Source organism: Artibeus jamaicensis, unplaced genomic scaffold (assembly GCF_021234435.1).
Source record: "Artibeus jamaicensis isolate MK-2021 breed Jamaican fruit bat unplaced genomic scaffold, CSHL_Jam_final contig_233, whole genome shotgun sequence".
Lineage (NCBI taxonomy): Eukaryota > Metazoa > Chordata > Mammalia > Chiroptera > Phyllostomidae > Artibeus > Artibeus jamaicensis.
In genome coordinates, this window is record NW_026521486.1 from 6,409,206 (window position 1) to 6,464,809 (window position 55,604).

General features: G+C 57.9%; 2 protein-coding genes and 4 non-coding genes across 7 annotated transcripts; 5 read left to right on the forward strand and 1 right to left on the reverse strand.

Moving 5' to 3' along the window:
* Window positions 1-2,129: 2,129 nt before the first annotated feature.
* Window positions 2,130-26,392, reverse strand: SYNGR1 (synaptogyrin 1). 2 transcript variants are annotated; one of them, XM_037160226.2, is made up of 4 exons: window positions 26,226-26,392; window positions 11,689-11,926; window positions 10,375-10,520; window positions 2,130-5,852 (listed from the first exon to the last, which is right to left on the reverse strand). In XM_037160226.2, the coding sequence occupies exons 1-4, from the start codon at window positions 26,322-26,324 to the stop codon at window positions 5,631-5,633; spliced, it is 705 nt and encodes a 234-aa protein (XP_037016121.1). In that variant the 5' UTR covers window positions 26,325-26,392; the 3' UTR covers window positions 2,130-5,630. The 2 variants fall into 2 exon arrangements, with proteins under 2 accessions (XP_037016121.1, XP_037016122.1); XM_037160227.2 differs by lacking the exon at window positions 2,130-5,852 and adding an exon at window positions 8,271-9,020 and having other exon boundaries at window positions 26,226-26,389.
* Window positions 26,393-34,693: 8,301 nt separating this feature from the next.
* RPL3 (ribosomal protein L3) lies at window positions 34,694-41,239 on the forward strand. The gene is made up of 10 exons (XM_037160564.2): window positions 34,694-34,870; window positions 35,805-35,997; window positions 36,718-36,886; window positions 37,450-37,585; window positions 38,683-38,869; window positions 39,295-39,455; window positions 39,956-40,057; window positions 40,426-40,521; window positions 40,850-40,969; window positions 41,139-41,239. Exons 1-10 carry the CDS (start codon window positions 34,709-34,711, stop codon window positions 41,181-41,183), a joined length of 1,371 nt encoding a protein of 456 aa, XP_037016459.2. The 5' UTR covers window positions 34,694-34,708; the 3' UTR covers window positions 41,184-41,239.
* LOC119060629 (small nucleolar RNA SNORD43) lies at window positions 35,355-35,418 on the forward strand. The gene has a single exon (XR_005084626.1). It is a non-coding gene; the product is annotated as a small nucleolar RNA SNORD43 (small nucleolar RNA).
* LOC119060637 (small nucleolar RNA U82P) lies at window positions 37,394-37,449 on the forward strand. Its single transcript, XR_005084633.1, has one exon. It is a non-coding gene; the product is annotated as a small nucleolar RNA U82P (small nucleolar RNA).
* On the forward strand, window positions 38,932-39,025 carry LOC119060635 (small nucleolar RNA U83B). The gene has a single exon (XR_005084631.1). It is a non-coding gene; the product is annotated as a small nucleolar RNA U83B (small nucleolar RNA).
* LOC119060636 (small nucleolar RNA U83B) lies at window positions 40,225-40,307 on the forward strand. Its single transcript, XR_005084632.2, has one exon. It is a non-coding gene; the product is annotated as a small nucleolar RNA U83B (small nucleolar RNA).
* Window positions 41,240-55,604: the final 14,365 nt, after the last annotated feature.

A 55,604-nucleotide genomic window follows, 5' to 3' on the forward strand; every position in this document is an offset into this window, starting at 1 on the left:
CTCCCTCTAAAAATGGATCAATAAAATCTTTAAAATAAGGTAGTATATTAATTAATTATATTATACAAAATTATGACAAAATATATTGTTGCCATTTTAGATTTATATATTACTCATGTGCCACTATTAACCTCATCACATTTTATAATAAAATATTTTGAAGGAAAACCTTTACGTTTTAGCGCCTGTAACTGCGCTATTTGTCGCCACTTTCTGAACGAAAGGCCACGCCTTTCCCTTCCGAGCCAGGCCTGCAAATTATGTAGGGTCTCCGATTCTGAGAACCAGTACTTCTTTGAAAGGATTTTTGTATTTTCCCCAATTTTCCTGATTCTGTTAAAGGCCTTTCCAGTTTTCACTGACTTCCCTCCGGCCCAGTGAATGATAGATAACTTTTTAAAACCCGCATCCGTGTGCGGGTGGCTGATCTGCCCAGAAGGCCGCCACTCTCTGCTGGGATGCCCTCGTCCTTTTCGGAGACTCTGGCCTGTTGCCCCACCCATCCCACTCCCACTGGTGGCGCATCCCAGTCCTTCAGATGTTGACGTCCAGTTGTGAAGTCCTTTTGGAGGTAAAGAGTGGAGGAAATAAATGATGAGGAAGACAGAAAGTGCAAATGGAGAACCGGTGTGCTAGTGGTCACTGGTGAGTGTTACGATGAACTCCATTAATCTTGAAGACTGGGGGGAAGGGCTGTTACAGGTGAGGCCGAGGCCCAGCAGGGTGGGAGGCCTGACCGGGTGTTGGATCCCAGCCCTGCTGTGTCCCAGGGGTCTACATCCTCAGGTGGGCAGCAGACTGGGGTCGGGCCTTCCAAGGGTAGCAGGACTCCTGATCATCAGCAGTGAGGCTGGAACCTGCCACTCACCCCTTTCCCTCCGAACCCTCGCCTCTTCTGGAATCTCTTCCCAGCTCCCCAATTGACCAATCCTTGCGCCCCATTGTGGAGGAGCGCAATCTGACTGGCTTAATTACCAAGACATTAAGATCTATCGGCCTATGAAGAGGCGGCCTGTGGCTCTGGTGTTCACCTCTGTCCAATCAGAGGCCTGGGGGCCCTTCCCTTACAGGGTTGAAGGTGGGACTTGACAGATGAACTGGCACATGGACACGCCCAGGACCATGACTGACAGGCCCGCAGAGAGGCCAGAGCTCACTTGCTTCCCCCACACCTGCCAACCTGCCACGTGGGAGTTCTCACATTTACCTCACCCCCCTTTACTCAGCCCATCACTTACTGAAGGGCATTTCAACTGTATCTTGGCTTCCACTCTTCCCATCTCCATGGTGAGCTTTGTAACCATCTTGAACGCCATCTGACCACTGGTGTGGTCTTTCAAAAGCTCATGCCCAGATGGTCGTTCACCCTTCTGTGGGTGCCACATCACCGAGTATGCCCAAACCTCCTTCGGAGGCCTCAAGGCCCTGGCGGTGGGACCTGAATGCCCTCTGGCCTATCCCTCATCTCCTTCCACCGAGCCTTCCCTGAGCCAGGGACGTCGTGTTTGCATCTGTCTCTGGTACTCTCACCTGCTTGCCAGTGAAGCTCTGCTCGTCCTGGAGAGCTCAGGTGCCGGGCCACCTGCCCAGAGGGGCTGCATCCATGCCCAGGTATGCTCCGCATCTACTGGCACTCTCTCCGCACTTAGCACGATTTACGTTTCGGCTTGCACGTGGGCTCGCCTCCATCTTCCCTGCTAGAAATGTCCCTGCAAGGGCAGGGCTGTCTGCCTTGCTCAGTGTTGAACTCCTGGGGCCCAGCACAGTGACTGGCACTTTTTAGGGTCTGGATAAATATCGTGCCCACTGGGGACCACTAACTTTAAAAAGTGCCCTGCAAACATGCACACGCAGAAGCACAGGAATGGTCTGGAAGGAATGAGGTGAGGCTCCTAATCTCGGTGGCTCCAGAGGTTGGGGAAGGGACCAGAATAGGGAATGGTGATGTGTGTGTATGCATGGTGTATGCCTGTCTGTGCACACACGTACAGTTGGGGTCGTGGCCACTGGCTTTAATGGAAACGATTTTACATTTTACTAAACAAAGCACCTCCCAGGTCGGTGGAGATGGGGGATCAGTGATCCCAAGCCACACTCTCAAAGAACAAAAACACCATCACGCGCTGCAATCTGCTGGTGGGTTTGGAGTCTTCACTTTATTACTGTCACCAGAAGTCACCACCTTCACTTGGTTTACCACAAAAGGACGATGTCATAAAGGGGGTTGCCACAGGCAATTGGATTCACTCTTGAGATACTTAACCAGGTGGTGGGGGGAGTCCAGAGTAGGGGCCCAGGATGGGGACCACCATTCACCACACACACGCACACAGAGATATATTTGAGGAGCCTTATATTATACATCTTATATATAGAAAATATATATATTTATACTATACACAGGCAGTAACGCTGCGGGAGGGGCCGGGGCACCCAGACGAGGGCTGTGGGCACCCGAGGACGGGGAGTGTCACATCAAGGGCAGCACTGGGAGGCAGCTGGACCAGCCCATCCTCCCACAAACTCTTGGGAGGGATGCTCCCCCTTCGTGCTCCTTAGAGAATCAGAAGGGATCTTGGGCCAAGGTTGGGGGGCCCCATGGGTAACAACTGGGGGCTCTTGGTTACATGGGGGAAGCCTGGGACCCCAAAAGAGTCTTTGAAGATCAAGAATGACCAGGGAAGATTGGAGGGGGAGCAAATGCCAATTTCTCAGGAATTAGTCCCTCAACTGCTACACCCAGGGCAGACCTAGTGCCACCCCCAGGCAGGAGGCCTGTGACTACGGAGGATGATTCAACTCAGGGACAGGAGACCTGGATCCTGAACCTCTGTCTGCTTGACTTTGGACGAGTCACTGTCTCCCTGGCCCAGACTCTTCCGTCTCTAAGGGTTCCTGCAGCTCAAAACTTACGTGAAACTCAGTTTTCCTGAGTTGTCTCTTGTGCTTGATGGGAGAAGACCCAGACTCTGACAAGGTCAGGATGCTGGGGGGCCCTTCTCCAAGGAAAGGCTCACAAGCAAGAGAGAGGCGGCAGGGTGGACAGCAGGGAGGGACAAGGGGATTCCGTTGGCCCAAGAGCACAGGTTTTCAGCTTGGGCCCTCTAGGGTGACCTCAGCCGACAGACACAGCAGGGCTTCCCACCAATTTCCCAGGAGGGCGTCAGGGGCCTTGGGTCTCGTCCCTGCCCTCCGACCTCACTTGCCCTGCTTCTCAGTCCCACCACGGGCCGGCCTCTGCCTGACAGTGAGATGTCTGGGTGGTCCCCCAGGATGAGTGAGGAATGCGGAGTGAGCTGGTTCAGCAACTCCGACTATTGGCCCGGAGCGAGTAAACTTCCCAGTCTGGGGTGGCAGGGAGAGTCTGCAGTAAACACCCAGGGACTGGGTGCAGCTTAACTGTGCCCCGTCCTCCAGCCCAGCACCATCAGAACTGGCTGGTGCTGGAGCAGAGCAGCCGGCGTCCCCCCAGGGTCTCCTAGTGTCTGTCAGCAGGGGAGGTTTTAGGTGAGGAGTGAGGGAGGGGAAGCGCTTCTCACAGCCTCCTGCGCAGACACTGAACTTCTGCCAGGAACACACCCACACCCACCCACCCCTCACCTGCTCTGCCAACCTCTGGTCTGGTACAGCCCAGTGGAAACCACCACTTGGACCGCCCTGGGGCTGGGGAGAACCCGCCCCGAGATGTGCAAAATGGCAGCCAGCAACACCCAGCTGTTGCTTGGCACTTGGGGGTCCACTCCCCTCCCTGGGGCCCCTCCCCGGAGCACTTGAACAGACCTGAGTTTGGTTCCATGCCCTACTGCTAATGCAGACTCTCTGAGCCTGTGTCCCTTTCTGTTAAGTGGGGACAGTGATGCTCCTCTGCCTACGAAGCTCCTCCTCCTCCCCTCACTGCTGTGCGGACTGCTACCATCCTCGGCCCCCTCCTGGGGAGCCTCAGTCCGCCGTGCACCCCTGGTCCAGCTGTGCACTGAGCACTCATCTCTGACAGACTGCCAGCTCCTGGGCCCTGCACAGCGCCCCATCCCTGCTGCATATCACCTGCCTCTCAGGGGTTTTGTGGGGGCATGGGGTGCTCGGGAGGGAATACCCAGCACCCTGCCACCCCGCAGTCCCCTTGCCCTGGGCCCTGAGCCCCAGGTCTTCCTACACCTCTTCCCACTGTTTAAGGCCTCTTTGTCCCTTAAGGCTCAATGAAGAGCCCACCATGTGCAATAGCCCAACCTCCCCTGCACCTTGAGGACCCCTGCTACCCTCTCCTCCATAGCCTGTGGCCTCTCCGAGCCTACCATACACCAGGGGCTCTCGCTGCTTGCCTTGGGGTGGTCTGTACCACGGCAACAGCCCTCCGGCTGGCCCTGCAGAGTCCGAGTCCTTGTCCTCTCCACCCAGCCTCCCACAGGGAGACCAGCCCCTCGGTCGGTGGGCCTTGGGGAAGGGCTTTCCATTCCCTTGGCTTCTAAAGCCCCTAGGCCGCTGGCTGACCCCAGAGGAGGGGAAGATGAGACAGTGTCCCAGAGCAGCTGCTTCCTGGTAGGTCACACGAGCAGGGAATCAGGACACCTGCTGGGTGGTTGGGGCCAAGAAACACAGGCAGCCAGCCCAGCCCTGCCACTCATCCACTGGGACGTAGGGCCAGCTGCTCCCCCTATGGGCTACCTTATCACCTAGCCCTGGGCAGGGTCTTAGTGAGCCTCTCCTAGGGGCAGGGACAGCGGCCAGTCCTTTGGGAGGCCACAAATTGGGTGCCGAGCTCCCAGAGGGACACATACAGCACAGTGTGGCATGCAGGGGAACTCCCACCCTGGGAGGGGCTGGGGGGATGTGGGCAGAGGGCCTGCAGGCAGGACTGACCCGATGGGCCGAATGGGCCCCTAGCTTGCAGCAGAATCAGGGTGTCTCACAGGCTGAGGTCCCCAAGGCCTCCCAGAGTCCTGGGAGCACTGAGCAGTGGAGGCCCTGGCTGGAGGAGACAGGGGACAGCAGGAGCTCTGCAGGCAGCCTGGGCTTGGCCCCACCTCCACTGCTGGCTGCCTGAGTGACCCTGGACAAGTGACCGTGACTTGTCCAGGCCTCAGTTTCCATAGCCATAGAATGGAAACAGCTCCAACACAGCTAGCAGGGCTGTTGTGTCACTCCCAGCAGGTAACAGCGCCCAGGGTGGCAGATGTTCACACTTATCCTGAGGCCACACCTTCCCAGCATCACCTCGGTCTGTCCTTCCCTCTGTTCCTACCTCTGGCACCAACAGGGCCTCCTCCACGTCTCGTCTCCGTCTTCCCAGAAACCATTTCTCTTCCACACCCATGCCAAGCACAGGCTGAACACACAGTAGGTGCTCAGTGAATGCTCGATGACAATGAATGAATGCAAACACCCCAGGCACCCACTGAACACACTTACACACAAATGTAGACACCCCCCCCCCAACACCTTGCTGCCCCCTCCAATCCCGAGCTGCCCTGGACTCAGTGGAACAATTGGGAGGCTGATGAGGTGCTGGGTAGGGCAGCCTGGGAGGGAGCAAGGGGCAGGGTGTGGAAGGAGGGTGGGGGCCAGATGGGGCAGGGGCAGGGGCAGGCAGGGGTGGGGGTGGGGAGGGGAGTGGAGGAGGCGGTCACTGTGGCTCAGTAGCCCTGCGACTGGTAGCCCTGGGGCTCGGTGTCAAAAGAGTTGGCTGGCTGCTGGTAGGTGCCACCCATGCCAGCGGGGTCTGGCCCGGCGCTGGGCTCCACGTAGGGGGCATAAGGCATGCTGGAGTCCTGGCTGGGGTCCATGTAGTCCTGGGAGAAGAGGGCCGAGTCGGCGCCAATCTGGTACCGCTGGAAGGCCAGCACGGCCTGGCCTGCCTGGGGACGAGGGCCGGAGGGGACGAGGACAGGAGGGAGGGGTGGTTAGAAGAGAGACAGACGAGAGCATTGGGTTAGTGGTGGTTAGTCCACTGGACACCGACAATAGAGAGTTAAATATCTTCAAAGCACCAAAGACAACCGAACCTGACTGATGGGAAGGGAGCTGGTCCTTGCGGCCAGCCCTTGAGAGGCCCAGAACGGCATCGTCCAGCCAGAATGGACTTCCCAAGTCGCCGGCCCCGTGCCCCCTCATCCCAGAGGTCACTCGGAGCCACCAGAAATTCTAGTCTGCACTGTGCAGTGTTAAAATGACTCAAAAGCCTACAACTCCCTTTTCAAACTGTTCTCAGAAGCATTGCAGAATGGAGAAAAAAGGTTTCTTGGTGGGACAGAACTGTCGCCATCTCCTAAAATTGCTCTGTCTCTCTTGCAGCTAGGTGCAGCCATATGACTGAGTTCTGGCCGACGGATCACCCCAAGTTCTTTGTTCGCCCTTTGACATGATGCCTGGAACACAGGTGTGATAGCTGGAGCTCTGGTTGCCACGATGGACCATGAGGTCCGGGAACCAAATCGTAGGGATGAAAGAGGCCTGGGTCACTGAAGACTTCTGGGCCCTATGCCAGCCTTGGACTGTCTTCTCAGCTGTTGACACTTTTTGCAATTTCTGTCATTTGCTACTGAATCTAATTCTAACTGAGACAAGTTGGTCTGACAAGTTTGGGAAACTGAGTTAAACGGAGTGAGACAAGTCTCAGGACCGCAGGACTTGTCAGAGCTTCGACCATTTAACACACACTGGGGTCCCCTGCAGGAGGCCACACGCCACATCCATCAACCTTAACTGACCTCTGAAGCCCTTTTTTTTCTGCTTGGAAAAGCTTGTCTACAGCATACATGCATAGGTGGGAAATTATTTTTCAGTAAAAGCAATAATACTGTTATTAAGGACAAGGACATTAACCACATCAAGCTAGAGAGTACGTTAAATCTGTCACTATGAAGGCAGTTCACAGGTTTACACTGAAAGCCCCTCCAGAGGATCTTTCCAGGCCAGGTAATGTGACAGAAACATGCTAATGCCCCCCACGCCCCTGTTTTTGGGCTGGGAGGATGGCGGCCTGGACAAGGGAGGCCTCCAGGCAGAACTGGCTCCAGAACACAGACCTAACCCCAGACCTTCCCGGGCCGGGGCCTTCCCCACCTCCTTCCCTCTGATCAGGCCCCTGACAGGGACCAAATCGACCAGGAACCCCAAAGGGTCATCAGGTCAGAGGCATGTGCTTGGTGTTTAAGTCCAGAAAGTTCTAGAAGCCCAGTGACTAGGCGTTCACTTTCGATTTGTGTCACTGGAGAAAGCTGGGAAGGGCAGCCCTTTCTGGGAAGGGGCTGTGTGAAGCCAAGTGTCAGGGCCCAGGGAAGGTGGGCCTAAGGGAGTGGGCTAAGGAGACCAGGCGGGGCCCTCTTGTGTTTTCTATGTTGCTGTGGGGTCCTGGCTGCCAGGGGCTGCTGCCCTGGCTGCCCTGGCTGCCTGGCTGCTTCGCCTGGAGAAGCAGGAGGGGAAAAGCCCCCTGGGGTAGCAGTCTTTGGAACCCGGAGCCATCAGCAAGCCCACAAGAGCACATGGGGAATGAATGAATGAATGAATGAATGAATGAATGAATGAATCTGAGAAAAACGTCTGCAGATGCGGCTCCCCGAGCTCCCTGGTGCCACTGCCCGGGCCGGTTCCCTGCACAGAGACCGAGGGCTATAGCAGGGGGCCTCCGTGGGTCCTTTCAGGGAGAGGCCTCTGACTCAGACGCCCAGAGCTACCTCTGTGGGCACTCCTCTGGCTGCACCGAGTCATGGCCTCCCTGGCCATTCAGTTCAAGGAGCCACAGACCGGAGCAAAGAAGGGATATGGGCCCTAGCTGGACTGGGGTACAGAGGGGAGGCTGCGAGTTCTGCTGAGAGTCCAGGAACCTGGTGGTCGACCTGGCCCTGCTCCATCAGATCAAGTACCCTCTCTTGAGCCTCTCCACCTTACCAGAAGCAGCCTGCACTTGTCCGCCTCCAGTGTCAGGAAGCTCACTCTGTGTGCCCTGCTCCGGAGCCTGCTTGTGCTTTATTACCTCCTCAACAGCTGCGGGTGGCGGGCGGGGAATGGGTGGGTTCCTGCCCAGGAGCTGAGGGCCCAAGGACTGGAGGCCAAAGCCCTTTGGAAGAACAAGGACTCGCCACATAAGAATCACCCTGAAGTCGAGACTGTGGAAGTGTCCCTGGCTCTTGGGGCAGATTGACTGAACAAATGAATGTGTGAATAAGTGAATGTGTGAATAAATGAATGAGTGAATAAGTGAAAGAGCGAATGAATGAGTGAGTGAATGAATAAATGAATGTATGAATGAAGGAGTGAATAAATGAGTGAACAAATGCAACAGAAGAGCCTACATTTATTGAGCATCTCCGTGCCAGCCTTTTTTTATCCACACAACAGCCCTGAGAGCTTGGTCTGTCATCACTCCTCAGCCCAGGGAATCGGACTGAGGCTCAGAGAGGTGCAGGGGTTTGCCCAGGGCTCCAGAGCACACGAGAGCAGAGTCAGGCCAGGAGTCCTCCGCTGTCCTCAGCCAGGCCCCCCTTGGCAGCCAGCAACCACTGGGGCTGTAAGATCAGCCTTCGTGCCACAGGCATGCGACAGGCTCTCACACTGCATCCACAGCTCAACACCCTGGCAGCCCACATAGGGAGCCACCTCTAACCTTCTAATGGCCCATGGTGGTCCCTTCAAGAAGATTTCGGTTTGTCTGTCTCCTCTCCCCAGCCTATGGGCTCCTGGGCCAGGGACCCCATCTGATTCATCATTAGGCACAAAACAGCTGCTCAATAAATGTTTACTCAATAAATGAACAATGGAGAATAAACAAAGGAGGCAATGAATAAGTGGCACGTTTTAACTGGCCTCTCAAGCCAGGCTTCCCTGCCCTGGGCACCCTGGCATCAGGGCCGGTGCAGGCAGTAGGCTGCGCCCCCGCCCTTGCCATGGGGCAGGACACAGGGTGAGCAGCCTCCATAAGCCGGGTGGGCCAACTACGGCTGTGCCGTGGTGGGAAACAGCGTGTTGTACTCCTCCTGGAAGGTAAGGTCCTTGAATCTCCGCACGGCCAGGGCTGCGGTCAGGCTCTGCCAGGAGAGAGCAGGGGTGAGGCCTGCTGGGAGGGCTGGGAAAGGAAGCGGGGCCAGCAGGGGGCAGGCTTCAGCGGACCGCGGGGATGCCATCACCTGGCCCTGAGAGCCCTGATGTGCAATGACCCGCTTGGCTCTGTGAGAGCCCCAGCCCCATCTCTGGGCTTGCTGCTCCCGGGAGGGCTGGACGGTCCCCACTTCCAGGGTGTCTTCTCCGGTCTGAGATACCCTGGGGCCACCCGGTTTTCCCTCCCAGCCTTGAGAACACAGAGATCTGCAGTGACTGAGGCTGGCCCACTGGGGCCTGAGCCACAGGTCTCCTCTTCCAACCCCAGCTCCCAATATTGTACTGGGGTGAGAGGCCTCACGAGCCATCCAGGGGCCCTCAGAGAGAGACAGCGGCTGCCCCAGGGCCTGCCTGCCCAGAGGGTGCGGGCACAGGGCGGCTCCTTGAAGAAGGCTAGGCCAAGGATGCAGGAGGGGGGCTGCGTGCGGAGGGGCTAGAGCCCTGGGGTGACAGCGGATGGGACCCCAGATATCTGCAGGAGGGAGATGGGGCAGAAGAAATAAATCGAGGTGGCCTGGACCCCAATTCCACGGGCAGCCTTGCTGTCACCCTGGCAGGTGCTCAGGACCTGGGTTCAGAGCCCACGGGAGCCGAACTCTGCCGCCCCGTTGCAGAGACAGGCTCTCCCTGCCCCACACGACAGATGTGTTCTAACTTCCATACCTTGCTAACACATCGAGATCGGGTTTCACACAGAAATTCAGCTTTCTGGCTTCTCTGGCAAACAGAAGCCCTGGCCTCTGTGGGTCCCCATTCCTGCTTCTGACCAGGGACCGAGGACAGGGTGCCCGTTTAGGACAGGATGGACATGCCACCTGGCCTGCCCACGCCTCCTCCCGTCTTGCCTGCCAGGTGGGCAGCTAGGTTTGTGACGCCTTCCCCAGATCCAGTCTCGGGCGTGACAGACAGGGAGACAGAGGCTCGGAGCCCCGCGGAATGTGGGCAGCCTCGAGGTGTGGCCCGGGGCCCCCGACTCCTGGGCCCGGGCTCCTTCCCAGCCTCAAACTCTCCAAGCCTCATCTTGCTGTGTAGCCCTCAGCTTCCTCACCAAGGATAAATCCCTGTCACAGGGGACAGTAAACACCCTGCCCAGCTACCATGGCAGGTGCTCTGCCTCAAAGCAAGAGTCCGTTGTCACCGCGTGACTGTCTTCTCTGGCAATGGCAACAGCCTTCCTCGGGCGGGGCCAGCCCTGCCGTGGGCATCCAGGACAGAAGCAGAGCGGAGGTTCCGGTGGCGCTGGGAGGCCCCACCCCGGGGCCCGCTGGCAGGTCGTGTACTCACCCACGTGAAGATGGAGAAGAAGGAGAAGGCGATGGCAGCCCGGGCCGCGTCTGTCCCTTCGTTCAGTGGGTTGTCCTTGGGCTTGGAGACCTGCCACTGGTTGGCCAGGTAGCAGAAGCCCACAAACCAGAGGAAGGCCCAGAAGGCTGGGGTGTCCGTCAGGGTCGGGCAGAATGGTCCATGCGCGGGGCAGGGGGCAAGTGGGAGGAAATGGGGGAACCGAGGACCGGCAGAGGTTCAAGAGCACGGGGAAGGTGAGCGAGGGCAGAGAGGCCAGTCCAACGCACAACCGGACAGCGACGAAGCACAGGAGCCGACCACGGTCCAGGAGGGCCCAGGGCAGGGAGGGCGGGTGGGAGAGACAGAGAGAGTCAGTCGGCCGAGGCCCGAGTTTCTCTCACCGCAGCCAAACACGGATTTCTCAGCCATCCCTGACTGTCCACCCGAGGCCTGCAGCTTTCTGGGAGGAGCGCCCCGATGCCCCCTCGCTCCCAGACTGTAGCCTCCCGGAGAACTGGGCCAGGGGAAGGTGAGGGGCTAGGACAACAGGTGTGTAGCTCAAAACCCGTGGGCCTAAGCCTTGACCTGTCAAGTGTTTGCAACCCCCCAAGTCCCCAAGGGCAGTGAGAGGCCCCGTGAGGGCCCAGGGTGGGGGAGAGCAGCAGTGAGAGCCCCAGGGCAGCGAGGCCTTCTGAGGCACCCAGGGTCTGCCCAGGAGGACCGAAGCTGCTCGGGAGGCGCACGCATGTGCCCAGAGGTGGGGTGTCTGGAGCTCGGCCCCTGCAGAGGCACTGCTGGCAAACCCTGGGACTCTGCGGGACACGGCGTGAGAACTACTGATTTTGTTCTAGTTCCTTCAAGTTTAAGGGACCCGAGACCTTGCTGCCGGGCCCATCCTGAGAGTCTCAGGCCTGGAAATGGGGGAGGTCCCTGCCACAGGCCGGACAGCACAGCCTTTGGCTAGTGAGGCTGAATCCCACTCCTAACCTCAGCCTCTGCCAATCAGATTCTCTGCACTCGTGGGACGGAGGTCGGGGTACCTGGCCCAAGGCCACTTCGGAAAGCAGCAACAGCAAGGTCCCCACTGCCAGGATTTGACTCCTGGGGGCCACCAGGGAGGTGGCCACTGAGAGTGGAGACGGCTCCCCAGGGCGCTGCGCTCCCCTCCCCGCTGTGCTGCTGAGGCTGCTCCGGGGGTGCAGGCCGGCATTGGTCCCACCCTTCCCTGCGGCCAGCCATGTGACCCCGAGCCTGCCCCTTCACCTGCCTCGTGGGCGTGCGTGAGGATTAACGGGACCGGGGCTGGGAACTCACCCGAGACCCCGATGTCTGACAGGACGGCTTTCTTGCGGTCCTTCACGCTGCTGATCTGCGGGAAGTACACGTCCAGGGCCAGGTAGAGCAGGCAGGTGAGGAAGGCCAGCACGCCCACGGCCACGCCGTAGCTGCAGGCGTTGGGGTTGCGGTTGTAGATGCAGAACTCCTCGCCCTCCGACGGGGTGTTGAGGTAGCCCTCGTTCACGATGGAGCCGAACACCACGATGGAGAACACCTGAGAGGGGTGAGGGTGGGGGAGGCCTGAGACCCAGGCCGGCCCCACCCAGTGTGAGCCCCACATTGGGGCGAGGGGGCATCCCAACACCTCTCCCCAACTAGCAGGTATTTCAGAGGGGAGGCCCAGAGAGGGAGGGCAACTTGCTTGGGGTCACACAGAGTAGGGCCAATCGCTTGCATCTGTAGCCCAGGCACCAAGGACTCACCCACTGTAGATGTGGCCTGCCCCCACCAGCCCCATCCTGAGAGGTCTCCCTGGGCCCCGACACCAAGGCTGCTCTCAGACTGCAGCTGCCTCCCAGAACCAGTGGTCTCGTGCCCTCTTGGGCCGTGGACCTGCTGAGCCCCACCCCCTTCTCATGTACCCCTTCCCTCCACAGAGCCGTGGGCTGTCATGGGGGCTCAGGCCCCACCCTTCCCTGTTGTTTAGGCCCTGAGTGATGCATGAAAAAATAACAGGCACCACCCTGCACCTCAGTGAGGCACATGTGGTGCCTCCGTTAACCCACGACCACATCGGTTCGGCAGGCAGCCGGCTATGACAGCCCCGCCCCTACCTCCTGCCATCCATGCACCAACTGCGGGCTGGACCTAGTGGTTTGCTGCAGAACATGGAAAAGTGACGGTGAGCCACTCCTGCGAGGGAGCTAGAGACTCTGGCTCGTGGCCCGTCTCGCCTGCTCACTGCGATGGAAGCGGCTGCCTTCCACAGCCCAGAGAAGCGAGTCCTGCCAGCACCAAGTAAGTGACCTTGAAAATGGGTCCACCCTCAGCTGTCAGATGAGCCCAGAGCCCTGGCTGCCACCACCACTGCAGCCTGTGATAGACCCTGAGGCAGTGGCACCCAGCTGTGCAGACTCTGACCACAGGAACTGTGGGACAACAAGTGTGTGTTGTTTGGAGCGGGTCCATTTGGGGGTGATTTGTTACGGGGCAATAGCTAACTAATACAAAACCAGCATCATTAGCATTTTGCAGGTGAGGTGGTTAAGGGGCAGGGATCAGTTGATGTCACACAACTGGTCGGTGGCAGAGCGGGCTTCACACCCAGGGGCCTGGGAATCTAAGGTCCCAGATTTTTCCTCCTGCCTCTTGCCTGCCCTGGAACTGCGTGAGGATGAGGAGGGCCCGCCCCACGGACACACGTGCACGAAGGCGGGTCCTCTGCGGGAGGGGACCTTCATCATCCATTTTCCTCTTCTCAATTGTTCTACAAAAGACTGTAATTTCAATATAAGCCAGACACATTTTCACAGTCGGCTGACACCTAGGATGGCTAGTGACTCGGGGCAGGCACGGGGGAAATACGAGAAGCAGTCTTATCTTCTTCATCCATCTTTTTAAGATCTCTCCATTTTACACGGGTTTTACAATGCATTAGATATATTAGTAATATATACAGCAAATAAATCTACATTTAATGGGAGAATCGACTCAAAAGTCTTTCCCACAGGAGTGCAAGGGACCCCTGGTCTGTCGCTCTGTGTTCGGAAGGATCCGACCCGAAGTCCGGGGGGTGGACGGAGAAGCAGGTGACAGCGCAGCCACATGGCAGAACCCTATTCAGCCACAAGGACCCCAGTTCCGATACGCGCCACACACAGGTGAACCCTAAAACTAGGGGAAACAGTGAAAGAAGCCAGACACAGCGAGTCCCCGTTAGGTGATGTCCTTCCCGCACTACATCTGTAATAGACACGGAGAGCAGACTCGGGGTTCCCAGGGGTGGGAGGGGAGGTGGGCGGGGTTACTCAGTGGGTCCAGGGTATTTTACGGGGTGACAAGTGGAGAGAGGTGGTGCATACACAACACTGTAAACACACTAAATGCCACTAACCGCACACTTTAAAGTGGTTTAGTGTACGTTACGTGAATTCTTCTGCAATTAAGAGAAAGGAAGAATTGTGGAGCTGCATCCGGCTTGGCCACACGTGGGCCAGTTCCGACTCGGGAGGCCCGAAAACCCCATCCTCCAGACCCGGCAGCTGCCTGGCTCACAGTGCCGCCCAGCCCAGGTTCTCTGTCCTTCTGCGCAGGCGCCCGAGAGGGTGGTTTATGCTGCCTCTCACTCACAGAGTGAAAACCGAGGTTCAGAAGGAGGTGACACTGTTCTTAGCAGTCCAGGTTGAACTTGAACCCAGGTCTCCTGACACTCGGCCCTGTCCCCTTCTTCCCCTGCCTGAGCTGACTCTGGGTCCTGGAGAAGGAGTGGCATTTCCTGAGACCTGCGGGGTCAGGCAGTGGGACACAGGTCTGGAGCTCAGGGGCACAGGAGGGGACAGACAGGGAGTCCTGACAGCACTTCCCGGCAGGCACTCCCTGAGGTTCGCTGCCAGAGGTGGGGACAAGGGTGGGCCCCTTTCAAAAGCAGGCAGAGGAGGTGGGAGGGGAAGCAAGCCCGAGGAAGTCCCTCTGGGGACAGCAGAGAAGGAACCGTTAAGACAGGGTCCCCTTGGGGGACCGGAGCAGGGAGTCCTTGGAGAGACCTGGAGGAAAGTGCTGGAGACCCTGTGTCCCCAAGAGGGTAGGGAGCACGCAGTGAGAAGTCACGGAGTGAGGGAGTGACAAGATCTGGCTCTGTGGATTGGGGACGCACTTCTCCTACAGCACCGAAGTCACTTCAGCAGCTCCCCACTGCCTTCTGGATACAATTCAAGCTTGGCGGGGGCGGTGGGGTGGGCAGGGGCGTCAAGGCCTCACCTCCCTACACTTCCCACCAACGACCTGCTCCCCCAGCTCCTCACGCCCCAGGCCCTTGTCACTAATGGTTTCCACGCAACAGGATCTGAGCTGTAAAAAACTTTCCTGTGTAAGTTCCATGGGGGTGCAGTGAGCTGCCGGGTGGCCCCGCTGCTGGGCACGCACTGTCCGCCCCGACTGCTCTGTGCCCACAGGACACCCTGAGTCCAGGGCCTGGGAGGTCTCATCTTGGGGGCCAGAGAATTAGGGCTTGTCCCAAGTCGTTCATTCACTCCCCAGTGTTTCCCGAGCACCTGGTGTGTGCCAGGCTCTGGGTGAGAGGTGAAGGAGGCAGCGAGGTCCCTGTCCTCACCAAGGGGGACAGAGAGTAGCTGACAAATATGAAGATAAGTCCTGACAAGTGCCCCGAGAAGGCACTAAGCAAGGCAAGAGGAGACAGGGAGGCAACTCGGGGGGAGGGGCTCCGATGACTTAACCTTTGAGCAGAAGACCAAGTAGCTTGAGAAGTAACCACAAGTGCAAAGGCCCTGGGGCACGAGCGGCTGGGGAGGCCAGTGCAGCAGGGGCACATCCAGCGAGGTGAACTAGCTGAGGTGGCCAGGGGCTGGCCCCTGCGCCTGGAGGACGAGGGTGAATTGAGGAGCCACTTCAGGCTGAGGTTTGGAAAGAATCACCCCGGCTGCTGCGATGGAGCCAACAGACTGCAGGGGCGAAGGTGGGAGCAGCGCCAGGGGAGCGGGAGGGGCCGGGCCGGAGTGGGCAGTGGTGAATGAAGGTGGGAAGCCATGGGGTGTGGGATGTATTTGAAGGTAGAGTCGCTGGCACCAGCTGACAGGTCTGCTGTGGGGAGTGAGGCGACAACGCCCAGCAGGTTGGGGAGGGGCTGACAATCAGGTGTGCATGTCAGCTCACCCGTGGGCTGCAGGGCTGGGCCAGCACAGGCAGCCTCACCCGCACCAGGTCCGATGGTCTGTGGACAGAGAAACCGAGGCTCGGAGAAGGGAGGAAATGTCGCCAAGGACACACCATCTGCCCCTGGCGGTCTCCCAAACTCCCCTCCCAGGGGCTTAGGCCCCAGTTTAATGTTGGCCTTCAGCAGCCACCCCCCCACCCTGTGTGGGAGGGGGCGCCCCAGGAGCTGGCATGGGCCTCAGTCTCTGTTCCTCAGCCACTTCCAGCCCAAGGCACAAGACAAAGGGGGATTCCCTCAGGACCCACTACGGGACCCTTAATTAACTCCACGCGGTCGGGTCCACGTCCTTATTCTCATTTTACAGCTCATTTTACAGCTGCATCTGGGAGCCTGCCCAGGGCACACGGCTGGTCAGGGTGAATCCAGTCTCAAACCGGCGTCTCTAAATCCAAGCCGGTGCTCTCGGGCCTCTGGGACGTCTTGCTAGGCCGGATTTCCAGACCTGCAGGGACAGCAAGGAGCCCGCACAGCAGCCAGCGGCGAACTGGAAATTCAGCTGGAATGAAATTCCATGCTGCGCAGGGGAGGCCTGGGGACCGCGCTCCACCCGGGTCTGTGCTGACCAAGACAGGTCTGCAGCGGCGGGAGAGGAGGGAGGGAGGGCGGCCTGGGGACACCCGGAGAGGCCACTGGTCCCTGCAAGCACAGGACGAAGAATCTCCTCCCTTCCTGCTACAGACAAATGCTAAAAAAAACCAAACAACCAAAAAAACCTACCAAGGCAAATGGGCCAAGGCACCTTTTTTTTGCCATCTTTATAAGCCACCAATCCTGGACCTTTTTAAAAATGGATTCCAGATGGCACTCGGAGCAGAGCTGTGCTAAACGCAGAAAAACAAACTGGAAGAAATTTCACGATCTTCAAATTTCAGGATCTGGCACTCCTGGATTCAGCTAGGAACAGAAGCAGAGAACTGCCAGGCCCAGCCCGGCCCCCCGGCCCCCAGCCACCCCAGGGGGTGGGGTGGGCACTGCTTGATGATTTTGCAGCCTCTGGTCCCACCTCCCCAAATGCCCTTCCCCAGGTTTCTCATCTTTCGAATAGGAGCGAACTCCTTCTCGCCCTTCAAAACCCTGTCGGTAGGTGGTGACTCCGACTCCCTGCCACCTTCTGGGATGCCCTCCTTTCCAGTCACGCTCCCCAACCCTGACCCGCACACATTCCTGCTTGAGACTCATTGACTGGCCTGTCACCTCCATGACACCCTGAGACAGCCCACAGCCTCCACAGGGGCCTTGCACCCATGGGTGCGCCTGACAAAAATCATCTCCTTTAATCCCCACCGAACCCTCTAAATATAAAATGAACCTAAAAACACCCCCACAAAGTGGGCTTAATTAGCCCATTTCACAGAAAGGGAGGCTGGGCTCAGGAAGCCGCAGCAAGTAAGCAGGGTGCCAGGCCCTCTGCCCAGGCCTGCCCCTCAGCCCCATCCCTGAGTGGGAGCCAAGCCTCCAAAGGAGCGGATTCCAGACCTCAAACCCTAGGATCAGCACGAGACCCAGGAGGGACGCCCGCTGTCCCCATGCAGTGTCACCACCCCACAGTGTGGGAGGGGCCAGGCCCACCTTACTCCACACCCCACAGAGCTGGCAGGCTGCACGGGGGGCCACTGACCTAACCCGGGCTCTGGGGCAAGCTGGGCCCTGCCAGTGTTGGGGGGTGGGGTGGGGCGGGGCCGGAGGCCCCCACTGTTCACCGGGCACTTCCCAGAAGCCTGGCTTTCAACGTCGGCACAGGCTGAGCTTGCCCAGATAAGCTGCAGAGGCCCATCCATCTCGCCTGTCCAAGCGGCCGGGAGGAAAACCCCCCAGGCACTCGGTGGGTCCGCACACTGGCTCTCCACCTCACAGTCCCAGCTGCGCCAGCTTCCAGGCGGCGTCATTGCCTCCCTGACCCAGGACAGCCGCTCCTCTGGCCCCCTGCCAGCCTGCTCCAGCTCACCAACCCCAGCTCTCACCAGTCCCGCGGGCAGGCTCTGCAATTCCCCCATTTGGGTTCCCGGCCACACCTCCAACCTCTCCCAGCCTCCCAGTGACCTGCTCAGACCCCAGGTGGGGCTCACCCTCAAACCCCACCCGATGTGGCAGTCAGGCCTACTGCTTCATCCACCCCCGGGGAACTCCTGGATCACTCCATGTCCCTACGCTGGTCCCTGCCAGCATCACCTCTTGCTAGGCAACAACAGAAGCTACCCAGTCTCTGTGTCGGCTCCTGCCCCTCTCACTGTCCCCTTTACGGCAGTTGGAAGACTCTCTTTAGGCCTACGTCAGACCAAGTCACCCACTCCCGCTCCATCCCACCTACCCGCCCCCGCCCCCAGGTGAAACTGCCCACCCCACTCGGGGCTCAGACTCCTCTCCTGCCATTCTCTTCTCGTCCGGCTCCCAGGCCGTTCCCTTGGCCTGGGACACCTGGAGTCCCCAGATCTTCCTGGCTGGCCCCCGCTGGTCCCTTCTCAACATCCTAATCCCAGGGCACAACCCCTCCTCAGAGAAGCCCTCCAGACCAGGCTCCCAGATCTATAATATTTGCCAATAACTCAATGTATTTTCTTGATAATATCAATATATATATATTTGCTACTTATTGGTTCACTTGTTGGGTATACATCCCCAGAGCCAGGAAAGGCCATGAGGCAGGCGAACGGTAAGCCTGGTGGGTGGAGCGAGGTCGGGCAGAAGGTACGTTCTCCCCGCAGCATCCCTGGCTGTGCCCCACTCGTACACCTGTGGCCACGGGGAGCCCACTCGGTCCGTAACCAGGGGGCTGCTGAGTCCAGCTGAACCTGCCTGCCTGCCAGGGCCCTGCTGGAGTCCTGCACCCTGCCTCCAGGGCTCCAGGGCAGCACGGACTGAAGAAGGGAGCCTCAGGCTTCTAAGGGATGAGTCAGGCTGCCGAGGGCCCCCCTCCATGGGAATGGGGCCCTGTCTCCCCCGAGGTCATGTGAGGAAAACGGCTGAAGCCACGGCAGAGGCGCGTGATGGGCACTGGGCAGCCACTTGCTTCCTGAAGGGCCCCGTGCAGAGCCACAGGGTGGGCGGGGCGCCCCAGGGTCCCTTCGCTCGCTCCTCCCCTGCCCGGGCACCACTTTCTGCAGCCTTGGGTGTGACCTACTGGGGATTAAGCCGTAATCTTCCCACAAGCTGTCCCCTCGGGTTCTCGGTGGTGGGGGTGGGGAATGGGCTCCGCTGGGCGGGGCCTGGCGAGCAGCCCCCTGTCCCCAAAGGGCTGAGACTCGGCTTGGGTGACCTGAAGGCTCCCCCTTCTCTTCACACTGTCCCCATCTCAGCCTCCTTGGCTGTGTAACAAGGGGGCCAGTAGCCTCATTAAAAAGAGGGAGACCTGAGACCCAGAGAGAGGCCAGGGTCACGCTGGGTGGCAGAATTATCTGGATGCCCACCTCATAATCTACATCCAGGTGGGGAGCAGGTGGGCTGTGGTTGACCCCTGGGAGAGGGTCAACCGAGCATGGCTGAGTCCTTCCCAGGAAGGACCTCAGGGTGCCCCCCTCTTACAGGTTAGGAAGCTGAGGCTCTCAGCCCCCTCAGCTGGTAAGGGGGGCAGAGTAAACCACCCAGTGCCGTCTGCCCCTCCGCACCCCAGTGCCTGCCTCAGCCCCGCCAGCTCCCGCATGGCTGCCACTGCTCCCTGCGTCTCTGCCTCTGTGAACATTCTAGAAGAGGAGACAGACACTGGGGAAAGGCCATCCACTGTGAGAGTTCTTACAGCCAGCAGCGCAGAGCAAAGCGGAAAGGGGAGGACAAAATGAGCGTGGAGGAGTCCTGGAAGGCTTCAAGGGGGAGGTGATATTTGAGTTGGGCCTGTAAGGCGGGTGGGAAGCTTGCATGGGATGGCAGGTTGGAGGAGGAGGGCGGAGCAGTGCACTTCACAGCGTGGTCCACCCACACGTAGAGATGCCAGGCTCGGCCCAACCCTGGGGACGCAACAGTGATATCACACACTCAGCCCAGGACAGCCTCTCCCTGCGCTCCCTCACCTCTCAGCCTTTCCATGGCCTGGAACTCCCTCGCCCTTCTTCCCCAGCTGGCCCCACCCCCTCAACTCCATGGTCACCCCCTCACCCCTGAAGGGAGGGCACGTTCCCTCACTCTGTCTTGGGTTCACCTCCACATTGTAACTGCATTCTCCACCACAGCCCCCTCGCTGGAGAGCAGGCGCCCAGCACGCGCTCACTGCGCATACGTGCGCACACACACAGAAGACCCCAGGGTGTCTGTCCTGCGGCCGCGGGGTCCGAGGGGAGCACACATACACCCCTCAGTGCCTGCCAGATGCGCTAAGGGATCCATGAACAACAATCAGCCATGGGATTTGGCAACATGAAGGTCACGGACCAGGGAGAGCTGGGGAGAAAGTCCAGGGAGGCGTATGTGAGAGAAAACTGAAGGGGAAGCCCTAGAGATGCGGACCGCAGACAGAGCTTCTGGTGGGGGGTGGAGGGGACAGGAAGGGGCAAGAGGATGGAAATAAGCCGTTGTAAGGTGATGGAAAGAGCCAGAGAGGGGAGGGCGAAACCGAGGTGGAGGAGAGAGAGGTGGAGGAGAGAGAGGTGGAGAGGGAGACGGCAGGCTGCTGGGTCTGAGTCCGTGAGCAGCTGGGAGGGCGGGGTCCAGTGACGGGGAGGACCACCTGCGCCTGAGGGTGCACAGCAGGAGGGCCGCTGGTCCCGAGGTCCCAGGCCCAAGGACCGCTGGAATCAGGAAAGGCAGAGGAGGGCAAGGACGTGGGAGGGGGCCGGCCGATCGCAGCGGGCTGGCGGACACTGCGATGACCGGGAAGGACGGTGAGGGCGGGTGGTGCTGGAGAGAGCAGGTACAAGTCTAAACGTCGAGGAGCGAGAGGGACAGTGACCTGGGGCTGGCCTGCCAGAGGGAGCGGCAGATCCTGGGCTGGCCTGAGATTCGACGCTGGCGGAGCGCCCTGTCCCCCTCCAGGCCCAGCAAAGGCAGGGCAAGGGGGAAAGGACACCCCACCCCCAAGAGAGAGCTGCCCAGAAGCAGGGTGGGGGGGGAGTGGAAGGCCAGGTTCCAGGGCAATCTACGATTAGGAACGCTCAGAGGGCGCTGAAGACCCGGGGGCACAGGCCACGCCCTCTTGCTCCCCCCGAGTTACCTGAGGAGCCCCGGGTTGTTGGGGCTCCCGGACAGTCCTAAACAGTCTGGGTCTCAGAGCCTGGAGCTGTCCCAGTGAGACAGCTGTCCCTTCCTGGAAGTCCTCCTTCCCCCACCTTCTCCTCCCCCGCAGAGGGGAGCTGAGCAGAAGCCACACCTGGAGGGAGGATACCTGGGAAACCCGGGCACGGCCACCCTGCTGGGCTCCACGGGCTCTGCTCATATACACAGGCCTGGGGCCCCACTGAGCACTAGGGGGTGGGGGACTGGGCTCCTGACACCACCTCTTTCAAGACCAGCCAGTCCAGTGTTTCCCAGCCCACAATCCTCCAGGGGCGAGAGTGGGTCTTTTGAGTGTGGAAAGGCTGGGAACCGCCAGCCCCGTCCGGACGTCCCCTTTCCAGTCTGACAGGTGGGCAAACAGGCCCCATCTGAGAGCAGGGCATCTTGCTCAAGTCAGCTGCCACTCAGGGTCCGAGTGGCGCAGACGGTGGCCCCACGCACTTCCCAGCGCCCTGCCTTGCCTCTTCTTCCCCGGGGCAGACAGCTGGCTCTCCCCTGGGTGCCGAGTGCAGCCCCCTCGCCAGCCCTGCCATCCGCCCTGCCTTCTCCCGTCCCTCCTCCCCCCGCCCCTCTCTCCGGACTCTGCCCAACAGCTTCGGCCCTGGACTCCCTGCAGCAGGAAGCGGGCTGCCCTCAAAGTCAGGGTGGGCTGTGGTCCCAGCAGCAACCCGTTAAGTTAACGTCTCTGGGCCTCAGCTTCTTGCCTCAAGGGGGGGCCACGGAGCCCACTCTGCCCAGGACGCCCCGTGCCCAGGAGGAGTGAGTGTGTGGCAGGCCTTTCAGAGGTTCTCTTCCACAAGTTTCACCCCTACCCCAGGTCCACACCTGTCCTCATGGACCTCGCTGTCAGAGTGAGGGTCGGGGGCGTGACTGGAGCTGGGAGAGGACAGGCTGGATAAGGACACGCATTTCCTGCCAGGACACCCGCCCCAGAGCCATCTCCAAGCCACGTTTCTGCACGGCAGCCACAGGGAGCTGTCGAAACACACCTCCTCTCAGCTGAAACCCCGCTGTGTGGCTCCCATGGGCCTCAGGTGAAGTCCGCCTTGTCTGTCTGTCACCTGAGGCCCTTCCTGTCCTGTCCACCCCTGCCTGCCCCTCTGGCCTTTTGACTTGTCACTTCCGCTTATATACCTGGGGCCCCTAAGAAATATCATTTCCAAAACCCACTCGGACCTCGTGTACATTCTGTTCCTTCCACCTAAAATGCCCCTCCCTAAGTCTTTATCAGAATCAGCTCAGGAGTCACCTCCCCCTGGAAGCCCTCCAGGCCTCCAGCCTGCAGAGGCAGCTACACCCCACTGGAGCTCCCTGTAGCGTCCCAAGCCTCCTGGCTGGTGCTTGTCAACTCTGTGCTGTTCTCATTGGACTGAGACGTCTCCGGTGGGACACACAGGCTGGCACTGACAGGGCCACGGCACTGGTGGAGTGAATGAACCAAGGCCAGAGGCCCTGCCTCCACCTGGACCCCTTCTGTCACCTTTTCAGGCAAGAGGACAAGGCATCTGGTTGGGAGCAGGAACAAGGGGTCTCATCGTGGAACTGCTGTTTGCAAAGTGAAGTCACCGTTTGTACTTCGAGCTCACTTGGGATGATTTAAGGGCTGATAAAAAAAGAAGGTGTAAAGACTCCCAGGACCCCAAGCCACCGCCCGGTGCCCCAGGGAGCACGCTGAGTGGGGACCCTGCAGGCCAGGTTCACACAGTGGCTCTGACCTCTGACAGCAGAGCCCTGGGCCAGGAGACGCGTCCCCTCCGCCCTGTGCCTGACCTGCCTTCTGAGGGTATGACACACCCCCCTTACAGAACCCTGGGTGTCACAGCCAGTGCCCTTTAAGAGACCAACCCTGAAAGTGGCAGTTTCAAACCTTTTATTTTTTATTTTGTCAAAACAGAGCATGAATTAGAAAAGCCCTCTCATCTGTCAGCACCAATGCTTTCTTACCCCCATAGGTCATTTCAACCCTCTAGAAGTTGAGACTATAAATTCTAAGTGTGAGGTGGTCCCTTATATGAAATCCGTGCTCTTTGGGACGCCCTTCCCCCCTCGGCCCTGGCATAAGAAAGGAGGCGGTACAGGCTGCGGCCCTGGAGCAGCGGCACCTCTGACCCAGTCTGGGCCTCCTCCTGCACAGCGGCACCTGGGGCGGTCTCCTGGCCCCCCGCCAGCACAGCCCCACCCCCCCTGGGTCAGAGGCAGCAGCTCTGGACACTGTCCCCACTCGGCCATCCCCTCCCTACCCAGAGCAGAATTTGCCAGAGCGTTCGCCACCTTTAACCAGCGTGGTCAATTCCTCAATTCTCGCTGTGAATAATTAATTACCCCGACAGGTGTAGGGGTGTGTGTATGTTGTGGGGGACACGCAGAGGCAGAGGGGAGCTGAGGAAGCCTCAGTCAAGAGGGGTCCTAGACAAGGGGGTCCTAGAATCTGCTTCTACCCCAGCAGGACCTGGGGGCTCAAGGGGCTGAGGTTCCAGGACGGGCCCAGGGTTGGTGAGGCCCTGGAGCTTACGTGGTGTGGGGACCCTCTTCCAGAAAAAGAACAGAAAAAGATTTTTTAAATAAATTTTACAAACTTAGGGGCCCATTGCACAGACATTGTTGCCCCCACCCGGGGGCCAAGGAAGGGGGCTGGGCTGCACAGGAGCCCTAGACAGAGAGACTGCCCGGTGGGCTCTGTCTGAGACCGGGGGCCCCCAGGACGTGGCACTAGGTGCTGAAGCTGGGAAAGCGCCCCCGCACCAGGACGAATGGGTCGCCCTGGTGCGGGCATTCGGGCTCCACATGAAGGCGAAGCTCACGGCCAGCTGGCCGGCCCCCACCCAGTGTGCCGAGGCAGCTGCAGGGTCAGGGGGGCGCGTCCCAACGTGTTCAAACGTCTCAGCACACCCCTTATTTCGGAGAAAGACGGCAAGGAGGCAGCAGCCCTCCCCTGGTGGCAGGATCTCGCATAATTTTTTTCCAATTTTTTTGGTGGTAAAATACACATAACAAAATTGGCCACCTTCACCATGTCCAGTGCACAGTTCAGTGACATGGTGACATTAGGTACATTTGTGTTGTTACACAACCGTGTCAAGTGCTTTTTACATTTCCAATAACTGACAGGTATCATTACTTTTATGATAGGAAAAAAACCTCCTATATCTTACTTATGTATTTACTTCTTAGAGAAGGGGGAAGGGAGGGAGAAAGAGGTACAGAAACATCGATGTGAGAGAGAAACATCAACTGGCTGCCTTCTGTGTGCACCCAGACCAGGGATGGAACCCACAAGCTAGGCATGTGTCCTGACCAGGAATTGAACCTGCAATCTTTTGGTGTGTGGGATGATGCGCAACCAACTGAGCCACACCGGCCAGGACAAACCCCTGTATTTTAAAGGTATCAGGGATGGGAGGCTGTGGGGGCAGGAAGACCTGGGTGCAATTTCTCTGCCTGCCATGCACATGCTCAGTCGCCGTGGACTTCTCTGAGCCTCAGTTTCTGCAAGTGTGGCACAGGCTATTGGGAGAACTGGCTGGGTGGCAGGGACAGTGCCCCTGCCCGCAGTGGGCACTCAGGCAAAGTTACTTCCTCCTCCTCCTGCGAGGACGGGCTTCCCCGCACCCCGAAGTGCACACATGTAAACCCTCCTCATCCTTCCAGGCCCAGACTGACATCACACTTGCCCCGTGGGGTCTCTCCTTGCCCCAGGGCAGGCAGGAAACCCCTCTGCTGGCTCTCACCCTCCTGCCTGGGGCGCCCGGCTTGCTCTGCAGTGGGGCTGAGGGCTTCGCGTGACTCATGCTGCCTTCCCTCGGGGCCCATCAGACTCAGCAAAGCTTTGTTAAATGAAGCCATCACAGGCAGAAGTGACCCAAGCGCCAAACTGCCCACACCCCCTCATAAAGCCAGTGGCTTCGTCCTCCCAGGCCAGTGGCCCAGAAGCCAGCAAAGGGGAGCAATGCACACAGCCGTTCCAACTGATTGGCCAGGTGGTGCCCAGAACTCTACCTCTGCCAAGGGCCTATTGGGTCTCTGGGGAGCTGGAGGCTGGCACAGGGGAAGGAATTCAGTGCCACCAACCGTCATGGATGTGCTGGGGGTGCCAGGCCTTGTGCCAGCACTAGGAGCCCAAAGACTAACAGAATAGGGCTTTCCTGTGCTCAAACAACTCCCCGAACGGTGGGCACCCTTCTTGTGCCACCAGCAGGTTTGAATGGTTTTAGACACATAAACACACACGCACAGTAGCTCCAGCAAACCCTAATATGGCCCTGAGAACCCAGGGAATGAGGGAGTTTGAGCACCCGGAGGCCTCAGCTGGCTTTAAGTGTAGCCGTCACCAACAGTGCCCCTGGCCACCATCCCCAATACAAGATCTTCTGGTCTGGGCACCCAGGAAGTGGCCCCAGGCCTGCGGTAGCCAGACCTGCTAGCCAGGGTGTCTGGGCCATGGCCAGCCGACCCTCGGGAGCCCCAGGCACCGCCTCCTCAGGCAACAGCAGGCCTTCTTTCCCTGGGGAGCTGCCGTGGCCACCAAACCCTTCCCCCAGGTCTGCAGAGGGACCCCACTCAGCCCTCTGCACTAGGATATTCTGCCCCCGACCGGGCTGGAGGCCCGGGACAGGCCTTTATGTTTTTCACTGTGGAGAGGGGACCTTTTCCCGGGTCTCCCAACCCCCACAGGGATTCAGGTGTATGGGGGGGGGGGGCGCTGTCACAGATTCATGAAATAATCAGAGCTCAAAGAGGCCTCAAGGGGGCTCCTCCCACCTCTCTACAAATCAGGAAACTGAGGCAGGAAAGAGAAGGTGACGCTCCCACCTCGGAATTTAAATCCTAGTTTCCCGAGAGCATTTTTTGGGTGGTTTCCAGCCCAAGGTCACGCTGCGAAGGAGAGGCAGTTCCCGGGCGGACGCCAGGTATCTGGCTTCAGACGCATCTCTCCACACCGTCCCGACTAAGCATAAAAACCGGGTTCTCCGTCCTCTCCTCTTCAACGTCCACCGCAGGCGCGGCGTGCACCCCCGCAAGATGTTCCACGCCCTGATCCACCCCCCAAAAAAGGCCACCTGAAACCCGGGCTCCGTCTCCACGGTCGCCGGTCCACCCGGGCGGCTGCGCGCAACCCGAGCCGCGAGCTGCAGGGCCGCGGCTTGGAGGTCACGGCGACGAGGGGGAGGGAAGTGCGCGAACTGCGGGCAACGGGACGTAAGGACCCCGGGAGGAGCAGGGGGCGTCACCGCGAGGGTCGAGACCCCCGCCCTCGGGGCCCAGGAAAGGGGGAGGGGCGGTACCTGCACCCCGCAGGACGGCTCCCCTTCGGCTGCCGCGGCTCTGCTCAGGGTCCGATGGGGTCGGGGTCCCTCCTGACGCGCCGCCGCCCTTGCCCGCGTCTCCACCCTTCCCCGGCCTGGGCGGGTAACCCAGACATCCTTACCCAGGACACGACGCGCAGGATAGTGTGCGGCTGCCGGACCAGGGTGTGGGGGTCGAAGGCGCCCCCGGCTTTGCCCGCTCCGTACGCACCCCCTTCCATCGTGCCTGCACCCGTGCGGTGCCCCCCGCTCGGCGCGCGCCGCCGACCCGTGCGCGTGCGCGGCGCCCCCGCCCCGTCCCCTGCTCAGAGGGCCGGCGCGGCTGCGGTGGCCCAGCGCTCCCGCGAGGGGGCGTTGTGCGCAGAGGGCGTGGACTGCAGTGGGCGGGCCGCGCGCGCCCTCGTGCTTCGGGCGCCTCTGCTGTAGACCCTGTGGCGGGCTCTAGCGTTGCTACCTTGGTGACCTCTTTGGGAAACTGGGGGTTAGGGAAGAAGGGTATGGGCAGCAGATGCAGGATGGGTCCCCGCGACCGGGCCGTGGGTCTACCTGGCCTCCTGGTGCCCAGCACAGTCCCTCCAAAACTAAAGTTCCGGCTGAAATGGTCTTCGTCTTTCATTGGCTTGTTTCCTGGCTCTATCTCCAATACAATGAGGGGAGGGGCGGCATTTGTCCTCAGCGGGGCTCGGCACACAGTAGGTACCACAGGAAGATTTCGAGAATGAATGAATGAATTACGACGGAATAAAGCCTTTTCTCAGAGCCCTCCAAAACACAGCGTCCCCCCCCCCCAAGACTTTCCCAGCTTGCTCTTACCCTGGCGTCATGCGGGTCCGTAAGTCTGCACACCTCCCACTCCCAGCCTAGACACTGAGCATAGTGTCAGACACTCAGGCCAGACACTGAGCATAGAGGCGGAAGCTGAGGGACAGCAATGAACTATTTAGGAGACATCTCTTTAACTCTTACTGACCCTTTCCTAAATCCATTAATTATGCAATTATTTGTTAATTTTTTCTTCTGCTAGCCTGTGGGTTTTGTCTATCTTGTTCACTGCTATAGCCAAGACCGTGGTACACAGTAGGTGCTCAATAAATAGATCTTAGTCCCCATCACAGGTGAGGCTAGAGTTCCACGTCTCGTGGAAACAGAGGCTGGACGGCAGAGTGCTGGCTGCAGTGGGAAGAACCACCATCCAGGTCTGCATATTCTTCAGGGCACCCCTCTACGCCTCTGGTTACCTCCGCTGGTTCCAGAAGCAGGTGGGACTCAGATATCCGCTGAGGTTTTTGCCACCGTGGTGATGACAGGACATCCTGCATTCTGTGGTAACAGAGGAAATGCGTGGTGGGTGTATGAGGGCACACCTCTTAAAAACATAACAGAAGCCAATGTCCATCTTAGGCTCCGTATTGAGTATTAACTCTGTGCCAGGCCCTGTGCTAGGGTTTACATCCACTATTTCATTTATTACTGCAACCTTATTTTTAGAATTAACTTTTTAAATTATAAAATAAGAGAAAAAAGTGTGCAAGGGTGATGGGCCAAATCAGTGGGTAATATTCAGACAAGTGACTAATATTCATTCATTTACTCATTCGACAAATATTTACTTGAAGCCCACCTTGCACAAGGCTTGGTGCTGGGCTTGGGGGCATAAGGACTGGAGAGCTTAGATACTGTCCCTAATCTGCCAGCATTGAAGTTCCATCACACTAATGAATTGGATCTCAGAAAATGTGATGTTTTGGAGCTTCAAACTCAGGTCCTACCCGCCCCCCCCCCCAACTCTGCCCAAATAGTTGCTGTGAGACCTTGGGCAAATGGCTTCTCCTCTTTGGGCCTGTTTCCTCATCTAAAAAAATATATATATATATATATATATATATATATATATATATATATATATATATATATATATATATATATATATAAACATAGTAGCTACCTCTGAGGATTATTGTCAGGATTAGATGAGACAATGCACAAAATGTGTTTAGAATAATGTCTGATGCAAAGAATGAGCTTATTAACGTTATTAGCCTCCCCATCCCAGCTGTACGTAAAACAAGGGTATATAGGCATCTTCTTAGAAACATGAAGTTATCAATTTTGAGTTGTTTCCCAGGCTTCTCCATGATCACTGCAGTTTACAGAAACACCCTCCTCTCCCACCGTCTCTGTGTGTGTTCCGCGCTCGCGGCAAGGCTAGAGGAGGGAGTCAGGCTGTTCTTTGTAGGTCAGACCTTTGCAAACTTAGAGCTTCCTACCACTTGTCATATTCTGTCTGGTAATTCGAGTCCCAGCCCAGGCCAAGCGGCATCTTGCCTTTGCTTCTCTGCTGCCCCCTTGAGGCTGCTTTGGTATAGAAGGGGTTAGGTCTGTTTTCTGTGAGCGTGGAGTTACCTGGGCAGAGGGCAAATGCGTTCATTGTATTTGAGTGGATGAGCCACAGCATAACTGCAAACTGAAAAATTTGCCTCTGGTACCTTTCAGGAGAACTGGCAATGCGTTTCGGTTGACTAAAGAATGTGCTGACTGACCAAGCGGTCCCATTCTTTTCTCAAGGAAATGAACATTTAGCGAATTAACTGAACTCTCAGCTCTAAGCCTAGGTATTGCACACTCGTCTAGACCAGCGGGTTTCAACTGGTGTGCTGCGGTTAAAACCACAATGCCTGACCATTTAGTCAGGTGTACTGACTTCTTTTCTCTTACATTGTCAAGTGAAAAAAAAAAAGGCAACAGCCAACACAACAATAGCTGTTGGTATGAATGAACCAAAAGTGTATCTATTTTTTGTCAGATTGGCAAAAAATGTAATACATTTTCTGGTGTGCCGCAGACTTGTAGTAACTAGTTCAAGTGTGCCGTGAGATGAAAAAGGCTGAATGTGGCTGATCTAGACATCCCTTCAATGTACCTATGACACCATTTTGTGCCGGGCCAGTGAGGGCCCAACAGCTACAGAGCACACAGTTTCTGCCCTAAAGGATCTTAGAGTCCAGGGCAGGGGTGTCAAACTCATTTTCACTGGGGGCCACATCAGCTCGTGGTTGCCATCAAAGGGCCGAATGTAATTTAGGACTGTATAAATGTAACTGCTCCTTCGAGAGGGGCAAGGAGCTCAGTGCTGCCGCAGGGTGGAAACAAGGTGCCCGGCTGGATAAACAAGGTGGAGGCTGGACTTGGCCCACGGCCCTTGTGTTGCCACCTGTGGTCCAGGGGAAGAAACAAACAAGGGTGGCCAATGAAATATGGTCGCGAATCCTTTGATCTTCTTCTGTTGAATATAAGCAAGCTTGCGATCGGCTGGTCAATAAAATGACATGGTGCCATTTTCCTGGTCCAGGCCTTCCATCTCTTGAAACACCCTCAGCCCTGAGCTGTCACAGAAGAAGACTGACTAGGTGGAGATCACCACAACCTCATGTCCACACGTAGGACAAGAGTCCTGGATGAGCTCAGCCTTCAAGCCGACACCGCCACTGTCCTGAACCCTGCAGACTGACCCACATCCCAGCCAAATACACCAAATGACCTCAGTTGACGTTGAGACAGGATAGTAAGCAGCTAGGGAAGTTCCCTGGCAAGTGGAACAGGGAAAGGGAGACAGACAGCTGGACGAACTGGGTGAGAAATTTACAGCCAGACACAGAAGGTCACCCCCACTAGAAATGACATCTAGGACTCAGTTGCATTTTGGCTCCAGGCCCAGAAAAGCAGCAAAACCAAGTGGGAGACCCCAGGACCGACTGTAGTGGGTAACGACCCCCCGCCCTGTCACTGCCATTTGGTGGAGACCATGACTCATGACACCTGGAAAACTGATGAATATTCTGCTGCAACCCTTCCCCCAGGCCTCCCCTAGGCACCTGTGTGAAAGAGTTAAAAGTGCCAAGACAAAGGACCCAGTGAGTGCTCCCCTGAAGTCCTAGGACCTACACTTGCAGAAAAGGAACTGAGGCTGAGAAGGGTGAAGGGACCTCCCCCGGGACACACAGTAGTGACTGAGCTGAGACCAGGTCCCCCAGCCCAGGTCCTGGAATGCACGTGGCTTGCATATTGCATATTGCCCACCTGTGCCCCCAGCCCAGCAAAGGCCTAGGGGACATATCTGATGGCCTTCCATCTCTCACTGACTAAGTAATCCAGGGACATACTGAAGGCCAGTTCACGCTGGATCATTTATTTTAAGATTTGCACGAAGAGAGTCGTGGCATAGATATACAGAAGAACGATGAGAACACAGGTCACCTTCACTTGCTGTGTGAGTGTCTGCTTGCTTGTCCTATCGATCTGGAACCTGGTGCTAATGGGCACCTTAGTGGCCCCAAAGCTGCAGCCTCCTTTTTTCTTGCTGGCATCTTTGTCCCCACCCACCACGCACAGGATGACAGAGGCTGGCATAAGCCTGCTCAGGGTGGCCAGGTCAGGTCCAGGGAAGCGCTGGCTGAAAGGGACGGTGGTGGCAGGAAGGATGGTGATAACTGCATCCAGGTCTTTGGAGGTTGCCCCAGATAGCCTGGCCCATTTCAGGGGCTGAAGACCACTGCACCTCGCAGCCTGGGCCACCCACCCCAGGGCCATCCACAGCTTGTCCAGGCAGCGAACCTGTAGAGATACAGTCACCTGCTGAGTGTACGTGGAAGGGAGACACAGCCCAGAGCAACTTCTCCAAGGCCTTGCTGTTCTCACAGCGGAAGCTGGCTAGGCCGTAGTAGGCCCACTGGGCCACAGAGAGCAGGACCGGGCCGGCTTCCCACTGCAGGAGCCTAAGGACGCCATGACAGGTTCCGTGGATCAGGGCAGCGAGCTGCTGGAGGCCCCAGGCCCAGGCAATGATCAGTGGCTGCCATAAGGCCTGTTGGATGGGTATCAGCATCTCCATGCACAGCTTCCGGGTCAGGATGAGGACGAGCCCACCACCCAGCTGCAGGCTGCTGCACCACAGGATGGAGAGGCCCAGCAAATAGACCGAGAGGCTGTGAGAAGCCATATTTGCCACAGTGGCCTGCAGGCCCAGTAGGGGCACATAGAATTTCACCAACCCGGGGCTGAGAAGGAGCAGGAGCAGGAGCCGCCAGGCGTCCCTGGCCAGCCGGCTCCCATTCTGAGGGGCATCTCTCCAGCAGCTGGTGATGGAGGAGCAGGGAGTGGGGTCTTTCATGACCCAGAAGCTCTGTGCCCAGGCTCCTGCCCCTGGGACATGGGACTGTGCTTATGCCACAAGCTCATATTATCTGACCCTCTGGCCCAAATGCCCTGTCCTGTCATCTGAACCAGGTGGTTTTGCAACAATCAACGACAGCCCAGAAGCTCATAATGTGAGCTCACGTCGAAGAGGGGGCCATCATTGCTTCACCAGGCAAGGGAGGCGGCCTTTGAAAGTGAAACTGTGGTGGTGTAGCTGGGGCCTACTGTGTCCATGCCCTCGTCTGACCAGTGTGGACTGGAGCTTCCTCTATGCTAGGGCCTGCACTGGGGCTGAGCACGTGGAAGGGAGACACAGCCTCCCGCCCACAAGAAGCTTCCAGTCTGACAAAGGAGGTGAATGTAGAAATACCCTCAGGACAAAAGCCGCCTCACTCAGCTCCTCTCTCGCCCCACCTCCTTGTTCTGTTCCTCCTCCTGTCCTCCTAACCTTCACTGTGGTTAGACTGCACCTTGGGTTTTACCTGGCCACAGGGAACATCTGACCTTCGGGCATTTGAACAAAACCTTGGACCCTTTTCTGCTTTTGTAAACACAATCTGTCCATTTCTTTCCAGACTCTGGGTTTTATCTTGGATTAAATTGGCAATCCAGGATCAGGTAACCCAAGCCCCTTGTTTTGGCCCCTTGTAAACTACTTGCACAGATCGGATCGGCGAGGCGCCAGGAGTTCACCGGTCTGCTTGAGACTGCACAGCCACCGCCAGCTCACTGAGGGCCGACATTCCATGGGCCTCGTGGGCGGCATTCCACTCTGGCCCTTTTAGGAGAACCTCGTCTCCCCAGAGAAGTTTGTTTCATGTCTTATTTCAGGCACAGTGAATTCCTGGCCACTGATTTGTTTTTATCATGTGAATATAACAAATCATGTAACTAGTCATATTCATCTTTTTCATCTGGGCTCACGGAGGCTCGGAACCACATGGGACAACTATGGCATAATCTGAGTTCCCCAGTGTGGGTTTGGGTGTGATTTCTCTCTGGTTTCATCTTATTTCCCTTCCCTCACTTCCATACTTTTTTGGTGGTGCGTAGCCCTAGACACTTCCTTGGAAAGAGAAATGATACAGTTAGCCTCATAAATGAATCTAAACCCACACATATAAATTAGCCTCTCCCTTCTGAAAGGAACTCTACCCACCCAATATTCCAAAATGGATCTCCTGACTCAGGCCCTACTTGCTTCCTCTCTACACCCCCAGCCCCAGCGACTCATACGAATAGTTTCCAGCTTCTGTGCACCCTAGAAATCTCCTGATTCTGCTGCTTCTTCTTTTTTAAAAAAGATTTTATTTATTTCCAGACAGAGGAGAAGGGAAGGAGAAAGAGAGGGAGAGAAACATCAATGTGTGGTTGCCTCTTGCAACCCCCCTACTGGGGACCTGGCCTGCAACCCAGGCATGTGCCCTGACTGGGAACTGAACCTATAGCTATTTGCTTCGCAGGCCCATGCTTGATCCACTGAGCCACACCAGCCAGGGCTGATTCTGCTTCTTTATGTCTACCTTCAGTGCACCCACCATGACAGCTTGCATGGGGTAATGAAAGCCCTTCTGCTTTATTCCCACCTCCTGGTTGGCCTCTCCTAACCCAGTGGGCCCCTTAGTGTCATTCTTAGGCAGAACAGGCTTAGTGTACATTTGCTGAATGAATAAATCCCTTATTTGACAGATGGGGAAACTGAGCCATCCTTTCTCATGATGACAGAGAGTGAACTCCTTTTGGGAATAGTTTGTCGAGGGCCTCCAGTGACACTGTTTAATCTTTTTTAACCCTCATCACAATTATAAATAGTCTTATTAGGCCTGTGATGGTGGCCATCTTGATTCCCTTTGTGGTCCTGCAGCCTGGTGCTGAGCAGGCCCAGTAAGAATTTCTTGTTAAGTGACTGAGTGACTTAGGACCCAGACTTCCTTTTCCACTGAGGGAGCTACTGTACCCCAAGTCCAATATCCTGAAAAAGCCAGTCTAGAGTCAGTCAGGCCTGAGCTCTTTCACCAATTGAGTGATTTTTGTCAAATTATTTCTTCTTGGCCTAAAGCTTAGTTTTTTTTTGCCAAGAGGGGACAATTATGGGTCATCATCCCTTTCCACAATTCTGATGTAAAAAAAAAAAAACCCTGGAAGTCATTCGGTGACAAAAACCAAGTTGACCTGAATTTTTTAGGCAGCTAAGTCAGCCTTAAACTGATTGATGGGAGGCTATTTATATTTATCCCACTTCATGTAAATATTCATGTTTCTTTATAGAATTAATTAGTGTATTTCAGCAAAGAGTTTGGGGAGGATTACATAATATACAGTATGTTCGCCATATTGCACGATACTTTCTAAAACATGAGAAGTGCTGAATTTGGAAACACATCTGGCCCCAAAGATTTCCAGTAAGGGACTGAGAACCTGTCAGCGCTGCCGCTCAGGGGTGGTGGGAGCGTTAAATGAGACAATGTTTTTTAACAACGGTGCGAGCGAAGGCCTGGCCTAGAATCGAAGAGCACGACCGGGTGCAATGGAGGTGGAAAGTGGCTTGAAGGAGGGAGTCGGTGCTCGCCCTCCTTGGCAAAGAGACAGGAGTAGCCAGTTAGGGAAGCAGCCTCAGGAGTTAATGCTTTATCCTCCTGAGGGCGTGGGGATGGGGCAAGGAAAGTAACAAGATGAAATTTGATTCTTAGAAAAGTTTGGAGGGTCTAGCCTGGAGCCTGGGAGAGCAGTTAGAAGCCTCCCGTGTCTCCGGGGAGCTGGCGCGGACATAAGAGAGGGTCCTTCCTGCACAGGCTCTGGAAGGCAGGGGAGACCAGGTCCGTGCGGAGGGGCAGCCAGACTCACGATCCCGGGTCGCGAGGCATGTTTGCCGCCTAAGAGACCGTCAGAACCAAGCCACTGCTGCTGGACAGTGGGCGGAATGGTAAGAAAAGATGGGATTTGAAAGAGGGGTGCCCGAAATCAGGACACATTAAGGGCAAGTTCGGGTGGTAGAGGCGGCTCTGGGTTGGGAGCCAGAAATCCAGGGGTTCAGCCTTTTCTCTCGAACTTAGAGCAGGTGAGAGCAGTGCAACTGGTTCCACCTCGATGTGCCTGCAAAATGGCGACCACGCTGATCTGCTGTGTGGGACAGACATGGGTAGCACGTGTGCAATTGCTTTGGCCTGAAGCCCGTGGCTGGGTTAGTCCCAGAGGTGACTGCATTTCCTATGCAAATAAGCGACGCAGCCATCTTTCTTGAGTCGTAGTCGTAGGGCGTTTCACAGAACCCGCCGCCGCACGTTTATTGCACTGTACGGCCCTTCGCCAGCATTCCCAGGGTTTTTCACTACGTTTGAACGCAGCCGCTAGCAGTAGGGACTCTCAACCCTGCCTGCGAAACTCCCGTCTAGCTAGCGAAGAACGCTGGGCGATGACGAGCGTGCGCAGAAACACCACCCACTGCTCGTCCCCGGACCTGACGTCCGTCGCGGGTGCGCGCTCGGACGCCGGAAGGGGCGGGATCAGGCCGGGCTTTATATATTGCGCGTTGCACACCGCCCGACCTCTACCGGCGGCGTTTGGCGGCGGCATGGTACGTAGTGTGAAAGCGCCTTCCTGCTTCTCTCTGGTTGTGGCGTGGCTGGGTCCGCGGCGTATCGCCGCCATCTCAGCTCGCCCAGTGACGGGGACTTACTCTGCGATCACAGGGTACTCGGCGCGATCCGCAGTCAGGCCTATTTTCGGGAAATGCCCGAGGCCTGTTTTTGGCCCTGAGCCTGTTGGCGGGCGAAAGGCCTTGCGGTGGGAGCCGGGCCGGGGTCCCGGGCCTGACAGTTTTCAAGCCATGGATTATTTCTGGGCCTCAACCTCATCATTTTAGGGCTAGTCGAGATTGGAGTCCATGAACACTTGGGCCCGCAGGCCCCGGAGTGGGGGCACTAACCTGGGAGGTGCAGAAATCAAAGCAGGAGGCAGGAGGGGAGACTTTTAAGCTGGGGTCGTTGAGTCCTCATTCCGAATCGTCTCGGAACAGTGTGGGCAGGACCACTCGTCAGGCCTCTAGAGTTCCCAGAAACCACAGATGATGAACTTATTGACGGGCGGACAGAGACTCTGTGCTGATTGTCATGTTCTGATTTGGCTCTGTTGAGTTCTAGTGGCCTGTGCTCCGTTGTAGCCAGGGCAGCCTTTGGTCACTGGCTACCCAACCATTTGTCCCAGAAGCCCCTTTTGTGGTCACTCCTTCAGATTCAGTCACAGAGGCACCTGTTAAGCTATTTTAAAATCGGGGGTGGATTCTTGGTTTAGGGAAGAAGTGGGTGGTTCCTCTTGCTGGATTACAAGAGGACTTGACAGGAAAGTTCGATGTGTGACCCTGCATGAAGCAAACCCAGTTAAGCATTTATCTGGGGTTGCTGGGTCTCTGGTTTGGTTCAGCATTGCTGAGGCTCCTCAGGACCGTCTAGGCAGCTGGGAGTCAGGAAGTGAGGTGCAGGCTCAAAGTACTGACGTTGGTGATCTCACAGTCTCACAGGAAGTTCTCCGCTCCCAGGCATGGGTCCCTGGGCTTCTTGCCTCGGAAGCGCAGCAGCCGGCACCGCGGGAAGGTGAAGAGCTTCCCCAAGGATGACTCCTCCAAGCCTGTCCACCTCACAGCCTTCCTGGGCTACAAGGCTGGCATGACCCACATTGTTCGTGAGGTCGATAGGCCAGGATCCAGTATGTATACGCTGTGCTCTCCAAGCTGGTGGGGGGTGAGGAATAGAGGGCAGGGACGGACTAGCTGGGGCCAGGCTGTCAGAGGGCAGATCTGAGAGATTGACAGGTATTTTGATAGCAGGATGGAGATTAATATATTTGAGGTTATAAATGGCTGGCACTGCTGTTTGCAGTTGGAGGGATGTATTGAAGTTAAGGTGCGCGACGTGTAAATTTGTCAAGAGCCACAGTGCAGGGAAATACACTAACCTAAAAGGCTTGAATACTGCCCACATCCCTGGGTTGTGAGGTTCGAAGTAGAAAAGTCACCAAGTGGGAGGACACAGCACTGGTTACTTTAGGTGGTTAGTATCTACCTGAGCGCAGGGCTATTATGAGGCTCTATTATGCTGCTTTAGTACTTGTGTATTACTTGGGTAATGAGGAATCTGTCTGCTCCAGGGATCTCAGTCACAGACAAGAACTGAAGCTAGGCTGTTAATTTGCTTTACGAGAGTCCTGTGTTTTTTAAGTTAAAAATGTCAGACTATGCAGACAAGTGTGCAGTAAGGGCATCCCGCAAGAGTCCAGGCTGCTGGCGTGCACCCTGCTCTGGTGACTTTACCTTTCACCTGAAGCAGGTTGCCCTCTTGGCCCACACGAGCACCTCACATTTGTACAAAACACCCTGGTTGGGGATCCTGGTTAGCCACTCGAGTCCAACCCAGGCTTTCTTTGCAGAGGTGAACAAGAAGGAAGTTGTGGAGGCAGTGACCATTGTGGAGACGCCACCCATGGTGATCGTGGGCATTGTGGGCTACGTGGAGACCCCTCGAGGCCTCCGCACCTTCAAAACCATCTTTGCGGAGCACATCAGTGATGAATGCAAGAGGCGCTTCTATAAGAACTGGTGAGGGAGGGGGACGCCGTGTACACCCTACCTAGGTCGGGCTGAAGAGAGGCTCTCCTGTGTGGGGTTCTTGGGGGTGTTCTGGTGGTGGGTTAGTTGCCTCTGGAGCAGAACAATTCCTGGGGATGGAGCTTGAGCATCCCTGGTTAACTGAGCTGGGAGCAGCACCTCGAGACCTCCTTTCAGATTCAGCTTAGTGGGTGCTGGCCAAGGACGGTTTTCAGGATTTTCTTGGCTGCTGAAGTATTGAGAATCCAGTTAGAAAACTAAGAGATAGCAGTCTTAACTCCCCCCAGTCCTCCTACCTGGGCAGTGGCTAGGGCGGAGCAAGAAATAGTGTGTTTCTGAATGTGTGACTTACATTAACCTTGTGGACCTCTGCTCAGCTCCGCTCGGCTTTGCCCGATGAGCTCCATCCAGGCTCCGCTTGCCGGTGGAAAAGGCTCCTTAGAAGCCGGCAATGAGCCCCATCCCCATGTGGTGCCCATGTGCCTTCCTCTCACCCCTTGGGTGATGAAGGCCTGCACCCGGCCCCCCTCCCCAACTCTGCTCTGCTCCTGAAGGCATAAATCTAAGAAGAAGGCCTTCACCAAGTACTGCAAGAAGTGGCAGGACGATGATGGCAAGAAGCAGCTGGAGAAGGACTTCAGCAGCATGAAGAAGTACTGCCAGGTCATCCGCGTCATCGCCCACACCCAGGTGAGCACTCGCTGGTGTGCCCAGGTAGGCAGCTTCCCTGCTGCCTCCTGTCATGGAGGCAGCTTTGATTGTGTGGGCCTTTGAATGACAGATGCCATCGATTTGGAAACTTCACTTTCTGAGTCACCCCTCAGCTCCAGCTGATTTTGTGCCAAGCCTCAGGTTTTAAGGGGTTGGCTGGACTGGTTCAGGTTCCCTAGACTTACTCCATCCTGGAGGAGATAGGCCAGTGAGCAGCCCAGGGTTTGTGTGAAGTTACACAGCAAACAAGTCCAGACACCGTCTGCCCTTGGAGCCTGGGTTCCTGGGGCCAGGTTAAGGCCCATTGGATGGTGGTCTGAGCAAGGCCTTCAGTGCCCCCGCACTTGCGGGTTGGTCTTTTCACTTGCCAGCAGAGGGCACTGTGTCCCTGTTGGCTCTTCATTAAGGAACCCATATCCCATTTTAAGGGGAACCGGTTGAAGGAATTGGTGACTCCTGATGAACACTGTCAAATGCCTGACTGAAAGCCACGTGCATTTCACGCCTGGCCCAAGAAGCCCTCGGCTGGCTTGGGTTGAGGGGGTGCCCCTCTGCGGTCTGGGCAAACACTGCCCTGGCCGTACACCCTGATTCCTAAGCGCTTGTGGCCTTGTGCAGTTGGTGATGGCCACATTGCCCCGGATTTACAACGGTCCACCACTGAAGAGAGTTCTGTGGGATAACACCAGGCACCTCGTAACTGAAAGTTTTAGGCTTGAACTCACTTCCTTTTCTGACTCTTGTGGTTGATACTGTTAGCTGCAAAGCTATCCTGCTTTCCAAAGTACGTGTCTTGTGGGCAGCTCATAGAGCACAGTAGAAGGGCAAGGTGGATGAGGGCAGTCTCCAGAGGCACTGCCCAAAGGACAGTGATCAGGAGCATTTGGCTAGTCGGTGTCAGGATCTGGCTAAGTTGACCTGTCTTGGTGTGGGCCCTGTGTGTCTGGTCAGGGTTGGCTCCTCAGAGCTGGAAGGGGAACTGCACCCAGTGGGGAGTCGGGACACGGGAAGGCTGTTTTCTCCATGGGTGAAGAGCCTGGAGCTCAGGGACCTAAGGTGCATCCATTTCCTCCTAGATGCGCCTGCTTCCTCTGCGCCAGAAGAAGGCCCACCTCATGGAGATCCAGGTGAATGGAGGCACGGTGGCCGAAAAACTGGACTGGGCCCGTGAGAGGCTGGAGCAGCAGGTCCCTGTGAGCCAGGTGTTCGGACAGGACGAGATGATCGATGTCATTGGGGTGACCAAGGGCAAAGGCTACAAAGGTGAGTTCTGCAGTGGCCCCGATTGCTGTGCTTTGACTCTCGGGGCAGGGCTCTCCGACCCGGCCGTTCGGTGATGAGGCTCTGGAATGCGCGCTGGGCACAGCGTCCGAGTCAGACTGCGGAAACATTCCTTGCTGCCTTCCTTCTGAGAACAGCCCTGTGGTGGGGTGGCCGGGGACTGGGGAGGTGACCTCTGGTCGAGGGTTGATTCTCCAGGGCCTGTCCTTCTCACATTTAGAACCGAAGATTTCGTGTCTAGACGGGTATTCAACCTGGGATGATGTGGCCATGAGAGGGTGGCGTGCAGACCGAACCCACCTCTGTCCATGGAACTTCCCAGTTGATCGAACTCCAGTGGGCCTTCCAGCAGGAAAAGGCCAGTGGCACAGGTGCTGGCCACCCCGGTAACAACATGTGTCTTCCAGGGGTCACCAGCCGCTGGCATACCAAGAAGCTGCCCCGCAAGACCCACCGCGGGCTGCGCAAGGTGGCCTGTATTGGGGCGTGGCATCCTGCCCGTGTGGCCTTCTCCGTGGCCCGGGCTGGGCAGAAGGGCTACCACCACCGCACTGAGATCAATAAGAAGGTGAGGTGCTTGAGGGAGGGGTCGTGGGAGTCCCTTCTGGTGGGGGGAGGTGACCGTGTACCTGGGGTTGAGGGGTTCTAGTCAGTGTCACACTGCTCCTGGAGGTGGAGCTTTGGGCATTTCCGGAATTTAGCTGCTGGTGTGATGGGCATAGCCCTGGCTCTTGGGTGGCAGGGTTGGTGGGGTGCAGCCCTCAATGGTGGTTCTGGTACCCCTGGCCCTTGGCCTGACCAGCATTGAGAGCTTGTCCTTTCTTGCCATGAAGTGTTGGAGGGGCCTCCATCCACTGTCTCAGGGAGCAGTGTCTTGTTTAGAGCCAGCCAGCTCTTCTGCATTTTCTGAGCCTGGGGCTGAGGTCAGAGGTGCTTTCCCAGAGTCCTTGTCCCTAGTGCCAGTCGTGCCAGCCTGCTCTGTCTAGGGGGGTAGTGCGTGTGTGAGTCTCCTGAATCTCCTGCCCTGTTTCCTCTTCTGCAAGTGTTTACACTCGTTCCCTTGTTCAGATCTACAAGATCGGCCAGGGCTACCTCATCAAGGATGGCAAACTGATCAAGAACAACGCCTCCACCGATTACGACCTGTCGGACAAGAGCATCAACCCTCTGGTGAGGAGTGGGAGCTGACTTCTCAAGCGTCTGATGTTGGGGCTGGGGCTACCTGCTGTTGGGTCCTGGCTGCTGTGTGAGGCTGTGTTTGCAGTCATTTAACTGGTCCGTGCCCAGCAGCCAGCTCTCTGCTTCCTGTAGTGGCCTGTAACCCCCCTCCGGTTGGGGTTGGCTGGGGAGAGGTGGGCTCTGGCCCAGCGCTGGAGTCAGACCGCAGAAACGCTCCTGCTGCTTTCCTTCTGAGAACAACAGCCCCGTGGTCGGGCGGCTGCAGACCCCCGAACCGGAAGGGGTCCTGCGGGTCTGACGTGTTTCCAGCCCTGTGCTTGAGCTGTGCTGACCTGACCCGATGGCCTTGCTTTTCCCAGGGTGGCTTTGTCCACTACGGCGAGGTGACCAATGACTTCGTCATGCTGAAAGGCTGTGTGGTGGGGACCAAGAAGCGAGTGCTCACCCTCCGCAAGGTGAGATGGGGGGGCCAAGGGTGGCACCGCACCGGGAACCTGTGGAGGAGGGGCGAGATGTTTACTGGCACAGGGAACGCGGTCCACAGGCGGCCAGGGGAGTTCAAAGGGAAGGGGGGCTTGCTGCTCCTTCAGCATGGTCTTTGAAGTCCTGGAGGAGGAAATTCCAGTCTGGCTTGACCGTTTGTTTCTGTTTTCACGTGTGGGGGCCAGTTCCTTAGTCACTGGTGATAACAGCTGATGCTCTGCCCTCTCAAGCCTGTGAAATAAGAGGGTGTAGAGAAAGCCCTGCTCCTCAGAACCGACCTTCTCTCCTCTTGGCCCACAGTCCTTGCTGGTGCAGACCAAACGGCGGGCCCTGGAGAAGATCGATCTGAAGTTTATCGACACCACCTCCAAGTTTGGCCACGGCCGCTTCCAGACAATGGAGGAGAAGAAAGCGTTCATGGTGAGCACCTGCCTGGCCCCCTGCCGCTGTCACATGGCAGCCTGCCCTCCTGCCCATCTGGGGCTGGGGAGACGGGCCCAGAACCTGATCCCTCGGGGCTGTGGCTTTTTCTTACTGACAGCCTGCCTCCTGCCTCCACTAACCGTGTCGTCTGCACCTTTTCTCACAGGGACCACTTAAGAAAGACCGAATTGCGAAGGAAGAAGGAGCCTAATGTCAGGAGCAAATTGTGCAGCTGGTGGGATCTCAATAAAAATTATTTTCCAGTGATACCTGCCTCTGACTTGACTTTCCCTTGTCTTAGTTGCCTCCCTGTGGCCCCTGTGGTTCCAGAGGCTTGCTGCCGTTGACCTCTTAGCTTCTTAGCTAGCTCTGTTCAGTCTCCTTTTCCTTGTCACCTGCTGGACCTGGAGCCAGGCTGGGCACAGGGATAGGCTGAGGCTGAGCCTGGGCTTGGGAGGTCAGCCTGGGAAAACAGGCTTTGTGTGAAACGGTTGTCACTGCGGCGAGGCTGCCGGGCCGGGCTGTAGAAGTGTTTGCACAGCTTGGGTGGCAGCTGTGGAGAAGGGGAAGAGGTGACAACAACTTGCTGTCCCTGATCGTCTTGGTAGCTGACAGGCACGGCAGGGCAGACCCTGGGTCTGCTGGGTGTGCACTGGAGCTGTTCAGTCACTAACCCACGAGGGAGCAGGCTCCAGTCAAGGCTTGTTGGGGTTCTCTTGGGACCTGCAGCCCAGTTCCGGCCCTTGAAGGGGACAGGCTGCACCTGGAACTGGGAAGAAACACCTCGGTGTTTACTCAGAGGAAGGCCCTGGTGGTTTTAATGGGCTCACCCAGCTGAATGAGGTCATTGGACCCATTCTGGCCTGGGTCTGCCCCAGGACTGGGCTCAGCCCACCCATCTCCCCTCCTCCAGGAGGTCCTCACTCTATGCTGTGCTGACTTGCATGTTGAGTACCTGCTGTGGACCAGGCTTGACCCCAGAATGAGTGTTTCAGCTCCTCTAAGCTCACAGCAGCCAGGTGGATGATCTCAGAACTTGCTGTTGGGGATCAATTTGGCCTCAGCCAGCGGGGCACAGCTGGTGGATCAAGGCTGCCCCCCACACCTGGCTGTGGCATGTTTCACTCCAGCAAGTGGAGACCGCAGCTGGAGCAGCACTGCCCTGCCCTGCAGTCTGGTCACCAGCAGGTTCTGGTTTCCCCTGGACCTTCAATCTGGAAAGGGAGTAATCGGGGGTGGGTGGACCAAGATCCCGTGTACTGGAGGTCCAAATTGTCCCTCTGGTTCCCAGTGATTGTGGCACCCCTGTGAACAGAGGCCCTAAATGTAGGGCGAGGTCCCGAGGCAGAGTGAGGCCTGGAGAGCAGTGTGCAGCAGCTGGCCCGGGACTCCCACGTGTCTATTTCTGAAGCCCTTTTGGGACCCCTGGGCTAATGCAGATGTCCCCCTACTAACCCTGAGTGCCCTCCATCTGCTCAGTATTCAGGGCCCGGAGGGGCTGGAGCTGTACTTCAGGATGGAGCCACCAGGGGGTGAAAGTGGGTGCCCTGCAGGATGGCCTCCCAGCATTAAAGGGGGCAGAGTCCCCTCCCCTCAGGGTGTCCTCTGCTCACTCCTGGGACTGAAGCCCACAGGCAGAGCCAGGCATGGGGCCCACCTAATCCGGTTAGATCTAGGGCGGGCCCCACCTGCTCATCCCAGTGGGCCTCCCACAGTTAGACCAGTCCTGGAGCCCAGCCCAGGTGGGAAGGGCTTTACTGGTCTGACGCTGCAGCCGGGGCTCTATCCCTTTGGAGTTACAGATGGCTGTGGGTGGTTCTGCAGATGCAGGGTCCAGAGAACAGACCCCCACCCTCCACCCCCAGGGTGTGTGCTCCGAGGCCGAGAACATGGGTGCGTGTACACACATCTAGCACCGCAGGTGTGCCTCCAGGTGCTGGGCTGTCACCACTCATGTCCCCACATGGGACACATGCACAGAGTCATTTTCAGGGGCAGGCTCACTTGACCTGGAGGCTTAGCCCCCTGGATGCTGACCATCCCCTTGCCCCGTCCTCATTTCTGCCCTGCGCCTGGCCAGTGAGTGACCTTGGGCACTCGGAACAGTTCCAAGCCTCAGTCACATCTGGTGGTGACTTACTACCTCAGTGGTGCCTGTGGCGCCAAATAAGGCCCAGTGGGTGCACGAATGGCTGGAGTCGCTGTGGTTAAGATGAACACTGGCGGAAGTGTGAAAGCTCAATGTGTGGGTGTGTGTGAGAGAGAGAGCAGCCCCCTGAAGATGTCCTGACTGCTACCTGGACACAGCCGTCCTCCAGGTGCTGGGAGTGGTGGCGAGCGCAAAGCGCTCTCCTAAGGAGCTTAGAGTCCAGTTGGGGGTGGCAGACCGTAAACACTGGTAAGCAAGGCCATTTTTAGAAGTAATGAGTGCTGTGAAGACATCTAACAGGCCACTGGGGTAGAGAGGAGAGGCAGGGGAGGCCTCTCTGAGTACTGGGAGTGCTAAGGAGCCAGCCTGCTGGAGCTCTGTGGGGAGAACAAGCCAAGAAGCAAGAATGGCAGGTGCAAAGGCCCTGAGGTGGGGAAAAGGCTTCTGGACTCAGTGAAGGAAGGGCTTGGATCCTTCCTGCCTCCCCAGCCAGGGACTGGCCTGTAGTAGGTGCTCAGTAAATGTTATTCCCCACATCTCTGGGATTCACCCATGCTTGTGCAGGTGTCTGGGCGTCGCAGACCAGGGTCCCCAGGCATTTCTGTGGGCCTGCGGTCGCGGGCCCATGCCCATGTGTGTCACTGAGGGTGAGTCTTGCTGCCCTCAGTGCTCCCTGCCACCGGAACCCCCAGACAGGCCTCGCTGCTGGAGTCCTGTGGTGACAGAACAAAGAGTCTCATTCCATTCCTCCTGGAAAAAAAATAACCTGCTGGGAATGTCTGAGCAAGTGGGAACAAGGAGGTGGTAGGAGCCGCCATCGCCTTAAAAGGCAGGACAGCCAGTGACTTCGCTGAGCTCACCTGGGGATGGCTGCGGGGCATGGGGGGTTGGGCAGCTGGCTGCCGCCTCCTGGGCTCACCCAAAACGCTTCCCCTTGAATCCCCACTGACAGCCTTGACGGGGCAGGCTGCTACTCTGGGCCCCCTGTTGTCCTGCCCGCATGCCCTGCACCCTCAGGTGCCCGGCCCCTACCCATCAACTCTCAGCAAGCAGCTACTTGTCTGAATCTTCCGTGGGTCCCCTGGCCTCCACGCGACGTCTCCCTGCTCGGGCCAGCACCCGAGGCCCCCAGCATCACGCCTCCCGCCGCCAGGTCCGGACTGCTGGCCTGCTCCCTGGAGCCCTAACAGCGTTCCCGCCCTGACAGCAGCAGGCTCGGAAGTGGGGCTGGACGGCTGACGGGACCAGGGAGGGGCCTGACCCAAACCTCACTGGAGGCAGGGGAGGAAGGCCCGTGAGCCCAGGAGTGCGGGAAGCAGCATCCAGGAACCTTCCAGGGCCTAGTAACACATCAGAGCTGTTAAAATGCCAGGGCTGTTACCATGTCCGGGCACCCACTGGCCCCCTGGGCCCAGGGCTCAACTCCAACCAGCCCCAGCCCACAATCACCAGTGCTCCCAATGGCTCTGGATGCCCCCGGAGGGCCAAGCCCGTGAATACCTTACCCCTTTCGGGCACGTCCTAAGTACCGGCCTCTATGCAATATCGGTCTTCTCCCTTGAGGCAGCTTTTATTATTGCCCCATTTCACAGATGAGAAACTGAGGCTCAGGAAGGGTGAGCAGCTTGCTCACACAGTGTACAACAGGCAGGGCTGGACTTTGAGCCAGGCACCCCTTCACTCTGACCTTCCTGATGCCATTGGGAGTCAGTAAAGCACATTTTAGCACAAGGGAGAAGGATCGGAGTGCTCATTTGTCGAGCACCCACAGCGTGCCGACCCCTTTCAGAGCTCCTTTCCCTACTCCGTGCGGGCTGTACTCCCACCTCGAGGATGGGAGCATGGGGCCCAGGGACAGTCACAGAACCTCTGAGGCCACAGAGCCAGAACAGGTCCTGCCAGGCGTCTTAGATGCCGCATCTCACTGAGTGGTCAGAACAGCCCTGTGAGCTGTGAGCTGGTGCCCCTGTTAACCACTCCTGCTTTCACAATGAGGAAACTGAGGCATGGAGCGACAGCCAGACTCTCAGAACTGGTGAAGCAGGAATTCAGACCCCAGCCTTGGAAATCCAGTGTTAATGACCGTGCTACACCACCCCCAGCTGTGGGGGCCTGGAGGCTCCGGTGAAACGGGGGGGGAACGCCATTTCCCAGCGGCCACTAGGGCCCCTCCCTGTGCTCCTTCGCCCCAGTCCCTCACAGGCTCACATGGGTCCCTGCTTGCTTGATAGATGGGGCGGAAGGGGGTGCTGCCCTAGGGGCTGCCAGCAGACAGGTGGGGGTGGGGAGCGGGCCACAGCCAGCCCCACCCTCCTCAGGCCCTGGCCTCGCAGCTGGCCTCCAGGTCACTGCCTTCATGTGACTTTGGAGAAGTGGCGCCTCCGAGCCCCAGCCCCACAGAGCCGGGCAGAGAAAAGTGCTGTGAGAGAAGGCGCTAAAGATAGCCGGCTCGCCGACTTCCCCATCCTCGCTGGCCCCCACCTCGTCCCCGTGGCTCCTTCAGCAGGCCCCCACCCCGAGTCAGGCTTCTCCAGGATGGAGCCTGGCCGCCCAGCCTGGGGGCACATCACCAGGACCAAGGCAAAGGTCATGGGGTGGAGACCCACCACCCGCTGTGAGGTGGGCGCCCGGCCAGGCAGGGCTGTGCCTTGTCCTGCAAGTGCAATCCCCTTGAGGGGGCAGGGGCATCGTTACCACCTCGCTTTATGGGGGTGGGGAGCCTGAGCAGAGGGGACCCCGGCCCACACACACAGCAGGGCCCATGGACTCTGTGGCAAGGACACACCCACTGGTTTCTCATCTGGGCCAGGCCCTGAATGCAGTGGCACGGCGACACTGGGGCCCAGCACTTTGCAGAAACGTCCAGTCAAAGGCAGGCTCTCCCTGCTCCACATTGCACATGCGCTGGTTCAAGTACACAAAACATTCCTTAAGCACTTACTAGTCATCAGGCTCCTTGGTGTGGCATTCAAGGCTCCTCACAATTTGGCCCCAGAATACCTGCCAGCTCATCATCACAGGCCGCTGTGTCTCCTCCACGTGGGGCTGGCTACCAGAGTCCTGCGGCCCCGGCCTCTTGGCTGAGCCAAGGCGGCTCCATGTCGGGGGGCAGCGCCGGCAGGGGCTGGGTCCCGGCTTGGTCTGCTCCCAGAGCCAGGGGCAGGGGCTCGGGTTCAAGGGGCCCCTGCACAGGATGTGCCCAGTCGGGCTCCCAGCCCGGGGTCCTCGCACTCAGAGTGCGACCCTCCCTCTCCATCAGTAAGTTCTGAGTGGGTGGCAGCTGCGTGAGAAGTCACTGTTACTGCCACGTCACCGATGACAAGGCCAGGGCTCAGAGAGGGCGGCCGCCTCGCCCAGGCCCACACAGCCAGCAGGCAGCTCTGCCTGGTCTGGTACGTGCCCCAGCGAAGCCAGAGGCCTCGATCAGCACCCGTCAAACCCCAGCTATTGGTTTGGCTTTCAGGGTGGGCTTGATGCACAAGAGGCTTTGAATCTGGGCGTCTGCAGCTCGCTTTCATCTTTAAAAGCCTGGTCAACAGCACAGACCTGGACGCAATGTACAGGTCGGAGGACCTGAGAGCCGCTGAGGGAAGGCCGGTCCCCTCAGCCTGGCGGAGAAAAATCACCAGCTGTGCAGCGACCTCCTGGCCAGGAGCGTTTTCCAGAGGGGTCTGGAGGCGTGCGGGCCGCCTCACGCTTCCTCCGTGCGTGTGAATGAACGCCAGTGGGAGGTCGAGTCCGCAGTGGCAGGGTGTTGTGCTGGGCGGCGACTGACCTGGGCATCGGGGTGGCTCGGCCCCTGCCCAGCCGCCCTGAGAACTGGGTGCTCGGGCCTCTGTTTTCTCAGTCGAAGCATGGGGGCTCAGGGAGGGCTGGGCTGAACAATTTCTCAGGGCCCTTTTAGCACCGAGGCGGGGACTCTGAAGGTCAAAGGCCAGTGCAGAGTGAGGAGAGACGAGAGACAGAGAGAGACTCGGTGCACTGCAGCAATCAGGGAAGGCTTCCTGAAAGAGGGGGGCTTGAGCTGACCTGTGAAGGCTGAGCAGCACCCTGACTGGGGCTAACCTGAATAGGAATGGATGGTTCTGGAAGGGTGGTAAAGCACAATGGAAAGGAATGAGTTTGTAATCAAGAGATTTCAGGGGCAGCAGGAAGCAAGCTGGGGGGTTGAGGGTGGGTTGTGAGAGGTCTTCCCTGAGACCCTCCCTTGCACCTCATCACAGGGGACGGGCTTCCCTAGACCAGGATGTGGTGGGTGGGGTTGGGGGTTGGGGTTAACCTCGTGGCCCCACCCCTAGTGCACTGCAGGGGTAGGTGCTGCCCCCCCGCCCCCCCCGCTTGCCCTCAATGGCCCATTCACTGCTCCCCCAGGGAAGTGGGCACTAAGAGGACCCCCACTGTGCAAAAGGGGAGTCTGGGTTTGCCTCCCCAGCCCCTCTGGGCCCCTTTACCTGGAGGAGGGGAAGGAGAGGGAGCCATTTACAGAAGCCTCAGAGCTTCTTCACAGACTGTTTCCCCTGCCTCCAATGCTTTTTCTTCTTCGCTGTGGTGGGTAACCCCGACATGCCCTCTGGGCTTGGCTCCAATGTCACCTCCTCCTGGAAGCCTGCCCTGCTCCTCACCTGTTCTCTCTGCTTCTTACCGCCTGCACCACGACTGTCACCGCATTGTCATTTGTGCGGCTTTTGGCTCCATGTCTATCTTCCTGGCTGGGATCTGTGGCCGTTGTGCTATTTTTGTGCCCCCTGCCCCCAGCACATAGTAGGTATTCAACTACTATTTGTTGAAAGACCACTCGACTGAAGGCATAAACAAATTTAAGAATGAACGACGTTATTTTTCTGAAGCTCGCCCAGAGGGTCAGGGCAGCACGGCCCTGGTGGGGCCCAGGGGTCCTTTCTCCGGGCAGTGCCCCGCCCTCTCTCCCTTCTGTCTGGTCCGCCTGCTTCCGCTCTGGACGCCCCGGTCGGTTCTCCGCCTGGCAACCAGGGCGATCCTGATAACACTCAAGTCAGCTTGCATTCTTCCATATTGGGTTTTGGTTTTACAAGATGAGTTATAAAAATGTATATACAGTTATATTTGATACCACTAAAATGTACGCTTAAAATAGTTAAAATGGTAACTTTAAAAATTTTTAAACTTATTAATTTTACAGAGAGAGGAAGGAAGTCAGAGAGAGAGAGAAACTGATTTATTGACGCACTCATTGGTTGATTCTTGTATGTGCCCCAACCGGGCATTGAACCCACAGCTTTGGTGCATCAGGACGATTCTCTAACTGACTCAGATGCCTGGCCGGGGCAAGACAGTAAATTTTGTGTTATGTGTATTTTACCACAGCAATAAAAAAATGCATCCCTCCTCTGCTCTAAACCATGCAGAGTCCGCCCCGGAGGCAGAGGGGGCCCCAGTGTACCCACCGGGGCCAGCCTCCCTCACTCTGTCCACGCTCATCCATGGCCTCCCTGCCTTCCTCTCCGAAATGCCCCTCTGACAGGGCCTTCGAGCTGGCTCCCCCTCTTTCTGGAATGTCCCTCCTCTAGAAATGTGCAGAGACCCATGTTCTCCGTGAGGCCTCCCCTAACAACCGAGTTTACCGCTACGCCCTACAGCCCCGCCCCCCTTGTCTCTTCCACCGCGGGACCACCCCCCACGATCCGTGTGATGCACTTGCTCCTCCTGTTTACTGCCCCCTCCCCACTCCCTTCCCATCCTCACTGGTCTTCAGGTTTCCAGAGAATCGGGGTGGGAAGGGATGTGGTCTGGAGCGCGTGAGGGAGCGGGGAAAACTCCAAGGCGGCAGCAACTTCCTCAAAGCATTTTTAGGAAAAGTTGAAGTGAAAAAGGCTTGGGCAGCTAAGTGCTTCCTGCAGCCGGTCCCAGAGGCCAAGGGCGTGTGTCTGTGCCTGGGCCTCTCTCTGTGTGTGGTGCGTGTGGGGGAGGGTTTCTGAAGCAGGGGACCTGCCCTCTCAGGCCCGGGGTGTTGAGCTCTGCCTGCTCTGGCTCCGGGGAGCTCGGACTCCGCGGTGCGGTGGGGCCCTGTCCTTCGGCTCCCTGGACGGTGTGGCCTTGTGGGGTGGCATGTGGGCTCTGGAGCCAGACCTTCAGGGCCCTGACCCCAGCTCTGCCACTGACCGGCTGTGGGACCTGGAAGAAGCGCTTTGGCCACCACATCCTTCACTCTCATAATCTAAAAAGTAGGGTGATCGGACAAGAAGCCATTTCTTCTCATTGCTGCCAGGACGCCATGAGGAGAGGCATGCAGGGGGCTGAGGCTGGGGCTGCAGGAAGCATTCCCAGGTGGTGTTGGTCTCAGATCCAGCCCAGCCTCAGGGCGCGGGCACCCAGGCAAAGGCCAATGGCCATGGAGTGGGGGCTGCTGAGGGAAGTCCAAGGAGGCCCAGAGGAGGCACCGTCAGGCCCCCAGCAGGTGGCCTCCGGTGAGGTCTCAGGGATGCTCTGGCCAGGGCAGGAGTGGGGGGAAGGGGCTGCAGGAAGTGGGTGATGAGGAAGAGAGATGGCCTGGGTGGGGGTTGCAAGGGACTTCATGAGACCCCGGCCCCATAGGATCCAGTGAGGAGGCCGGAGTGCAGACGCAGGACCCTCCCCACCTGAGTGCCAAGCTGTGTGGACTTTGTCTGGGGCAGTTGGGAGCCGTTGGGGGTTTGAACAGAGGCATGGGGCCTTCAGCCCAAGGCTTCTGGTCCCAGGCTGTTGGGGAGACACCACGACAGCTAGGCTGGGTAGATGAGATATTTTTGCACAAAATATTGTACTCAGACAGCAAGGCCTGGGTAGTTAGAGCACCCTGTGTGGGAGTAGTAAAGTCTTCAGGGGCAAGGGCCTGGGGCAGCGTGATCCACGAAGGCTTCCTGGAGGAAGAGGCCCTGGATGTGAGCCTTCATAGAGGCAAAAAGAGACTCAGCTAGAGTGTGCTGGCTGACTTGGGGCTAACCGCTGCCCTATCTGGTCCCTGCCCTTTGAGGGTGAACCCGGCCCCTCCCCTGTCATTGCCTCAGCTCTGACATTCTGCGGTCAGGGATGGCGACCACTGGAATCTGCCAGGGGCAACTTGGTCTTCTTGGTGTAGACAGAGCCCCCACCTGCCTCGGTTTCCCCTCTGCCCTGGACTATGGGGGAGGTGGGCAGGGAGGATAATAATGCTTGATTGTTAAAGGCCTGCACACCTCAGGGGCCAGATGCCAAGGATTGTTTCCATTCGTGAGAGGGTGGGCCCTTCCTGCCAGGAGAAAGTGCCAAGCTCCTGTAGCTGGGGAGGGGGGACTCTGCCACCCCCTGTGACCACATACCGGCCGCCCAAACCTATGGCATCAATGGCATTTTTTCTTCCTCCTTCCCTGTCTCTGCAAAGGTAGAGGCCCAGGGCCCCAAAGAGAGGCCCTCAGCTCCTCTGTTAGCTCAGAAGCGCCCCTTCCCTTCTCCCTTCCCTCGTGTGATGCTCCAAGGCAGGGGCCACGTGGTGTGGCCCCCACCGGGGTCCGGCTGGTCCCATCCTTGATGCCTGTCGCCTGCATGACGGGGAGAAGGCAGGGCTCGTGTCCCCTGGGACAATGGGATTCCTGTCTGGGAATTTTCTGCTTTGAGGAGCCCATGCTCCCAGAATTTCCTCAATCCATTTCCATGGTTTTGGTCTTTTGTATCAAAATGCTGCATTTCTGAAATTATTTGGTTCTAAGCATTCTTGGTCCTGGCATGCAAAATGTTCCAATACTTGATGGTCTTGGAATTTTCTGGTTGTGAGAACCCATGGTTCTTAACTTCCTGCTTCAAAGGCACTGTGACGCAGGAAGTTGCATCCTGCCGTCCGCAGTTCTGACGCCAGGCCTTGGGTTCACAGTGCCACAGGGGCCTGGAGGGGGGCCGGGGGGCATGGTGGCGGGGGGGGGGGCACAGTGGCGGGCCAGGTGTGCTGGTGTGGGCGTTGGCGGCCGCTCCGGCGCTGACAGCTGGGCAGGGGCCACTGCCTGAGCTCTTGGCACCTGGCCCTGACCCAGGACCAGGAGGGGATGGCTGGGCGGTGGGGGAGGGCCCATAAGAGGCCAGGGGGACAGGCCTGCACAAGGTCTGCCACCTCCTTCTCTCCCTGGGACCCCTCCCCTGTCGCCCACTGAACTCAGCAGCGGCTGAGAGTACTGGGCCCCCCAGGGAACTGGTGGGGACTCCAGTCTCAGCCGGGGGTGGGGAGGGGCTTTCCAGGTCCCACCAAGGGCAGGGGCAGCTCAAGACCTACCCCCTCCTACACCTGCTGCCAGTTCAGGTCTCTTCCCAGGGGTCTCATGTTAACTAGGGCCTCATACACCCCCTTTCCCCGGGTATTTGTTCTCTAGTTCACACAGTGACTTCCCCTACCCTTTGGCCCCCATGACACCCCTATCCTCCAGGGTCTTCGATGGGGAAGAATCAGAAACTCAGTGTGATGCCGGGGGCCTCAGTCTTCCCCCCATCGGGCTCTGGGAAGCAGTGAGCTGACAGCCTCCCGGGCTCTGCCCGGGGCCACTCTGACTGCTGCTGCTCCCACCCCCAGGCCCTTCCCCAGGCTCCCCCGTGTTCTGGCCCTGAGGAGGGGCTCCCTACCCCTCCCTGACCCTGCTTGGCATGCTCCCAGCAGGCTCGTGGGAGCTGGAATTCGGAGCGGTCCCTGGCGTGTGTGTGCTGCCTCCCGCCTGCCGGGGCACCTCCCCTGACTCGGGGCCAGACATTCCTCCTGATTGCTCCCAAAAAGCCCCCGGGAAAGGAGGAGCTGTGGGAAGGGGCAGGGAACAGGCTGGATGTCGGGACTGTGTTGGGGGTGGGAGGGAGCCACGGTCTGGGGACACCCAAGGTGGGACAGCCTGGTGGGGGCAGAGGAAGGGTGGAGCGTGGGTTTCGATCATGTCCCCCAACCCTGTGTTCGATCCCATCACGTGCATAGACGATGACAGTTTCAGAGTTCCTCGATGCCCTTCTGTGGATTCACTCACTGATTCAAGTATTTATTGAGCACCTACTATGTTCCGGGCATTGCACTAGGTGCTGGGGACACAGCCATGAGCAGAACAGAGAGTGTCCACATGGAGCTCACGTTCTGTGTGAGGCGGGGGAGTAAGAAGCTAGGAAAATTCCTTGGCAAGAGGAATGGGAAAACTGAGACAGCTGAGCAAACTAACCGAGAGGTTTGCAGGCGGATACAGAGGACCACCTCCCCCATGGATAACATCCAAGCCTCAGCCGCAGTTCAGCTCCGGGACCAGCTGCAATGACTGATGCCCCCGGTCTGGCACTGACCAATCAGAACAGACCATGAACTTGAATTGGCTCACCTGGAGAACTGATGAATATTATGCTGAACCCTCCCTGAAGACCTCCCTTGGGGTTCCTGCCTATGAGAGAGATAAACCCCCCCAAGACAAAGGACCAGGGCACGTGAGGGAGTGAGCATCTCTTCGACGCTAAGGGTCCGAGACCTGCAACCAGGGGAGCAACGGGCGGCAGCGGCTCGTCCCGGGCTCATGCCCTGCACCCGCCCCCATTTTCTGATGTCCCCTTGAACTAACGCAGCCCCAGCCGGGCTCTCCGGACGCTTCCTCTATCCTAAGCCAGCCCTTGTCTCACTGTCCCCAGCCTTAGTAAACATACCCTCAAAGTCTCCCGTTGTGAAATCTTTCCCTCATGAGGCAAGAGCCCACACACCACCTGCATGTCCCAGGCAGACCTGCTCAGGGCCCCGGGGAGGGGCAAGCGGAGGGTGAGATTCTGGGCTGTGTGCTGCGCCCCCCACCCCGTGAGTTCCTGGGGGCAGGGACCATCGGCCTGGCCTTGCAGCCCCCGGGCCCCTCTGGAACACAGACCCTGTGCTCTTGCCCTCAGGAAAAGTGGCCCGCAGCTGGGCACCGTGTCCCAGGGAACGTGCTCAGAGGGCAGAGCCCTGTGCTGGCAGATGAGAGGGCTGGGTCCCTCCCTGTTCTGTCCCTCACTGGCTCTGTGACCTTGGGAGAGGCACTGGGCCTCTGTTTCCCTGTCTGTGCAGTGTGAGGGGCTTGAACCCGAGGTGATGGGCACTTTGATGGCCTTTCCTCAACTTTCCAAGGCACCCGGGAGCTTTGGCTGCTGGTGGGCGCTGGCCCCAGGGCCGGTGACATATTTCCATCTGCCCACATGGCCCCACCCCAGCATGCGAGTCCTTCAGCTGTGTGGCCCAGAGCCATCTGACTTGCCAGTGATGTCACTGTTGGAGAGACAGTGACTTCAGGTGGAGTTTACCCTGCCACAGGCTCCAGACCCAGTGCCAGGCCTGCTTCCTGCAGGAAGGCCTCATGGGTTACTCTGCCACTCTGAGCACCTCCCAGCGAACCCAGATCCTCACCGTGGGCTAGATCTTCTTTTGGGTGGGCGTTGGGCCTCCCCAAGCCAACCTGGTGCACCCAGAGAGCAGGGAAGCTTCTTGGGGCAGAGTAAGGGGTCCTGACTCAACCAGCACCAGCTGTGTGACCTTGGGCAAGTCACTCTTCCTTTCAGGGCCTCAAAGAGCCCTGAGTCTATGGCAGTGAGAGACAACCCCCTGGTGGTGCAGGTAAACTGCCCACTCCCCTTCTCTCATGGCTGCAACGTCACTGAGGAGCTTACATTGCCGGACTTTCATCACTGGCCCAAGTCCTGTGCCCAGCTGCCTGCTCCACACCTACAGCCCCCAGAACAGAACTCTGGATCCTCCCACACACTTCTGCTTGGCTGTCTCCAGCCCAGTAAATGATGCCATGGCCCATGTAGCTGCCGAAGCTACAGACGCCCCCATCACCCAGCAGCTCGGATGAGTCTCACGCGGACCAAAAGCCAGGGCGAGAAAGGAACACCTGTGCGGCTCCGTGTCTGCGAAGGTCAAGACCTGCAGGGCGCGAGGATGGTTCCCCTGGGACAGCGGGTGGGGACTGACCGGAGAGGAGACGAGGGAACTTCTGGGGGCTGAACAGCATCTGTGTCTTAACCTTGGAGCCAGTTTTGCGGCTGTGCTGGGTTAAAACATTTTCATCGTCAGCCTAGATTCACCACGCCCCCCCAACTTCACACAGCAGGAGAGAGAAATCTCATCTCACATACCTTCCATCCTTGCAGGGGCGAGTGGGGGTGGGCGGGCAAGAAAGACAGGTCATTTGTCATAAATCAGAGATCAGACCACCCAGGGGGCGAAGGACGAGGGTCAGGGAGGGACAGTAGGCACAGAAGGGAACCGAGCAGGCATATGCTGGTGAAAATCTCAGCGCCTTCGAACAGGTCGCGGTGCGTACTAGGGAGGAAGAGAAACCGGGGCAGGGCAATCGGAAGTTGTCACTTTAGGGGCTGACATCGGAAGTTGGTATATTTACCAGTTGATAGTCTGGCCCCTGGTTTTATTGCCTGTAGAACACTTACCTGACTGGACCTGAGCCCAACTTCTCCCAAACTGACCGCCTCGAGTCCTCCCCGCCGAGTCTCAGCCTTCGGCCCTGCCACCCTAGGAGGGGGGTCAGTACACACGTCATGGACGAGTGAGCCAAGGGGGACAGGCTGGCCTGCCGTTGTGGATGGGGCGCACGTCCTCGCAGCGAGGTCCTCACCTGCCCCTGGGTGCTCGCTCCGTGCCGCCCACCAGGCCTGCGTTGCACCAGGCCGTTCACCGAGGGAGGTGTGGGGCGTGGGCCCGATCTCAGCTCCGTGCTTCCTCGCTGGGTGGCCTTGGCAAGCTCCTTCCCTCTCTGAGTTGGCTTCCCGGGCTGCAAAATGGGGACGTTACATGTGGGCAGGGGATGGGAAGGGCCAGCACAGGCCTGGCCCACGGGAGGTAATGTGAGCTGGGGGGCCCAGCAGCCCATCGGACGAAGAGGGTGGGGAGTGGAGGGGTTCTTAGGGAAGAATCATTAACTGGGGGCTCTGGGATTTGGATTTCGGCTTGTGTGACTTGGGCAAGTCACCTCCCCTCTCGGATCCCAGCTTGGTTCCAAGATAAACATACGGCTGCATTTGGGGGTGGGCACTGGGACGGGGGCGCTTTGGTTTGTGGAGCCCCACCTGGGAACAGGAGGGCGCGGGGTGGTGTCTGGGGCAGACAATGGGCGCAGTGTGTGGGGGCCCAGGGTGGGGGTGGGGCAGGCACAGCGGCACCCCAGCTGGAATGTGCTGGCCTGTCTGGGAATTTGAGCACATGGCTCCCCTCGTGGCCAGCTCCCCCAAAGTGGGCTCCCTCACTGGCCTCGCCCACCCTGTCACACGTGGTCAAGAGCCTGGAATGGCCAAGGGAGGCACTGACAGACCGGAAGTTCCCCGGTCTCCACCCCAGCAAGCCTGAGCAACCTCTGGGGGACAGAATGATAGGGGTGGGCCCACGAGGCTTCCCCATGCAGCTGACCTGCTACATGACCTTGGGCGGGTCCCTGTCTCTCTCCAGGCCTCAGTTTCCCCATCTGTGGTCCCTGATCACCCTACAGGGAGGGACTTCCTTGGGTTGAA

Bases quoted from the DNA above. Each gene is read 5' to 3' on its own strand.
- SYNGR1 (XM_037160226.2), bottom strand. From the start codon at position 26,324: ATGGAAGGGGGTGCGTACGGAGCGGGCAAAGCCGGGGGCGCCTTCGAC. The intron at 11,927-26,225 runs GTAAGGATGTCT...CACCCCTCTCAG, and splicing joins TCCTGCGCGTCGTGTCCTGG to GTGTTCTCCATCGTGGTGTT. The intron at 5,853-10,374 runs GTGAGTACACGA...CCTCGTCCCCAG, and splicing joins TCTTCTCCATCTTCACGTGG to GCAGGCCAGGCCGTGCTGGC.
- RPL3 (XM_037160564.2), top strand. From the start codon at position 34,709: ATGACGAGCGTGCGCAGAAACACCACCCACTGCTCGTCCCCGGACCTG. The intron at 36,887-37,449 runs GTGAGGGAGGGG...CTGCTCCTGAAG, and splicing joins AGGCGCTTCTATAAGAACTG to GCATAAATCTAAGAAGAAGG. The intron at 37,586-38,682 runs GTGAGCACTCGC...ATTTCCTCCTAG, and splicing joins GCGTCATCGCCCACACCCAG to ATGCGCCTGCTTCCTCTGCG.